At 41.3% G+C, this 70993-nt stretch overlaps 5 protein-coding genes across 6 annotated transcripts in view; all 5 read right to left on the bottom strand.

The window, feature by feature from the left end:
- Positions 1-1813, bottom strand: part of LOC126383063 (zinc finger protein 473 homolog) — a 5479-nt gene extending 3666 nt beyond the window's left edge. The window contains exon 1 of the mRNA XM_050033446.1: positions 1197-1813. Coding sequence (XP_049889403.1) covers positions 1197-1511 — 315 coding nt within the window. The 5' untranslated portion in view covers positions 1512-1813. The remainder of the gene's footprint in view (positions 1-1196) is intronic.
- Positions 1814-10794: 8981 nt separating this feature from the next.
- Positions 10795-18795, bottom strand: amotl2b (angiomotin like 2b). Of its 2 annotated transcripts, none has more exons than XM_050033443.1 (10): positions 18620-18795; positions 17256-18059; positions 16549-16717; positions 14960-15104; positions 14564-14653; positions 13612-13907; positions 13324-13499; positions 12922-13172; positions 12593-12724; positions 10795-12116 (listed from the first exon to the last, which is right to left on the bottom strand). In XM_050033443.1, exons 2-10 carry the CDS (start codon positions 17972-17974, stop codon positions 12031-12033), a joined length of 2064 nt encoding a protein of 687 aa, XP_049889400.1. In that variant the 5' UTR covers positions 17975-18059; positions 18620-18795; the 3' UTR covers positions 10795-12030. The 2 variants fall into 2 exon arrangements, with proteins under 2 accessions (XP_049889400.1, XP_049889399.1); XM_050033442.1 differs by having other exon boundaries at positions 12922-13220; positions 18620-18793.
- A 24231-nt stretch (positions 18796-43026) lies between these two features.
- aire (autoimmune regulator) lies at positions 43027-50559 on the bottom strand. The gene is made up of 13 exons (XM_050033447.1): positions 50413-50559; positions 49951-50125; positions 48839-48985; positions 48691-48756; positions 48466-48603; positions 48091-48224; positions 47884-48005; positions 47701-47770; positions 46491-46628; positions 46238-46359; positions 45483-45578; positions 45278-45356; positions 43027-43302 (listed from the first exon to the last, which is right to left on the bottom strand). The coding sequence occupies exons 1-13, from the start codon at positions 50557-50559 to the stop codon at positions 43219-43221; spliced, it is 1518 nt and encodes a 505-aa protein (XP_049889404.1). The 3' UTR covers positions 43027-43218.
- Positions 50560-53542: 2983 nt separating this feature from the next.
- On the bottom strand, positions 53543-62113 carry rab6bb (RAB6B, member RAS oncogene family b). Its single transcript, XM_050033450.1, has 8 exons — positions 61910-62113; positions 59097-59155; positions 58359-58412; positions 57765-57870; positions 57491-57602; positions 57254-57347; positions 56666-56732; positions 53543-54608 (listed from the first exon to the last, which is right to left on the bottom strand). The coding sequence occupies exons 1-8, from the start codon at positions 61977-61979 to the stop codon at positions 54544-54546; spliced, it is 627 nt and encodes a 208-aa protein (XP_049889407.1). The 5' UTR covers positions 61980-62113; the 3' UTR covers positions 53543-54543.
- Positions 62114-64884: 2771 nt separating this feature from the next.
- Positions 64885-70347, bottom strand: espnlb (espin like b). The gene is made up of 6 exons (XM_050075120.1): positions 70333-70347; positions 68478-68610; positions 68187-68305; positions 67709-67888; positions 66126-66495; positions 64885-66002 (listed from the first exon to the last, which is right to left on the bottom strand). Exons 1-6 carry the CDS (start codon positions 70345-70347, stop codon positions 64885-64887), a joined length of 1935 nt encoding a protein of 644 aa, XP_049931077.1.
- Between the last annotated feature and the right edge of the window lie 646 nt (positions 70348-70993).

The raw sequence follows: 70993 nt of genomic DNA, 5'->3' as shown, positions 1-70993 counted from the left end.
TTCTAGGTGTGTTTTGCGTCATTATCATGTTGGAAAACTGCATTGCGGCCCAGTTTCTGAAGAGGGGCGATCATGCTCTGCTTGGAATTCATGTTTCCCTAAATGAACCAAGCTCCCCAGAGCCGGCAGCACTTATGCAGCCCAAAACCATGATGCCTATAGTCAAGTATAGTGGTGGCAGCATCATGAACAACTAATGTGTAGTAGCACTATAGTGCTAAGTCAATAATGGCATATTACGCACCTGTTCTTAGGAGCAACATCTGAGGGAAGATGTAAAAACACAATATGTAGATTAGCACTAGTCAGTTTGCTTATGAAGATATGTGGCACTGCATCTCTTGATATTTAGTGTGGAAAGGAGAGGACATTGCATTTATGTTGCTATGTGTTTACTACCTACTGCAGCACTCATCCCAAATGTCTCAGTAATAAAGACATATAAAAAAAGCTTACAGTATAAATGCTTGAATTGCACATCTCTTTTATTTGTGTTTTATATTAGAGAATTACAGAAATATATTAAAATATTACAGAGAAAAAAATAATTGTTTCTTGACAATAAATTTATTATTATCATTATTGTTATCATTATTATTATATTTTTTTGTATTATTTATTTTTTCCATATTTCACATCCAACAGATTATCTGCAAAATGTTAACACTGAAATTATCCTTATTTGGTTTGCTATATTTATTTTACATACATGCCTTGTCAAGCTCTGTATGTCTGTCCTTGTGTTTGTGAATATACATATTTTGTTTGTTTTGTACCTGTAGAGTCACCACTGTTTTAATTTTGCACCAATAAAGGGGAAAACGTCCCTTGGGTAATCCTGCCTTGTAATTTTGTCTTAACTTTATTTGATTAACAATTAAACACCTACTTCTCTATCTGTAGGTTAAATTGGAAGATTCTTGCAGGATATATTTACTGTAAATATCAATTAAATTCATACTCTTAACGTGACCTGTTTCTGATTATCATCATCATTAAGCACACATTTATTTATGTTATGTAGTAAACAAATGACTGCATTTGAACGCAACATTTGTTGGTGTATTTGACTTAAGTGACCTGCATTAACCTAGTTTAGACTTTAAGTATTAAGACAAACTATAAATGGAGCTGCATTAGGTGATGATGGTAATAATGTCTGACTGAGATGGCTGCAGCTGTCTGAGCAGACTCACCACTTTTGGGCTCCTCAGATTTGTCTCAGGCTCCTCTGACTCTGACTTGACACACACTGATGGGACAGCACTGGGATTTAACATGAGCTGGGCCGTGCCAGTCACACCTGAGCGGCTCGGTGTCGGTTTGTCAAAGCAGTCAGCTTTAAAGTGTTCGCTACAGATTGTAATGTCAGTCCAGGACGACTCTTTAAATCGCTGTTTATTGACTGTGGCGAGAAACTGGACCCACTCCAGCCTCCTCTCTGGATCCTCCGGTAACTTGAACCGTTGCGCACTGCGACGCCACGAATCACAGCCGACAACGGAGCACATCCTGGATTTATTATCTATCACTACAACTGTTGACGTGGACTGTTCGCGTTGTTACCGTTCATAAACAGCAGAAGATGAATATGACCATCTTTCAACCGCAGCAACACCGCTAAGCTAATTAAGCTAGCCGTTATTCCTACAGTGAAAGTGGGGACTGAATGGGCGGGGTTTAGAGGACAGGTACGCACGGTTTGCTCCCAGGCATACACCGGCGAGTATAAATTCAAGAAGGAACTGACTGAGTAATGGAGATAAAGAAAACGGGGATGTCTGAAAATCGAGCGGACCCAAGGTGACGGTTGCCTAGATACAGAGAAAAACGTCACTCTAACAAGTTAGCATGACACACAGCCCTAACAACCTTCAACATAATTTAAAAAGACTTTAAAGTCAGCACTTTTCCTAGTTTTTGTAAAAAAAAAAAATAAAAAAAAATTGTAGTTTAAGTCAAATTATTGATAATATAAATTATTATTTTTTATATTATTTTATTTTTGCATTTTTCCACTAGCTATGTGTTTAAATTCTTCGCCCTAATGTACCCACTTAGAGTTCCTTCTGTTAGCAATGACACACACATTTGTTGCATTTACTGACTAGAAAATGTTAGTCCTGTGAAAGTTTAAAGAAAGACTGATAATGAGCAAGTGCAGGTGTGTATAATATCCAGCAGATGGCGGTGTTTGACTTTAAAAGTTTTGACTTGCCAGTGCTTGACTATAGTCTGGTATTGATATTGAAAATCACCTCTCAGTTTTGAAATAAATTTGGAAGTCAAACATTTGGGAAATAGTGGGATTTCTTTTCTGTGTAGGTTTGATAAAAAAAAACAAAAAACTTTTTATTACATTGCATACATGGATGGATTACTGACTGGGCACAGGGGCCCAAAGTGTCAGGGGACACCCTGACCTTCACCTGCAAATTGTCACTCAAATTAACATATACTAACCAGGAAGAGACTCAAAATGATCACAAAGAAACAGCAAAGAGACCACAAACGGATACAAAGAAACAGCAAAGAGACACACAACAACAACAAAATACACAAAATGACCTAAAAGAGAGACAGAATGACTCCAAAGAGACACATAACAACACCAAAAAGTCTGAGCTGGCTACAAACGTCTTTTGACGTTCATATTAGGTTGAATTTAGGTTGTGATGTTGGGTGACCAAATTTCAATGTCAGGACAACCTCTAATGCCAGTGAAAACTGACCCAGCAGCAGCCTTGAGGGCTGAAAAATGAAGCCAACACGGACGTGCCAAAAGTGCAGTTCTTTGAACAGCCGCATGAAGCTGGCTTCAGAAGCGAGACAATCACCATTGACCACCATGTTAAAATGCCCAACTTTACAGCAGAAGTAAACATGTTTACAGCCTGGCACAAAAAATGAGGATGTGCGAGGGTGAATATTTATAATTCACTCATTTACATTTTATTAAGGCTTAAAGTTTAACGTAAGAGGCTGTCTGCCGATAATGTCCCTGGCTTCTCATTCAGATCCCAAATATGGGCTCCAAAAAAACAAGATGGCGACGGCTGAATTACCAAACTCGAGGCCTTAAACGAGAGTCCACAAACCAATGGGTGATGTCATGGTTGATATGTCCATTTTTTTTACAGTCTTTGTGTAAAATACTGACAACAGATGATGTTGATATTTTGTTGGTTTTAAGTTGTGTTGTAAAGTAACCAAAATTCAGCATCTTCCAAACGCCTCATGCCAATGTCATCTTGATGTAGAATAACAACATTTAGTCTTAAGGCATGGAGAACAAAACCCAACATATGCAAAGCATCATAATGTCTACATCCCCATCGCATTACATTCAAATTATTGTCAACCTGATCCAAACAAAACTTAACATCTGTCTGACCTAAGGGTCCAACACCTTTCTGACGTCATTTAGACATCAGGTGCCTGCAGGGTTGCGCCTATGTAGAAGAGGTGGTGGGGTATTTTGCCTATTTTTGCCCAGGGGCCCACTCTCTCATAATGAACCCATGGTTCTGAATCATATGATGCGAAACAGAACGTGAATTGTCAGCACTCAGTTCAGACAAGAACATTCAAAAGCATGTTCCATGTTGTGGCTTCTGAAAGTATTTTGTCAACTGATTTATGTATTAGCAAATAAAGTATTGTACCAGAGTAATGTGGAGATAACATTTCTCAGTCTGCTCTTTGAGTCACATGACTATCACCTAACTACAGAAGCAGACGGTTGTAACCTACAGTCTCCTACTCTGTCAACATACACATCAAACCCCCCTGAGTTCTCCAGTCATACATTCCCCAAAGATGACCTGTGTGTGTGTGTGTGTGTAGGTGTGTGTGCAGCTTTGTAAAGCAGTTAACAGATCTACTCCCTCCAAGTCAAAGAACACATGTTTTCCAGGAGGTGGAGCACTCACTGTAACTACAGTGCGTGCCTCGTGTTTTGTGTCTCAGAGGATCTGTAAGTGTAAAGAATCAGTGAATTCTGTCTTTTAACTATTTAATGTCCATATGGCCAGGTTTGTTAGGGGTCCAAAAACATGCCCATTTGTTGACGCATCTTGCACCTTACACATATCCAGTAATGTAAGTTTCTTGGCTTGAAAAATCGGTAGATATCTTGGCCTGGCATCACATGTTGTAATACTGACTTTTCACTGAAACTCACAGCAGGGACACGTGGCTGAAAGATGCACTCAGGGTCATGTCTGTGGGTTTACACATGGCCCCTGAACAAACAGGAACACCCCTCACAACTGCAGCCTCCGCAGCAGGCCTATGTAGCAGGTGGTGACAAGTTACTTTCCTGTGTCCCCCTGGGCATGACACATGTATCACCAATGTCCAAAAACATGCTAGGACTTTACGACAGGAGAAAGAAATGATAGGTCTTTGTGGATTGACTTACTTTCCCGCTGGGTGTTTGGAGGATGTCTGCTTCCTGCATGTCTGACAAGCTATTCCATGTGTCCATTAATCAGAGCTATATCTGCCCCGAGGAGGCCAGTCGATCAATATCTCATCACCCTGCCTCAACATTCACATCCTTGTGTTTGTTTGTATGTGTGCACATGCTTGTGATACAGAAGTATTTAGTCCACATTAATCTAAATTGCAGTTTTCTTCTTAATGAGTGTTTGGTTTTATTCAGAAAATAGGATGAGGCCAGATTAATTACCACACCGATGCAAGTCAAGGACAATCTGCATTCCAAAAACCTCTCTCAGTTCTCTCTTCCTTTGATATCATCATTCACCATCAGCTTATTTGCTGGATGTGCTGAAACTTCAAAGGCTGATGCTTGGTAGGAATGTGCTGTTAAACTGTAAACATTAGGATGGGGCAATAAACCCGTCAGTGAACACAAACACCCAGTGTGAGAAGATCATCTCCACGGTTTACACAGCAACAAACCCATTCCTTTCAAGGCGACTGCGGCCAATATGAAGTCCCCATGTGACTGGGCCAGAGAAAGGAGGGAAAACTGCTCCAAAAAGTGCAGAAAATGTAATTTTCTTGGACGTCTGAGCACAACGGAATTTGACCCCTGACTCCCGTTTACGTGCTATCCTCCTTCATCATATCAATTCTTGGGAAAGAGAGCGAGCTGCAGTCGAAACATGTCAGCTGCCTTTCACATTCGCAGAGGAATGTTGGCAAGTCTTCACAATGTTGTCAGTCAGTACGCCAGATAAGAGCTCTCAGTTCATAAATAAGATTGATGGCATCTCGCATACCGCCAGTTCCTGCTCTGTGTTTTCCCATACAAGCTTCTCTGTCAAAAGCATCCGCACTATCTCACCAGCTCATATCCTCTCTGCCCAAGTCCAGGCATGCTTAGGTGTTTTAACATATTCCCCGTCCAATTATCAAACCACACTACAGCAGGACGCACTCAGCCTTTGCTTGCTCAGGTGTGAGTAAGAGTGGAATATGTCTAAAAGCTGGCACAGAAAACTGACATTAATGGATAACTTTAAAAGATGTGTGTTGGCCCCACAATGCCACTCAATTATTCAAATCAGGAGCCTCAGATAAGTTTCAACATGTAAAAGACAAAAAGCTCTGTTTTCATTTATAGTATGTAAACAAAATTCTTTTACACCTTAAAGGAGCTCTAGATCAGTGGTTCCCAGCTGGTTCAGCCTCGGGGTCCAGATTTCTCCTGAGTCATTACTTCAAGGTCCACATTGTTTAAAATATTCAGCAGCAGCCTACAGGTTTGGCCACGTTATTGAGCTTTGCTGTCTCTGCTAAAAAGCTGTCTGTTAGTCACTCACTCTACAGCGGGAGACGGCACTTCAAAATACAAGCTCTGTGCTGGAAATTCACTGTACTGGGGCGACTGTGGCTCAGAGGTAGAGCGGGTCGTCCACCAATCGGACAATCAGCGGTCCTTGTCCAGTCTGCATGTTGAAGTATCCTTGAGCAAGATACTGCACCCCAAATAGAGTGTGCCAGTAAACCTGGAACTCCGTTAGCGCTTTTAGCACTTCCGGTTCTCTTGTCTAAAAGTCAATACATTTTTTTGAATGGGATTTTGGTAAAATGCCTCAAATAAGGTCTGTGGTTAACAAAAGCTTAAGCGAGTTTCAGGTTTTGTTCTACGACATAAAACACGTCAGTAAATACCCTACTTGTGAATTTTGAAGCTTTTACGTGTCGTAAAAAAGGCGGTTGCTAACAAGTTGCTCAATATGACTACAAACCCTGTCAGGGACAGTAAACGTCATCACCCCCGAACAGGCGAGAGTGCTGGCAGTCCGCCATTACAGCTTCTTATTTAGCTTAAACAGTCCGATTTCCCCATTATACAATGTTTTTAAAATAAAGCGGCTGAAATCAGTTGAAAGCTTAGTGGCAGTGACGTCAAGAGTCATGCGACCGTGGAGTAGTCATGTAGTCCGTTAAAGCCTAACGTTAGCTTTTTACTTCTGGCGATCGCATTTAGGCTTCAAATGCATGAATGGTATGAAAGGTGTTCATATGTGAAGATTATCTCGCTGAACAAAACCTGTAAGTATCATAAACTTGTGTTAGCCACAGAGCTTATTTTCTGACATAATCCAAAATGCAATGCAAAAATCACATTCACTTGGATGACTAGAAAGGTATGGAGTTAGATTTGTGTCTTTATTACATGCGAGAAAATAAATTATATGAGAGAAAAAAAATGTTTGAGAGAAAAAAAAATATTTGAGAGAAAAAGTTTTCACACTGATAGCAAAAAATAATAATATTTGAGACTAAAAAAAGTTTTGAGATTAAGTATTTTGTCATAGAATATAAATACAAATAATTTTTCCACCATGGTCGATTCACCGGCATAGATGCGCTGCGTTATTTGGGAGTGGAGACTCCAATGTTTGGGTAAGATGATGACACAGATGATGAATGATTCAGTTGAATTCGACTCCCAAGACAATCCTCACCCAGCTGTCAATTCGATTGAGACTGACCAATAGGAACGTGGCCCATGACATTATTTTCGCAGCGAAAACAAAATCCTGACACAAGAGCAAAAACTTAGGCTTTGAGAGAGAGAAGAAAAATGTTTTGAGAGAAAAAAAATTTTTTGAGAGAGAAAATGTTTTCACACTGATAGCAAAAAAATAATATTTGAGAGTAAAAAAAAGTTTTTTGAGAGTTTTTTTTCTCAGAAATCATTTTTTAAATCTCAAATTATTTTTTTTTATATTCTATGACAAAATACTTTCTCTCAAAACTTTTATTAGTCATTATTTTTTTGCTATCAGTGTGAAAACTTTCTGGCTCTAATATTTTTTTTTCTCTCATATCATTTATTTTCTCACATGTAATAAAGACACAAATCTAACTCCATAAAAGGCGCTATACTGCAGGTGCAGGTCCATTTCCATCCATTTAAAATATTTTTTTACAAACTTGACATGTTCTCAAGTCACTTGTGGCCCATTCAGTTTGGGCCATGACCCACCAGTTGGGAACTACTGCTCTAAACCATATTCAGTGGTTATCTGCACACAACTCTCAACTAACAGTGCTAACAGTGCGAACAGCGCTAACAACAGCAACAGTGCTGACAGAGCTAAAGGGGTTTGACTTGGGGGCAGAGGATGGGCACTTTTTATTGTGGGACAATGGCGTTACTTTCAGGGGTAACCACCGTATGACACACAGGGTCTCACATGCATACACAGCCGGACCATCTACTACAACAAACAACATACACAGAAGCTCAGGTTACAACACACACACACAGAGGGAGCGTAACTTCATTCACTCATCAAGACACCATTACTCCACTATATCTTTAGCAAATAGTTGTTGCTGTCATATTACTGCTCTGAATATCTCATAGACCTCCTTTGTAGGAGCTATTTGATATATTTGGCATGTTTTATTATATAAATACAATAGAAAAGTGCCCCCACACTGGAATTAAAGCTCCCTTAGAAGCACTATTTCAACCCAGCGCTGGTCTATTTGTCTGTTGTGTTGGGTTGAAGCATCATATAAAAGTGTAAGGCAGCTCACATCCCATTTTCTATTGTATTCCTGTGTTTGTCTGATATTAGCTTTGGTCCCACTGAGGTTTTGTGGATGTGCACACGACCACTCTAGCTCATAATTCATTATGTCTCAACCAGAGAAGTACGAAGAAATTGTGATGTAGTTCTTGCAGAGGCATGCACTGTTTGATTTCCTCACTCCACGGGGAGTTCAAAGCACTGAAACAGCACTTCTGGGGAAACATCAGCATAAGGGATGCTTGGCAAAGTTGGTGGATTGTGAAAACAAGACAGACAGTGTTGGAAATAAGTCTAGGATTTTATTGTTCTACGACTGAGAAAGTCTAATATGTTCTAATTGGTACCACTTTCCAATGAGGTACAAAGGGTAAGGCTGTGATTTATTACTAAAGCAATAATTAAAGGTGGTATTTTCTTTAGCTTCAATTTTATTGCCCCCAAGACGACATTTGTCTTGCAGTCAGGTAAAAAACAGAACGCACAGAGATGTAGGCACACAGACTCAAGAACAAAAAGCCCAGCCTAATGTAAAGTACATGAATACTTCACTAAGTGACAACAGGAAACCCAGAGTAGCCCTCATTAAAGTCATCATCCTCAGCCCCCAGCAGTTTATTGGGAAACTAATCACCACTTGAGTCATTATGAGCAGTTTACTGTGCAGTGACCTGAGAAATAAAATAATTATTCAGCCTGTTATGTGGCCTTCGGAAGTCTTAATTTCTGATGGTAGTTCAAATTCTCCAGGCAGAGGATGAAGAGGACACTCTAAGACAGTGGTTCCCAACTGGTGGGCCATGGTCCAAAAGTGGGCCAACCATGGGCTTGGTGTGTCAGGGCCTTAACTGACAGCTATTTAACAGAGACAGCAAACTAGCTTGACAACATGGCTGGATGCAAGTATGACAGTGGGTTTATTACTTTGTGGACCCTGAACTAATGACTAAGGACTAATCTGGACCCTGTGGCTGGACCAGTTGGGAACCACTGCTCCAAGATATCCTGAGCCTCAGTAATTGCTCTTTTATGGAAGATATGAGACAGATCAGACAGTTTAACACCAATGATTTTACTGGCCACTTTAGGACAGACACCTGCTGCCGGTCACCACAGCAGCAGCGCCCTTTTGATGAGTGTTGCACTGCATGGTCTGAATGTCTGCATATGACATTCAGAACATAAATATAGCAGCAAACAAATATTTGCCATGTAAAGATATAGTGGAGTAATGTTGTCCTGAGCAGAAAATAAAGTTGCGCTCCCTCTGTGTGCATTGTAATCTGAGCTTCTGTGTAGGTTGTTGTGGTAGACAGTTCGGCTGGGCATGCATGTCAGTGCATTTGAGTCCGTGTGTGTGTATCCTACTGCTGAGCTAATCACCGCCACTCTGCATACGGCTCATAGCACTGATAATGCCGTCCTGACCCACAGTGCTGTTGAGGAACCGTAGCTCCCACCTTCCAGTTCCCCTCCAGGTTAACACCATGAGCTCTGTCAGCACTGTTTCTGTTGTTGGCACTGTTTTTGCTGTTAGCACCGTTAGCTGCTAGCTGCCAGCTCAGCCACCTCCATATTGAAAGCCGTGTGCAGACAGTCCTGGCTCAGACTGAGTGCTAGATATGCTCTGAATGTTGCATGCAGCTTCTTTAATACATAAAGTTCTAATGCTTTCAGTTGTGTTATCAGTTATTATTATCAGTAAGACCAAATTTCAAAAGTGGCACAGTTGTATTTTATAAATATATCAAATATTGTCGATAAACCAAAATCAAGATGGCTGAAAACATTTGGTGAATAAAGCAAGCGAATATAAGAAGTTCAGTGTGACATGCTTTCATTTTAACAATCCAAACATGTCACCCAGCTCCTCCAAGTTAAAGGAGTCTCATAACGTATTGCTCCACTCCTTTGTATTAATCAATTAAACTGTGTGAAATCTTCTCTACCACAGCCGCATTTTAAATTTCACACACACTGCATGCAGTAAAATGACTGATGAATCATGTGAGCAAACACTGACGACACCATAATGTTCATTGTCATTCTCATTGTCCTGCTGCATTGTGAAGTCTCATTGTCAGTGCTGCTCAACCGCCCCAAACTGGTACAAGTTGATATCCGTGGCTCTGGTGTGTGTGTGTGTGTGTGTGTGTGTGTTTGTTTGTTTGTGCCCATGTGTGTGGGTTAAAGAGAAAAGCTCCATCCTGAAACAGACACTACATAACAGAGCTCTCCATTCTCTCATCTTCATATCCCATGGCACATCCTGAAATGGTTCATAAACACCTCTGGGTGTGAGCTCAGTCGGAGGCAATAAAAGCATTTAGGAATGCAGCACATGTTAGCAAAGGTGGACGGAGGCACACAGGAATTTCAAAAGGCATTAGAGGCTAATCTGGGAGAAACCTGTCTTTGTCACTTATAGGGTTACGTGTCCCGATGAGAATGTGATCTATGTCAAGCATGCTCTTCATGGCAAGAAGAGAACAAGAGAGCAGGCCACCCGAGAAAGTTGAACCCAAAAGAATGCAGCTCTGGTATTCATTAATGAAGAGCACTCTTCTCTGTGGTGGAATGAGAGGACAGGAATGAGGAGATAGGGTGACAATGTGAGAGAGAGGGAGGAGTGAAACTGGAAGCCAAAATTTACCAGAATAGCTGAGACTTTTTTAACTCTTGAGAGCATTTTTGAGATCATCTTTATGTCAGCAAATAAAAAATAAAGATATTTTTTGCCAAGAAAAATGAAACAATTCACAAGGCAGTGAATGTATATTAGAATATTTTATTGCTTTATGAAATGTTGCATGAATTCAACTGTAAAAACCTTCATATTGTTTGAAGTTCACAGAAATGTCTGTTTGAAGTCAACACTTGGTTGGTTGTGTACAGCTTGACATGACCGTGATTGTCGGCACATAACTTACAACAAACATACATAAAACTCTTTGGCGTCCTGCTCAAAGCGCTATCATATCTAAAATAACAATACAAACATCTGTATAAAATATATAATAATAATAATAATAATAATAATTAACCTGTTTGTTAGTTCAAAGCTCACAGTAAACAAAAAGAAAAAACCAACACGGTGTAGTTCTCAACTTTTATCCCACAGTGGTGACCTGAACCTGCAGAACCACCATATCAGGGAACACACTCACATACTGTAATCACACATGCAAACGCACTTGGAGAAGGAAAAAAGTCATCAAAAAAAACAGATGATGAAATCAACACCATGATGCAACACTCATCCAAAATTACAAACAACACCGGGGTCTGTGTCAGTTTGTCTTTTATATATTATGCATCTCGCTGCTCACACACCTCTGAGCCTTTGCAGAACCAGCTACTCGGGCTGCAGAGACATGGACGGCGAAAGCATTTAAATCAGCAGTGTTTCATGTGTTATAAATTACTGAACAAAGGGAAGTCTTCCTAACAGATAAGATCCATGTGATGGGAATGAGGTTACTCATATTTTTCGGGGAGGAGGGTCACATAGATAACCTTTCACTGAATATTTGTCTAGAAGAGCATAAGGCTTAAGTTAATATTTGGGGAATGTGGAAACCAGATAAGATAAATATGTAGCTTCTTAATTCACTGGGTTGGGGGAGGAGATAAAGGGGGAGGAAAAAGCAGCAATTATATATATATATATATATATATATATTTATATAAATATTTTGGCATACACTCTCTGAGAACATGTTGCCCTATTACAATCCACAATACTGTCCAAGTACCTCAGAAGATTCATCTTTTCTCTCCCAGCTGGGCAGGCTGCCTGCAGCTGTCCAGCTTATTGAGAGTAAGTGAGTCGGAGCACAGCTCTGTCTCTAAAAAATGTGAAAAAAGTCCTCTTTTTTTTCGTGCGTTGGCCTCTTTCCACGACATTCTTGCATCCAATATTTAATCCACTCTCTATTCAAAGACTTGCACTCTTCACAGATTCTTTTTTTTCCCCCTCCTCATTCAAAATCCACCTCTCGGTTCTTTAAATGAAGATTTCCACTGCCTCTGACTCCAGCTCATCCAGGCCTCTGAACGGGTTTAATAGCAACTTCTTAGGCGCTGCCTTGTCTGGAAAAAGAAGAGAAAAAGAGAGAATGAATAATTATATAAATGCTTTAAGGCTAAAACAGTGGAAAAATGTCCCAGATAGAGCTCAGCTATCAGTGACTAAAGGTTAACAGTGATTTTCCACACTCAAACACACCACTCTGGTAAATATGCTCAGTCAACAGATCCGCATTATTTCCTAACCATGCACATTCCTCAAAGCCCACATTCTGAACCATGACCTGGACAGATGGTATCTGATTGGCTGGTTAAGCAGCAGCATGGTTAATCAATCTGAACATCCGTGAAGCCGAGGTCCAAAATTCCTTTCATGAAGAGTGTACTTGAATGCTGCATGTGTGGTTTGTGCTTGCGATCGCTTGTTTATTCATGAGTGAAAATCACTTATCATTCAAGTTTAGTATCGAGAGCATTATGGGACGGATTATTGGCCCTCGTAAACAAACACACTCATGCATGTTTGATAGATCACTCACCACTGTTGAGCTTAGATGTGCTGGCAGCCTCTTTGGCTTTTGTTCCCTCCACCTGCCGTTCTAGCGTTCCAGGTTCGGACTGAGCGGAGAACTGACGGTTTGGCAGGGTCTGATCATCTGAAAGACTCTTCCCTAAAAGACGACAGTATCTGTCAGCAACTCTCATCAATTATGAAGATTTTTACTTACAAAATAATCTTACTTTTTAGCAGCTAGATCAGAAGTGCATTTGAATACAGAGCGTGTGGTAATTTAAGAAGTACAGTCGCCTGCTTATCCTCAGTACCACCTAAATTAATTATTAAAAAAGGCAACATTATGCTCCTCACCTCTACTCCTTGTGTTGCTCTTGACGGTGCAGATGGAGGGGGTAGAGGAGGCGGCTCGGAGAGGCGCCCCCGCTGTGTTCAGGAGGTTTGTGCGGGGACTTTGCTCGTCCTTCCGCCCTTGGTCCTGATGCAGCCGCTGGTTGAGGATCTTGATCACAGCGTCCTTTTCCAGGATCTGAGCGTAGAGTGCACGGATCCTGTTCTCCATCTCCTGGTTCCTGAAGTCGGCGACTGGCAGGTCCTCGTTGAAACTGTTGTTAGAGGAGTGGCAAGGCGAGTGATTAATGATGGTGGTGTCTCTGCAAAGGGAAAGACAATGTCTTGAGCTCGACTCAAATTCAAATGAGCTGAAACAACATGTACGCAGGATGTTGTGTACATGATCTTGAGGAGTATCTTTACCTCTGTGCGGCGGCGGTGGCAGCCACCTCCATTGCAAACTGCCTCATGGTGCTCTCTTCCAGGTACTTCTGCTCCCAGCGCACCATGTCGGCCTCAAGGGCCAGGATTCGCTCCTCGCGCTCACGCAGGCGCTCTTGGAGGGAGCTCATGGTCACTCCTGGTGGTTGGGACTGCCTCTGAGGTGGAGGGATAGAGGACTTGAAACAGATGGCAAGGAATACTAAAGCTCCTTATAATGAAGTACAGAAATTAGGCTTTTTTAAAATAGTTTTCCCACATGATATTTACCTGTTGTGCCCTCAGACTCCTCAGCTCCTGCTCTAGCCGCGTCCTCAGCTTCATCTCCAGACTCTCCCTCTTCTCACAGGTGGACTGTAGCTGAGCCAGTGCACTCTGAAGCCTCTCCACCTTCTCCACATAAGCCCTCTTCCTTCTCAACTCCTCCTCAAGCTGGCGACCTCGTCCACGAGCTGTGTCTAGGGCCTCCTCGAGCCGCTTCGCTCTGAGGCTCTGCTCCTCCGCTGTGGATCGCAATCGCTCCAGCTCCCGCTCCACACGTTCCCGCTCAAAGTTCTGCTCCTCGTCTGAAAGAAAGTAAAAGAATGGTGGTTTAATGAATGTGGACATGATCTTGATAGTAGTTTGGATACAAGTCGTGCTTTGAGTTTAAATGTGAAGTCATTTCAAATCTGCCTGAGGTTCTGTTTTTCAAATTTCTCCCTGCTGAGTCCAACAGCAGTAATAAGTACCAGAGTTGCTACATGGTGGCCAGTGTTCTTCATTTAGCGAAGCACTCCTGGAATGCTGAGAGGAAGAAGGAGGAGGAAGGGGGAGAAAGCCGACCTATCCCTTTGACCCACATAGCACAGAGCATTCCTCATCAAGGCCATACAAACACCGCCACTCTGCTTGAGTCCAGTCCCTTAAACAGACAACATAAATCACACTAACAACAGGTGGGGGAACCTCATTTCTACCACTTCCACTGCCGCTCTGTGATTTAGAGCCCGCTCGTTTCCCTTTGCAGAGAGGTGCATGGATTGAATTCCCTATTATTAAGCCTTCTCGCCAAATAAGCTGAGGTTATGCAAGTGAAATTCCTGCATGCAGGATGCCCTTAGCTACAAAAAGGGCCCCATGCTATGCTACGATCTGATCCAATCAAGCATGTTGATTACAAAGGAGGGTGTAACAGAGAGCCGGGGAGAGGAGTCCGGCCAAACAAAAATGACATACTTACTTTGTTCAAGGAGTTTCGCCATGATGTGCTGGTTATGGTCGGCTGCTTCTACTTCTTTTGCAACATGTGTTCTGGCATTTTCCAAATTTTCTGTAATGCAACAAAGATTTGGAATTAGACAACACTGTAAGCTATGTCAGGATGTGATATTGTGGTTGAATACTTTGACGTGGTATCATGTGTGTCCAAGGGCGTAGGTTTCCTTTGGACATTTGAGCATCAAACATCTAGTTTTCTCCATTCTGGTACCTTTTTCTACATCGATTCATGGTGGTAATGTCTTTAATTTTGTCAAAATAAAAGTCCTCTGCTACTTTCATGTGTCCCCCTGCGCCCCCCCGCCAACCCCAGAAATCTATGCCTATGTGTGTATGTCTGTTTTGCAGTACTCCATACCTCTTAGGTCTCTGTTGAAATCCTGCAGCCTCCTGATCTCAGACACTAGCCTCCTCCTCAGTGTCTGCTCCAGGTTTTCCCTCTTACAGCTGCCCTGCATCAGTGTCTCATAGGCCTCCGAAATACGCTGGATCTCCTGCTCCAACTGAATAAGGGAAGAAAAAGGAGAGAAGAAGAAGAAGAGGAGATGGATGGGGGAGGATTGGAGGAGAGGAGCACAGAAAAGGAGAAGGTGGAGAAGAGGTGGAATTTTTGGTTAACCTACTTCACATGCCAGGGAGGAGCTGGAATGTTGATCCATGTTGCTACAGTACACAGATATACGTACAATATGGGTACATATGTGATTGTGTGTGTACAGTGCACTCAGTGTGTGTGTGTGTGTGTGTGGTATAATTCTGAGAAGGAATTTAAGCCTGCACCACTCCCTGTGTGACTGATTTATATCTACATTCCTGAGCGCTGATAGCTCTAGTTCCAGGTGTGTGAGTGCACAGGAGCACGCACATACACACCACACCACAGAGCACAAGTTAGCATGCACACAAAGACTCACTCACACACACACACACACACAGCCACATACACACACACACAGAGGTCTGGGAAGGCTGCCAGCGGAGGGAAGGTGTGCATGCCTGTGCCTGGGTTGTGGAAACGGCAAAGAGAAACCCACCATTATAGCAGTCACACAGGCATGTTTACTCAGGGCTGCGGCCTGACGGAGAAAAAACTTTCCAACCCCGGCAATTATCATTCTTTAAGGCTGAGACAAGGCAAAGACCATGTGACATAACTCCAGCAGAGAGCAGCGGAGTGGATTTTACAAAGATTGGCTGAGGTGTCAGATGTCTCTGGAGCTGTTGTTGTTTCACTATGTTGGGAAAAAATATGCTTATTTTAGGCCTGTTTGGTTAAAGGCACGTTAAACGAAAAAGAGAGGGTGGAAAAACAAAAGAGACCTTTCACTTTTTAAACAGCAGCCCACCACCTGCCACGGACCACCACCCCACCCCCATCAGCTGTGTGCACGGGTCACAACCCGATCGACTGCTGTCTGACAAGCCCTAGATTACGCTAAAAATCTATGGCCTCCCTGGAACTAAAGCGCACACACACACACACACACACACACACACACACACACACACACACACACACACACACACACTGGCCTCTACAAGGTCAGCTCCACAATGAAAGGAGTGTGTAAACACAGTAGCAGGCTGTGACCTCTGTTTGAGCCTCTGTGGTATGGAAGGTAGCAGCTGCTGATCTCATCTGTCCTGTCCAGATGAGGGAGTGTGCCTGGAGTTGGACGCTGGGGAGACAACTGTTGACTGGGGTTGTGTTTCACAGACAGGTGGCCGAGATTGGGGATGATGTTTGGTTGGTCAGCAGCTAAATAAATTTGGAGTATTTCCCTCTGAAATTGAGTCGCGGATGTTGTGATAACCCCTCGTCTTGTATTGAGTTTAATGGGTGAAGTGAGAGTTTGGGTGTTCTTAGTCCGTCAACAAGACCTGTGATTGATGTCGGCAGCGATGAATAAAAAATAAGATTTTCTCTCATGGATATCTTCTCCTTACCTTCTGAATACGGCCTGTCTTCTCCCTGTGGGCTTCCAGCTCTTGCCTCAGCCTCTCGTTCTCCATCAGCAGCAGCTCCACTTGGTTGGGCTCCTCCAAGCCAGCAGGTGGCAGACTGGTGAATGTGTTGTAGCAGGGGACTTCAGCTGGCTGACCAGACTGGACATACCTATGAGGTAGACATCGTTGATTAAAAAAACCAAACTCTTATCTTAACTGTGCATCTGATAATGTGGCTGCATCCAAACATTTGTGCCGGCCAACTTATGCTAAAGACATCTAATCTTTATTTTTGAGCGAAGCATCTGAAATATCACTCTATTCCTGTCTATCAGCGAGCAGACAAGCTGACTCCAGTGTCTGTAAAGAATGTAAAAGCCTATATGAGGAACATATTTTTGTAAAAGCATCCAAGGCAACACAAGCATGTGAAACTATCCTGTTCCACTATGCCAGGCATTACAAACACCTACAGGGCTGGACTTGTTTTCTAAGTATTTCAAGAAGCAAATTGGGGCGCAGGCTACGGTGTGACTCACATCGATAAGTATGTGTTTACGCATGTGAAACACAATGACGAGTCCTGGAAAATGATTGCACGTCTGGCTGTAGTACAAAAACTACACCACAGAATATGATGTAATATTAAAGGTAAAAAAGACTCGCACACACAATCACACGCATGATGTCTGAAGTTGGCTTTGTACCTGTGCTGCTGTGCCTGCACTGGCTCCTGGACCTGGTGGGGGATAAATCCTTGGCCCTGGATGGGGGCTGAGTACTCTGGAGGCGGGCTGCGCTTGTCCAGGCTCTGCCTCGTGCTCTGGAGGCCTGGCTGTGTGTAGTAAGGAAGCTCAGGGTAGCTGTGAGAGGTGCTCTTGAGGGCCTCTGCTTTAGCAGCTGCATCATTCCTCTCCAGAGATATCTGCATGCGATGCTCACTGAGCGACCGCACATGGCTACACTTCATCTCCATCAGATCTGCCTCTTCGTGGAAGGCCCCCTCGTTCAGGAGCCCTTCATGGAGCTGCCTGATGGGGCCTGTAGGGGCCCAGTGAGAGGCCAGATACTGAGAATGCGCCTTGGCCTGCTCATAAGTTGGCAGCTCCTCTCCGTGCAGCTGGTAGAGCTGGTAGCTGCTCTCTGAGTGGTGGTAGTCGCCCTGGTGCTCCTGGCCCTGGGGCTCCTGCCTCGCAGACAGCTGAGGGAATGGAGGGTCCTCCTGGGTGAGACTCTCCAAAGAGGATCGTGGGCTCCTGCCCATGTCGCCTCCACTGCTGGGTCCACTGTTGCTTCCACTGCCTCCACGCAGGGCCTGCTGCTGGATGGCTAATAAGGTGCGGGTGTCTGTGGGGTTTCCATAACGCAGCTGCTCCTGAATGAGTCGGTGCAGGACCGTGCCAGACGGCTCTTCAGTGGATGTCATGTTGCTTTGTGTACGTTGTTATCTTCTGTAAAGATCAGTTGAGCTCTTTTTTTATTTTGATAATTTAAATAAATCAGCTGTGAACCTGGAAAAGAGAAAAATGAGAGAATAAAGACAAACATATAAAACACCAGGCAGCTAAATACATACTATCATGAACTCACACAGAGAAGAGAGGCTGTGTTTGAGGCATGTAGGCCTTTGTAATAACAACAACACTTGCATCACAGACTTTAACATGATACAAACAAATTTTCTTTCATATAAAATAAATAAAATCTTTCGGATTCATGGTTTAAATCCAGTATAATATGAAAACAGTGCAGCCTTGAGTCTATACCTCACCAACAGCGACAACACAGAGATGTGGAGACATTTTCCACAGCAGGCAAAAATTGCATGCGCCAAAAATTCCAATCTCACGGGGGAGCAAAAGCGCACCAAAACCGCATTGTAAAAAAAACTTCATCTTTGCTCTTATAGCACAATCGTCGTCTTTAAAACACCATAAATAGCTTTTAATTCCCTCACAACACAGAACAATCTTTAAAGTTAAACCAGAAGTTATGATGTAGCTACTTTAATCATGTTTGAGCTCGTTTTTTTCTGTTGTGCCAAAGGAAAGAAAAAAGACGCTCTTCTTACCAGCTCACGCTCTCATCATAACCAAACGTTGTTCTCGATGTTTCAGTAAAAAATTCAGAGTAATTCCGCTGTTTCCATGAGTTTTTTCGAGTCAAACGTGTCTCATGTTCCTCCCCCCGGACGGGCTGCCGCGGTCCTCTCTTGCTGTGAAATGATTGTGGAGAGAGCAGGCGGCGATAATAAGTAACCGAGGAGGGACTGAGGTCGGAATGCCAGGAATGTAAAACGCGAGGTCCCTCTGGGATCAAAAGCGTAAAACCACACGGGAGGGGGGAGGAGGGAGGCTGCAGTGGGCTTTAGCATTACCAATGAGGAGTTAAAAAGAGGTTTAGGATAAGGCATTTGAGCTTTAAGAGTAAATGCATTAATGCTCGGCGAAAGGGCAAGTTATCTGCTTGATCTCCTTCCTACGGGACTTTAAACACGTTTTTAGACGCAGAGTTGGTGCTGGAACTATTTCTGTTTCTCTTAGGAAATCATTCAGTGGTGTAAGAAGTGTTCAGATCATTTAATTAAGCAAAAGTGAGGATATCTCTCTATTAAAAAATATTTCACAACAAGTAAAAGACCTGCATTTAAAACTATCAGTAAAAACACTATGAGTATCAAAAGTAAAAGTTCTCAATATGCAAAATGGCCCCTGTCAAAGCTATGTGCATTGGTGGATTAATGAATGTGCCTACTGGGCACAGGTCCAGGGCCCAGTGTCAGGAGTCCCCCTGACCTTCACCTGCAAAATGTAACTCATATTAACATGTACTGACCAGGAAGAGAGTCAAAGAGCTGCAAAAGAACTGCAAAGGGACAAAAGATAAGGGCCAAAATAACCAAAAAAGACACAAAATTACTTTAAAAAATGCAACATGACCACAAAGAGACACAAAATGATCAAAAATGACACAAAATAAGTTCAAAGAGACAAAAAAATGATTAAAAAAGGACACAAAATTCCATCAAAGGTGCATAAAATGCCCACAAAGACACAAAAATTAACATAAGAGACACAAAATGACCAAAAAAGGACACAAAATTTCAAAGAAACAAAAAATGACCAGTAAGAGACACAAAATTGCCACAAAAGAGACAAAAATTACCTCAAAGACCTCAAATAAACTACAAAGATACTTAAAAAAGATGCAACATGACCACAAGAGACACAAAATGATCAAAAATGACACAAAATAAGTTCAAAGCGACAGAAAATTACCACAAACTCAGACTTACATTTTATAAACTCACTATGGGGTGAAAACAAGAGGGGCGTCAGTGACATTTAGGGTGAAATAGAGTAAGGGGACCTGTGAATTTGAAACCAGTCCAGAGGTATTAATTAAAAACCATAAGACTTAACACTGAACACACTGAACTATTTGAGGCCAAAAAGCACATACGTGCACTTACTCACTTATAAATGTATGTATCTTATCCAAATAAATGTCAAAATATTGTTCATTAAATACATTGTCATCCACATGTTTATGAAGTTTTCATATTCAAAGTTAAATTAAACAAAGTCTGTACAAAGTGTGGTAGTTTTTTATTTTGGCAGTCCTATAAAGTTGGTCAAATGTCACTTACCCCAACTGGTTCTTTTTGGCATCTAAAATCTTGATCAGAAAAGTAACTGTAACTGTTTAATATGTGTAGCGAAGTCAAAACAAGTACAATAATTTCCCTTTATGGAACAGAAAAAGAAAATGATGATCTATTGATACAATCAGGCAAAATAAAGTCTCACCTTATTTATTAATCGACAACAGAGACGGGCTGCTTAAACATTGTAGTCGGTCAAGGTGGAGAAAATTCTGTCTATTCTATAAACTGTTGGCTAGTTTAATCTGTAGCAGTGCTTCATGTTTTTGCATGTAAAATCTTGACCTGTAATCTAGTAACTGTAGGCTACTGTTAAATATTAAGAATATTTCTTTCCGAAAAGTGGTAGAGTAGGCAAATGCTCAAGTAAAGCACCTCAAAATTGATCTTAAATAAGTGAGTAAATGTACTCAATTACATGTCTCTCAAGTGTCTCTCTAATGTGTTGTTTGAGTCCCATGTGCAACAGATAGAGGAAAAAAGTACTCTACAATTCTGACCTTTACACTCCTAAAATGTTGGTATCCTTGAGGAATCCAAGCTCGTTGCATTCACTGCAGGACACTGTGGATAAATAAAAACTCTCCTCGTCTGTGAAAGTGTGTTGAGGCTGTGCATGCCTTAATTGTGTGTGTATGTGTCCCTGTGTGGTGTGTGGCAGCTGTCCACTGGAATCTGAGGTCTGTGTGTGCCCCATCACTACAAACACAGTGGCTCTTTGTACCCAGCGTCACACTACATGGTGCAGAGGAGAGCCTGGGGAATGCCACACATGGGCACAAATCTCAAACATGCAGGGGTTGTCCTCCTGCTCAGACCACAGAGTCACAACACATATGGACGGATAGTTAGCCCTCCCTCTACTCACATATTGAGTTATTTAAATGGTCACGCAGTTCAGTTTCTTTCTGCAGTTTCTCCAGGTGATAGACAGGACCACAACACTGTGGAACATGCATTTTTGTTTCCTTGAAGATAAACGTCCCGCCTTGAGGAACAAAGGAAATCTTTATGACAGGCTTTATTTCTGTCCAAGCCAAAAGACAAGACGTAGCTATTTATTACCCGCTTGGACCTAACTGCTGCTATATTGAGGACTTTAGACGGGGACTCTGACTTTTACTGTGGGCCCTTTAAATAGCAGAGATTTTAGTCATAACAGACTAATCATGTCTTTGGGCAGTGGAGCGAGAGAAAGAAAGAACCAGGGAGGGTTACAGATGTTATCCTGCCTCTGCATAATCCACATTTTCCCTGCAGAAGGCTGCGGCAGACAAAACACATGCAAACTGAATTGGTAAAGAATCGCTCAATCAAAGCACAACAGTCATTGATTTTTGTACAGTGTGTGGCCACTGGCCTCGGGCTGATTATCTCATTAAATCTAAAAATCTATAGATGAGTTAGTATCGAGCTGCCAATGGTATGTGTCCACATCATCTCTCTGGCTCTTTTCTTCTTAATTAAACACACACACACACACACACACACATTCCCGTCATGTTTCAGATGCTGCATGCTCTTAAACGGGCTCTTTTTAAAAAAAACATGCAGACACTGCGTCTCTGTGGGCGGCACTTGCATGGAGGCGACTGGTCAGCAAAGTGGAACATGTTTGCATTTCCCCTTCAGATCCAAACTGTGAAGCAGCACAGTCTCCACCTTTTTAAAAGTCTGGCCGTGTCATTTAACACCACCTCACTACTTCCTCTACTCCCTCTGTGTGTGTGTGTGTGTGTGTGTGTGTGCTGGTGGACAACGCCTCTGGCCATTTTGTCCTCCATTGTGCCACACTTCCTGTGAACTTCCAAAGGAATGTGAGGCTGACCCTTTGAAAATTATGGAGGCTTTCAAAAAGTCATTACAGGAGATGAACATCTAAAATGGCGCGCCACAAAAATTCCTCAGTTACTGTCTGTAGACGACCCCAAAGCAGACAAAACTTACATTTCATGAGTTACTCCTTGTTTGTGCAGAGAAGAGTGGCTTTAAGGAAAATAAAAGTCAATTGTGTTGTTGCTATACACAGTAAAATCATATTGCTCCTGAGGTTTTGGTGGAAACATGAGCACAAATGAGGCAACAGTGAGAGCAGTCAAACTACCAGTTACACAATTGGAAACAGTCTGACTCTAAATTTACTCATCTGAGCCGTGTGTTAAAGTCAGTATAAAAATGTCTTTGTCAAAGGGAGGGAGGCAGGAAGACAAAATGTGTGTGTGTGTGTGTGTGTGTGTTAAAAGAGGGGGAGCCCTTAAAGGCACAAACAACTAATCTGTTACTGTAAATAGGCTCTTTGATCAAACTTTATGCAACTTCTAATTCATCAAGTTGCTTACAGTACAAAATTTAAGTACAGATAATAATATAATTAACATGATCTTGTCCCTACTGGTCATCTTTTGGGAGTCAGCCCATTTTTTCAACTGCCCAAAATGCTGAAGGACTCTTAGCCCAACAAATGTCGCATTAGACCTAAAGCCCATTCTTTCCAACTACCCGTTTGTCCAAAAACACATGCTCCCTGCGGTTAGGCAACCCAGTTGCCAGAAAAATGCTCCTATTGTACTTTTCTTTAAACTATATATATGTTACATTTGCTATGGTTAAAGTGTGGTTAGGTTTAGACACTAAAACAACTTGGTTAGGGTTAGGAGAAGATCATGTTTTGCCTTAAAACACCCACGCTTGGTGCCACAAGTCACTGGAAAAGCAAAGATGGGTCAGTGAAAAACACCCACGTTTGGTAGCTCAAACGCCTCTGGGAAACACTGCTGAAGGCTTGGTTAAAGCACCTGGGATTGGTGTCTCAAATGCCACTGTGACACGCCGTGAAGGATCAATAAAAACACCCAGGTTCGGTAGCTCAAACACCTTAGGGAAACACTGCAATGTGTCGATAAAAACACCTGGGACTGGTGGCTCAAACACTACTGGGAAACACCTTGAAGGGTCATCAAAAGCACCTGGGATCGGTGGTTTAAACGCCATTTGGAAACTGAAACTAATTGCAGGGAATGTTTCAGAAAAATGAGACTACTGAGCAATGGACGTTTATTTTTAGGAACTGGCTTTTGGTCCAATGGGATATTTCTAAACTAATGGAAGTTAGAAGCTTGGGCCATCAGAACGATTTCATTGCACCATATATTGTCACTTGGGCAGAAGCCCCAGGCGTTACTAAAATGACACCAGGGGCAACCTTTTGTGTTGTACCTTGAAGCAAAAGGGGTCGGCAGTAATAGAGGTCAGTGATTAGTTTTAAGCCACCAAACTACCTGATTATGATTAGGAAAAGATTGCAGATGTTGCTACAAAACACCTGGCCTTAAGCAGTACAAACATGGCTGGAAGGCAGCGGCGTGTCGCTTAAAAAACACGCAGGTTTGAGTTGCACAAATGCCATAACTGTTGTAGTTTGTTGGTCCGAACACCACTCTCCTGGGTCAAGGTCCGGCGTTCGTTGGACCCATCTACCTCCCATCCCACCCACCCTGGGCGGACTTCAGTGCCCTTTAAACTATGTACATTGTCCTGAGTGTCTAATAATGATGTGGATGTACTTCCATTGGACTTGGTGGAAACCTTGATGCATCACACATAGAGGCTAAATAGTCCAGCGTCATTATAGTGCCCATTATACTGCCCAAGTGGTGCATTTTGAAGCCCTGGGGGTGAGATCAGGCTGATATAACAATGTAATTAAATATTACAAACACACATTGCATGTCTCTTGCAGCTTAAGTTTTGCTGTATATCATATTTCAGGCAATTTAATGTTTAAAAGTCCAATTTGACATTTTTCCAAAAGGCTCCCAGGTTTCTCTCTGTGTTGTAATAAATCATCACTCGTGTTTGGACTTGCATGAACTGTATTCCTCTACTTCCTCACTTTCAAAATGCATCTCTCAGCCTCACTAAATGGGGATGAACACATCCTGTCTTTATGTAATTAAAGAGCTTAACTTAAAGATAGTGCTGCAGTTCTCCACCTAGTCAACCTTCGCATCAAAATAGATCCATAATTAATGTTGAATGTAGCCTCTTTATAGTACGAATAATACTTTGAACTGTACAATGAACCAAGCTGAGGTTTCCCATGTATAGATATGTACCACACATGATGAAGAGAGCTGTAACAGAAGAGCAACAATTGTTTAACCACATCAAGATACTGAAAACAATGCATCCTCTAGACAGTGGAGACAACTACTCAACAGGCACATTGTAATTCACATTTATTTTTATGCATTTAATCTGGGATGGTTTAAAATTAGCTGGGGTGCTGCAGGGATGACAGTTTTTCTGTAGCTCATCCCTCATCAAAAAGCCGGCGGGATTTCTCATTTGGATTTTGGACTATTGCAGAAAATAAGCTCTGTGGCAAACAACAGTTTACGATACTTACAAGTTTTGTTCAGCAAGATAATCTTCACAATTGAACACCACTTTTATGATTTTTGTAGCGTAAATGAAACCACCAGAAGGAAAAAAGCTAACCGCCACGGAGCTTGTTGTTTGGCGTGATGACATTTAATGTCTTGACAACCTCCATCGAGTCTCACTTAGCCACTTGTTAGCAACCACCTTTCAAAAGACCTGTAAAAGCTTCCAAATTCAGCAGTGGGGGATTTCCTGTCGAATTTTATGTAGCAGAACAAAACGTGAAAATCTCAAGCTTGTGTTAGACAGTTGTTTTGTCGGTGAACCTTGCGAGTTGTAATGGAGCCGAATTTTGTAACGTTACCTTTGTCAAATGTTGCTGTTTTCCCTGGCTTCATATGAGTGGAGGAAAAGTCTGCTTGCCGCTAAGATAATTTATACAATGTAAAATACTATAGGCTTGTGCTAAAAACATTAGCATGTTGTATTTGTGGGGAAAATGTGTCCAGCAAAAGACAAATGTCCATGAATGGTGTGAGGTATAATGAAGTCGATTTGTGTACGTGTTTGAAATAGTCGCTATTAAGCCATGTTTAATGTGTGTTTAATGTGTGTTTTGAATCAACTAAACTTTACAGCACTGCACAGAAACCCTGCCGAGGACTAGTGTTTTGGAGGTGTAACTGCAGAGTAACACACACACACACACACACACACACACACCACCACACAAGTATAAATGCTCACAACAGCGTAGGCTGCATAGAGCTGACACACAAGTATAAATCCCAGTTTAGGCATCTAACCAAAACCCTATTTAGAATAAAAAACATTGACTTGAAAACAAGGAAACTGTAAGTGAAAAAATGCAAACTGTTTCTTTGTTTTAGGACTTTTTAGGATTCCTGCAGCACTTGATTATGGCTTACTGTATAAATCACTTTCTATGGGCTGAAGGCAGGTTCAGCTGTCATAGTTTAGATAAGTGATTATATACAGAGAGATTTGCCATGTTGTTAAACTGAAGACCAAACAACAAGATGTTTGACTCTCTGTCTGTCTTTTTATCTCTCTCTGTTTCTTTTTGTTCCGTCATGCATCTTAAAGTCTGTAGATTACTTTGGAGATGATCTGCGAGTGAGATGACTGTATCTGGCTTGAGACAAGAGTTAAAGGGACAGGATAGAACAGGATGCACGTTAAAGTGTCGGGCCGTGTGGGAAAGAACGACACAGAATAGCAGACAAGGTCATCTGATATGGCAGGATTGGTGAGGAATGTAACTGATACTGTTGGAAGGAGTGGGACGGATTCCTCTACTTGGCTCTCACATCCATGGACGGCTTCCTCATTCACACAGCACACAATAGACAAGGACAAGGTGCGCTGCGCTCAAGTGGTATCCTGTTCTCAGGAAACCACTGACAACAAGCTTCCCATGTATTCGTATTTCGCAACAGCTTGGATTGCGATGCTAGGGTCGATTTCCAGATGAAATTATGTTGAGGCAAGCAAGCAACGTGTGATCTAACCTAATTCCTCTGTTAAGACACCTGTGAAGAGCCAAAGAAAATAAAATGAATCCACTTGTTACATATTTGTTTGAAGTGAAGAGTCGGGAAATCATTGCATGTTGCAGCATGTCGAGCTGCATCGAAGGGAATTTCCAGATGTTCATAGCGAACAGACTTCAGACATGAGTCACAAGAGATGAATCTGTTAAGTGTGCAAAGATGACAAAACAGATGTGTAGTGCAGTCTAGGAGGGCAGGTTATGCTGTGTTGACCTCCATAGCCAGAGGTGGGGGACTCAAGTCACATCACTTGACTGGAGTCGCAGATTTCAGCTCTTGAGACTTGTCTTGACTGACTTTGATAAGACTTGTCTTGACTTTGACTTGGTCTTCATGACTTTAGAAAGATGACTCAAAAGGAGTTTACTTTTTTATTCAAATATTTGCATTTTTCTAGATACTGAGAAGTTAAATTTTGTTTTTGAACGATTGAGTGATTTCTAGTGCAATACGTGTGAACTTAGCAACCTATAGGACGCTGCAGAGAAGAGGCCAGTGCACGAAGGAGCTATCATGAAGGGGGCTAGAACCAAAAATGATAAAATTTGGATTTAAGGATTATGTTCACTACAAAACCTACGATGAAAGGTACATAAATGTGTCTTTTTATTTATTAGCTGGTCAAACGTTAGCCTTCTAGATAATCAGAGCTTCACCACAGTACCTTGTGACTTGCTTGACAGTTGAAGGTCAGAACTTGAGACTTGGTTGTGACTTGCATGCGAGTAAATTACTCCCACCTCTGTCTATCGCTGACTGTAAGATAAAAGTAATCAATTGGATTCTGTGAACAAGATGTTACCCAAAATGGCATTTTGGGTAATATACTTATTCAAATTTTTGTTAGGCTTTAGATGAGAAGATCACTCATGTCTGTACAGCAAATATGAAGCTTTCCAGCAGCTGGTTTGCCTTCACCTGACCACGATTTATCCATTTAACACTTCAAATGAGATAAAATGTGTTAGTTAGCTTAGTTTAGTATGAGCTTCAGAGGTGCCGGTACATGCATTTTGTCACCTTTGGATGGAACCAGACTAACTGTTACCGCCTCTTTCAAGCCTTTATGCTAAGCTAAGCTATTTGGCTGTAGCTGCATACTCAAAGGTTCAGTGTGTAAGATTACGGGGATATAGTGCCATCTAGCAGTGAAGATTGCATATTGTAACCAGCTGAAACTCCTCGGTTAGAATTCCGTCAGTTGTCAGTGTTCAGGAGCCAAATAATCTGCAGAAGTCTCTTCCTCTCCCAAACAAACGGACCAGGTGATTTAAACTCGTATAAGCACCGAATAAAGCAGTTTCAAGTTACCAATCTGTGTTTTTCCAACACTGCCCGTCTTAGATGAGCTTCTAACTATGGTGGTCGACATGAAAACACAACTGTCCCTATGTAGAGCCAGTGTCTGGTTTGTCCGTTCTGGGCTACTGTTGAAACAAGGCGGTGAACAAGGCAATCTCCCTAAACAACGAACTGCTCCCTATATAGATATAAACGGCTCATTCTAAGGCAAAAAAACACAGTGATTCTTATTTTCAGGTGATTGTACACTAAAGAAAACACACTTATTATATGATATTCTTTTACAGTGCAATGCTGTAAAAGCCTCCAGTCAATTGACCTTTGTTGGCAAGTAAATGACTGTTATTGTAACAGTCTCAAGTCACCTGTACAAGAGAGGGGTGCAAGCAAGCTGGCTGGAGATGCCTGGCAAAGAAGTCAGATACTGCAAAATAAATGCATGAAAATAAAATTTTATGTTCTGCTTTTTCAGACATAAAAATGTCCCATGGCACTGGCCGCCCACTCCTTTAGTTTATTGTTGGTTGCGGTTGTAAATGTGACTTTTTGGTGGAGCAAAACAAAGACTACAGGCTATGAGTTTTCAAAGCTAGGGGCCTCCCTGATCTGTTGAACTAATAGTTGAGGTATTCATCAACAACCCTGTTCAACATAGATTTTATGTTGTTTTTATGTGTGCTATTGGGTAATAAAACACTTATGTTGCACCTTTAACACAAGAGATTTACATGTTGACGTCACCATGGCAACTTTACTGTTTTTTTGTCTCAAAACACTCTGAATATTTGGCCTCTGCTCCCAGACGTATTACTCATACAGCGCTGAGGGCAAATAGTTGAGTGTCACTGTAATCATGTTCCCTTTTCCATTTTCTTCCCATCGCCTTATTTCTCCTGCCTTCTTTCTGTCAGTTCTCTTTGAGTTAATGCAGATCTACAAACATAGTTTTGCCGAAGTTAACTGTATTTCTGGTATGTGACAGGAATCTTGATGGGTTAAGTGTCAGGATGGAAAAGAGTCGTAAAATACACACCAAAAGCTATCCGCCACAGGCTAGCAACCAGACGTTTGTTAATTTCGTAGAGTGAGAAACATTTCAGTTATCTAGATGCACTTAAGTCGTCCTGATCTTTAGGGCGAAACTGCACGAAACTGAGCACCGTTACTCTGAGGCATAGCTCCGAGGCCCTTTTATAAATACCAGCCCAAGCTGCCCTTTAGAGGTGTGAAAACATTTTGCAGCCTTCGGCCCCGGAGACAACATGCCTACCGCAGACGAATGACACAGCAACAAGCCGTGACACCCTGTCCTAAAACAGCCTTCCAACCCAGCCGTCGGCCGCCATCCTGGGAGGTCACCAGAATGCCAGTCATTCATTCGGGCCCCAGCATGTGTGCCCCCAGCAAATAGCTGTGCTCCTCTGCTGCTGAGGCTGCACATAGCATGTGATCTGGTGGCTGGCTTTGGCCGGAGGCTCTGTGGAAAGAGAGAGAGAGGGGCTCTGTGTCTGTATACGGGCTCAGCAGCTCTGAAAATGTACCAGGGGCTTTCCATGGTCCAGAAGCAATGAGGGGAATGTGGACTGGGATGGTGAGCGGGGGCGTGGGTGAGAGGGTTCAGTGGGTGTGAGGGTGAGCAGGTAGGTGATGGACGTAATGGGCTGAAGGAGGTCGAGGTGTGATGGAAGGATGGAAACTTGTTGGAAGTAGATTTAAGTCCTCAACTCTAAAATAAGCAGCAAATGTGATTATGATGTTACAGTTTACAGTATTACCACAGTCTGGTATGTATTATAGATGTATCTCCAACAGCAGGACATATCCTCAGTGTATGCTATATCACAACTATTTTTAATGAGGGTGTTTTAGATTTTAATCTGCAGGTGAAACATGATCTGCAAATATTAATCTCATTTTAATTCATCTCTTTTACTTTTACTATATTACACTATATTTATAATATGTAGGTGGTAGCGATTTAAAGATCTAGTGTTCAGGATTTATTGACATCTAGCGGTGAGGTTGCAGTGTGCAACCAGCTGAAATTGGTGTCGGAGAACTATGGTGGCCAATGTGAAAACCTGAAAACGTAAATGGCCCTACCCAGAGCCAGTGTTTGGTTTGTCCGCTCTAGTGTTACATTAATTTAACGTGACTTGATATTAGCCTAGCTGGTAACATTCTAGCGTTCGGGACCACTCTGCAGAAGGAAAGATGGCGAGGCGCTCCGGTGCTGTTCACTAACAATGACTTTATTGCAGTCTTCACCACAGAACAACAAACATGGCCCTCTCATGAGGTCTAACAGGAGCCCTGAGCTCATCTAGACACTTAATTCTACTGCTATCATCACTATTTGTTGCATGCGTCTTCACCATGACACCCCAAGACAGCTGCGTCCCTCCACATACACCAAAGCACGTCACACACTCACAGGTTACCCACCATCCTTAAGGATAGCATATCCATCGCACATGCGGCGTCATCCAACGCCGCGTTACAACTCATTTTATCAAGCCTAGCTAACCCCTGCTGGGAGTTGGTTACATAGTTCAAAATGGTGCTATGTTTTAGGCAACAAGACAGTTATTAAGATGATATATGGTTGGAGTGGTCACTTATATCGACAGCTCAGTAATTGAAAAACAAGTATGACAAAGATCATGGTCAACTGGCTCGAAACACAAAAGGACTGAAAAAGTGCATTAGGAGGTTCCCTGCGCTCCCCTACCTCAACAATTTGCATTTATATGTCTCCCATCTTAATGTACATATGTGCATATAAACCAGTTTCTGCACAGAGACTCTGGATTAAGATACATTCACACTGGTACTATTTGGTCTGCTTTAAACGAACCCTGGTCCGCTTCCACGGATAGTTTGGTTTGTTTGGAGTGGTGTGAGCGCCCATTTGAACTCTGGTGCGGACCAAACGAGCAAACCCTGGTCCGCTTGAAAACTGGGGCCTCGGTTGCAAGTGAACCCTGGTGCATTTCACTTACAGTGGGAAATGCAAAGGGACTATCCAGCGAACCAAAAAGAGGAAGTGAACCAAAGAGAGGAAGTGATGTAGAGCGCAGTGCATTTTGGGTAGAAAAAAAACAAAGTCAACAGTGCGAACCAGGAGGAGCAGAGGTAAAAAAAAAGAAAAAGTTGGAAAATGTCTTGTGAGGATGAGGAGTAGTGAGGAGGTGCAAGCATTTATTGATATGTGGTCAGAGGACTATATATCACAGTTGCTTGTGGCTATCCACAGTGGATTTCTGTTTTCAGTCCTAGCCAAACGATGAGCCGGGTTTTCTTCTTCCTTCCTGCCCAATCGAACCGAGTCCCCCAGACTATCCTGGTGTGAATGCGCCCTTAGTTTTTAGAATAATACTTCTGAAAAATGGGACTTGGATGTGTTACGTTTATTTAATATTATTATTGCCTCATGTTAATACAAATATATTGGTATGTTCGATACCATACACTCATGTTGGCTTCAGTAAGTGGGAGGGATCCTGGTTATAAATGTTTCAGCTAGGTCCAGTTGAGGTCAGGCTCTTCTTTCAAACCTCCTCCATGCATGATTTACACATCAGAATAATAATTATTATTTCATCTTGCTCCTTTCTACCTCTCTTTTTCTTTCTTCTATTTCAGACATTCACAGCAACTTAGATTGCTGCTTTCTTTTCTTCATTATCTTTTATTTTCTGTCAAACTCAATTTTTATATTGTCTGCGCAACACTGCCCTGAATAAGCGGATGAGAATGGATGGATTATTTTTTTTAAATTTTTAAATAAAATGAAACCTAACTTTTTGATGTTATGTAATTTAATGAAGTCTATCTGTTATTTTTCACTAATAAATAAATAAATAAGCAATGGGACTTGTTGGTGTCACGTATCTCAACTTGACTGACACTGGGAAGTAGTTTCTGATCTTCAGTGATACCACTCACACATACCGTTAACACTTTCTTTTTAAAAATACTTAATTCCTTTTGCGGCAGCTTGTTCCCCTGCTTGACTTGCTGTAAGGCTATTGTGCAAACCAACCATTTCTAAAAGTGTCAACTGGAAAAATCCATTATCTTACAGATGACTTCCAGCTTTGGCGTTACTACCAGTACGTGATGATGATTCAGATGTGAGATATGTTAATGGTTGCAACTCAAGCCCTGGACGTGTCTGCTGACACACAAAGACGCTATTGTGTTGACTAATAGACAGTCATTGTCTTGTTTTACACAGACTGTCTATTTTTAAGGCTGGGGGGTATCTATTCTAAGACTAATTCAGATGACCAACAATATAAAATGGAGAGAAAAATCATTTGAATCGCTTTAAAGTTAATGAAAAGTCACATTGTGCATTGACCCAGATAGATAAATTCAGCCGTGTCTGCAGTTCACGCTTTTGGAAAACAGGCAGAATCAGTAATATGTTTTTGATCTATGTATTCATAATGTCTGTCACTGATCTGGCATTATCATTTGACCAAAAATATATCCCTATTACTCAACACAAACTGGCCCAAACTTTGTTCTGATGTGGAGCAAATGTCAAGATCCCCTGCAGCCTCACTGAGATAAAAGTAACAACACATTCCTCAATGTTTCAAAAAAGTTGGCAACTAAATCAAGTGACAGAGACGGACAACTGTAACAACTGATTATTTCTTTTATTCCGAGCAACACTGAAATGACTTTTTGATGATCGGGCTCAGACTTATCTGATATACTGTTTGAAATGCCCCACATGTCCAGCATATTGACGCAGCTTCAGTTACATTTGTTACATTAGCTTGAACTTATTCAGAACAAATCGATTCAATGTGAAGAAATTGTCGTGACAGTTTTTAAACACATCATAACACATTGAGGTCAGATTTGAGCTAAGATGACCTTATTTGAAATTGAAATTATGGGTTGTTAAGTTTGAGTGATGCGGCGATATGAAATCAAAGGCCTTTAATAAATATATATAGACTGAAACATTTAGCAGTCACCTAAAATCTGATTTTGATTTCAGGAGTTTTTACATTTAAAAGCTTTAAAAGGATTTAAAGCAGCAATAGTTGACTTTTAAGGTACTTTTTTGGGGACAACAGAATGGGTTTGTCACTATGAGTGACCTCTGATACATAACACAAAGTTATTAAAAGCTTTGAAGTTCTGCATTGTACATTTTGAGGTTTTTGAGAAGAGGAAATAACACCTATTAGGGTGCTTTCACACCTGCCCTGTTTGTTTCGGTTCAGTCAAACTCAAGTTCATTTGCCCCCTCAGTGCGGTTCATTTGGGCAGGTGTGAACACAGCAATCGCAATCAGGTCTGCACAAAAACAACCGGACCGAGACCTTCTTGAAGAGGTGGTCTCAGTCTGGTTACAAACGAACTCTGGTGCGGTTCGTTTGTGGTGAGAAGGTGTTGCGACCTGGATCTGAACCAACTGCAGTCACATGACACATTGTTTGGGTTAAACATGAGCATGTTACAGTCCTGGAGGATTATTAATGTGCACCTCCTCCTGTACTGCCTTAATATGCACATTCAGCACATCCAATGCATCAAAACATTGTTTTCTAGTTGGAGCCGCGCCTCGTTTTCAAACTGTATGGTTTGACTAAAATGAACAATGACAGCAATATAGTCCACGATGAGCAGCGCTAAAATCAACCTGCGTAGTTGTCCCTCCATTGTGACATTAGAAGGTGTCACATTTATCTTGCACGTGTACTCTTCTTCAACGTTTGCTTTACTTCCTGGATTTTTCCTGCAGGGAAATTCTGACCAATCAAGAGCGGCTTTCTTGTGCAGGCATTTTACCTGGTCCACTTGTAAATGCTGCCGTGAGAACACGAACCAACTCTAGGCAATTATGCAACTAGCCCTAGCAAGACAGCTCTAGGTCTGGAAGCACCCTTACACAAAAAAAGTTAAATTCAGTTCTAATCGTGTCTTAAATTCTCAGTTCAATACCTTCAGGAGGTGTTTTGTTGCTACAGCTCAGTCTGGTACGACCATAGACTGTATGAAAAATAATGGACGTAGCCATGTCACCCGTAGGTCTGTGGACTCCCGTTTTGAAGCCTTGAGTTTGGCATTTGGCCATTGCCATCTTGGAGCCAGAAGTGACCTCATATGGACGAGAGGGTGGAGATCTGAATGAGAACCTGTTGTAATGCTTCACAAACAGCCTGTCACTCAAAGTGGCCATGCCTTTAATAATGCCCAACTTTAAGCCTTAATAAAATCTAAACGGGCGAGTTATATGAAAGTTCTCCCCCGTACAGTTGTCATTATTGTAAAAATTAGCCATACAGCCCAAAATCGTTTTTTTGTACTAGGCTGTAAACATGTTTATTTCTGTTGTAAAGTTGGACATTTTAACATGGGGGTCTATAGGGATTGACTCGCCTTTGGAGCCAGCCTCAAGTGGCCATTAGAGGAACTGCAGTTTTTAGCAATTCAGCACTGGCTTCATTTTTCACAAAGCTGCCACTTGGGTATGACTATGGAGGCAGAGCCCCATTCATTTCTATAAAAGTTGCTCAGTGGTGTATGAAGCTAAAGGAGTTCAGCTGCCATCTAAAAATTACCCAGATGATCAACTCACTATGGGGCCCATAGAGCAGGTGCACTGGAGACTTACGCTGGCCGAGCTAGCTACTTCCTTTCTAGCACTCTGCTAACTTGAATGGGGATAAAATATTTAACTGTGCAGCTCTCTAGACTTTCCAAATCTTGTTAGACAGAGTGGATCAAAATGAAACAAGTCATTTTGTAGAGGTTGTTGTCAAATGAATTTATCGACGGATCTTCCACCATGTCAGTCAGTAGGAACAAATATCTTTCCAGCCACATGGCATCACACAATGGACATAATTCGACTGGCTACCATGGAAACTGGCTTATAATGTTAGCTAATATAAGCTAAATTTAAGTACATATTGCTCTAAAATGCAATGCTGGCTTTATGGCCCCTCTCCTCCCGTGCCACTGTTACAATACCATTGGCAAACAGCTAGACGCTAAACAGTGGTTTAGTCTTTAGCATTATACCATGATTGTCATTTGTATCTGCTGTCCAGTAAAAGTTACATACTCTCACTTTAAATGCTGCAAGAAACAGAAACAAAGGTTGAGCAAACATCTACTGTACTGACATGTACCTGTGTCACCACAGTTCACAGTTTGCAGAGGAATGTTCAACATCTGCTAGCCTTCATTCCTCCTCATATAGCTCTCACTAGAGACAGAGCAGTGATCACAGGAGACTCTGTTAGCGCTGCTCTCCCAAAGAAGAATGCAAACACCCGAGTAGCTCTTCCAAGAATTCCCAGTTGAGGACCTTTCTGGAATGTCCTAACGAGGTTTCTCCACTGTGTTTACAGTTCCAGCCCAATGGCAACCCTGCAATCTGCCCTGCCAGCGTATCATTATCTGGCCTCCTCACGGGACACAGAGAGAGTTAGAGGAGTTTTCTTCTCCCGAAGCCTCGAGCAGAGGTTTAGATGTTTGTCTTCAGAGCTGACCATATTGCTCTAAACAGTAAGGGAAAGACAGAGACAAGAGGCGACCACAGACAGTGACTTCACGAGTCTTAATAAATTGCTGTAAACCACTTCAAATTAGGAAGATGTCTAGACAAATAGCTAGATGCTGGGGAGCCGCTGTCATGTCAGATTAAACTTGCTGCGCTGCGGTTACTCAGTGTCATAGTTTTTGGCTGTGTGGTGAAAAAGAAAAGGCTTTTATTCTTTGTAAAGAGATCATTGTTTTTGACTTGCATCTCGTGTCAGGTTACAGATTGAGCATCACTCACACCAGGAAGGAAAAGTGACCCTGACATTTTACTAAAAGTGGAAACTTCATGTCAGGAGGGAGAAGAGGGTAAATGTTTCTTGGCAGAATGGGAAAAGCATGTGACACAGCTGTGTTAGTGGTGTGTGTGTGTGTGTGTGTGTGTGTGTGTGGGCAGTGTGTTCACCCCCAGCTAACAGTATGTTCTGATCTACTTCAGTGAAATCAGAAACACAAATAAGAACTCAGGCCTTATTGACTTCAGACCACTCTTATGTAACACAGGAATGCTGGACCTGGACATTCTCACTAGATCAAAACGTCACAAAGAAAACAGAGAAGTTATAATCTCAAATATGTTTGGTATCTCTTCTCAGATATAAAGCAGGAAAACTTTTAAATCATTTGTAATCAAAGACACTCTCAATGAATAATTGAAAGTTTTTGTTTGCTTGTGTAGATCCCCTCTGGCAGTGGTTAAAAAGTACTCAGATAGTGAGGATAGTTGCAAATTTTTGAAGTGGGATTGTATGAGGTAAAAGACGCCCAGCTCACATGGGCTTAAGTAACACTGCAAAACATTTGTTTGATATGAATGTTTGAACATATAAAACATTTAATCTAATTTGTTAAACAAGAACTTATCCATGCCACGCAAAGTTTTGAACACAATGTAAGGATCAGGCAAATAAAACGTTGATTTGAACTCCCAGAGAGTATATTCTAAAGGCCAGAATTTGCTGTGTATAAACAAGAGCAATAACATCATGGCACACACTATATCTTTAAAATGTCATAAATAAAGAAGCTTTTGACACAAATTGAGCTAACAAAAACACTTTGTCTGTAAACAAAAACACAAGTCTACATTTATCAGACATGGAAAACAAATCAGGACATTCTGCAAACAATTTAAGGAAAAGCTTGTAACTGAGATTGTGATCAAAATGGACAGTAGAACAAAAAGTGTATTTCATTTACAGTCTCTCAGAGGTCACACAGGTGCCATTTTCTATTCTCCTCTGGAATTGAATGAAAGTGTCCGGTCTCCACTGTCAGAGACAGGATACCACATCTCAGCTGGGCACTGACAGACCTCTGAGCTCTGGTCAGGGTGACAAAGTGCTTGATTAGACTATTTACCTCAATTTTGGTTTACACAAAATTTCTACTGACCATTTTTGTTTATAATATGAAAATGGTTTCAAAGCCTGGAGCTCTTTTTGGGGCCCTGGTTTTCACAAGGAAGGAGGAGGCAAATGGAAAATATAATATTCCTGGTTCTACTGCACCAATGTTTACTTTAAAAAAAGAATTAATCTGTCCATCATGAGTTCAACAATATTATCGACTTAATAATGCTAAATCAGTGCAGTAGCCTACCTTAAAATTGTATTTAAGCATCATACCTTAACATTTTATTAAATTGCACTACTTTCTGCATGCTCACGCTTCATCTCAGAATGAGCGTGAGATGGATCAGCGGTTTGGTTCGGTTTCTGCAGTGATGCGGGCGTTGCGTTGTACTATTGTGGTAAAGAGGGGGCTGAGCCAGAAGGCGAAGCTTTTGATTTACTGGTCCATCTACGTCCCAACCTTCACCTGTGGTCATGAGCTCTGGGTAGTGACCGAAAGAATGAGATTGCGGATACAAGCGGCCGAAATTAGTTTTCTCCATTGGATGGGTGGGCTCAGCCTTAGAGATAGGGAGAGGAGCTCTGACATCAGGAGGGAGCTCGGAGTAGAGCAGCTGCTCCTTCGCATTGAAAGAGGTCAGTTGAGGTGGTTCGGGCATCTGATCAGGATGCCTCCTGGGTGCCTCCTGTTGGAAGTGTTCTGGGCATGTCCCACTGGGAGGAGGCCCCGGGGCAGACCCAGAACACACTGGAGGGATCACATATCTCAACTGGCCTGGGAACGCCTTGGGGTCCTCCAGGAGGAGCTGGAAAGCGTTGCTGGGGAGAGGGACATCTGGGGTGCTTTGCTTGGCCTGCTGCCCCTGCGACCCAGCACCGGATAAGCGGATGAAAATGGATGGATGGATGGATGGATGGATGGACTACTTTCTACAGTCAAAATATTTTGTAGTGAACTTCATATTACTATTACTTGATTTACAGTTCTCTGTACATGGGGGCAATAAACCCTCTTATTACTATTTTGTGGAATAAAAATGTTTGTCTGAATAAAGTCACTTGAAAAAAACAGTAAAACTGTCTGCTATCCAAGAATTTTGTCGAAATTGAAACCTCTGGATATTAAAACGAGCATAATCCACTAAACACAAATAAAACTTGAGTTATACTGGAAACAGCTTCCTAAGTTTCTTTCAGGGCCATGTGCTGTTATTACTCAGTCAGTGGTTCAGAGAAGTAACACTTTCTGCTCTGAAACCTCGTGCCAAGACAATGGAGGGCCTCTCGCAGTTTCCTGCCTGCAACAATAGTATGCACAGAGGGTGGAGGGTCCTGACTGGAAGTGGTGCGGACTTCACCTCTCTAAAAACCCTCAGACCATCGGTGGCCCAGCAGGAACACAGACTGGACAGCTGCCCACACTTATGAAGTGCCAAAAAATGTGAGGAGAGGATGCCCAAAGCGTGGGAATTTCACCTATCATAGTTTTCCAAAGCATTCCAGGCCTGTGACCAACACAGTGGTAACAGGACGTCTCTGTGCGCTTGAGGAATTTAACCTTCAGTTCACTGGGTGTTTATACGTTTCTTACTAATATTTTAACATTCTCACTTCCCAAACATGAAGGTGTCATCTGAGAAACACTCAATCTCCCAAAATAAAAAATATGTATGCATCAGCTTGATGAGACAGTGAGAAATTTACAGAGTATGTTGAAAGTGTTGTGTATTTTAAGATTTTCCTATCAATTAGCTCATTCAGCAAAGAGTCCAGAAAGTTACTGGACTGCAAGAAGATACTCACACTCTTTGTCCGACTCCTGACCAGAAAGCGAGAGGGCATATTTCCCCAAATGTCAAACTACTTCTTCAAACCAGCATCAGGAGAAAGTGCACACATGATGACATGGCCTTACACAACACATTACTGACACTCCTGATAACCTTTGGGACATTTCTGCCTCATTAGACATCATATAGGAATGCAGCGTGGCAGGAAATAAGATATGTAAGATTACAGAGAAGATATGTCACAACAGAGGTGATGAGCAACAGTCAGGCTGATGACAAAGTAGGCTACTATTTAGCACATGAAAAACTTTGAACTGAAACCAAATGTCTATACGATTATAGATTTTGAACCTTATTTGAGCTCAGCCGTCTAAATGCCAGATAACTCGGGTTTCTGAGTGTTAATGGTGATAAGGTCACAATAATATGTTTTATTTTTGAAGCATAGTTTTCAAGAGAGAGAGAGAAATATGGCTGTCCATTGACTGTAAAAAAGTAATTGATGTAGCCACTGTGCCATCATCCATTGGTTTGTGGACTGAAGTTTTGAAGCTTTGAGTTTGATAGTTTGGCCTTCACCATTTTGGATTTTTGGAGCCAGAAGTGACCGTATATTTGCACAAGAGGGTGGAGCTGTGGAGGAGTGAGGGGTGGATCTGACTCATAGAGTGTAGCGACGCCTTGCAGTCCGCCTGTCACTCAAGGTGACTGATGAGTTATATAAAAATTCATGCTCTGTACTGTTGTCACGAATGGTGAAATTAGCTATAGAGACCGAAACTGTAAACATGTTTATTTCTGCTGTAAAGGCATTTTAACATGGGGGTCCATTGGGACTGACTGGCTTCAGGTGGCCAATCCAGAAACTGCAGTTGTTTTGCATTATTGCATTGGCTTCATTTTTTTTGTCAAGATCTGTCACTTCAGGAAACAATACAAGAATAGAGAGACACCCCCATTGTAGCCTTGCATTAATAGTTTTACTTAAATAGAAGTACAGAAGCATGAGGAGTACAATGTTAAAAAGTAGAAGTACTTCTGCTAAGACAACAGAATGGCCCATTCCAGAGTGTTATATTATTATTACTAATAAATCAATATGTATACAGCTTTTTAAGTCTTAAAGGAGCAGTGTGTAAGATTTAAGGAGATTTAGTTGCATCTAGCGGTAGGGATTGCAGACTGCAGCCAGCTGAAACTTCTCCCAAAAAGTGTTAATTGTTTGGGAGGTTTTCAGCGGGAACCAAATGATCCGCAGAGGTCTCTTCCTCTCCAAAACAAACGGATCAGGTGATTAAAACTTAAAAAACAAAACACGGTGAGCAGTTCATGGTTCACTGTTTCTTCTAGGTTATTTTGCATGTTGTAGACTGGCTGCTAGCCCAGCACCTGCTAATGTGTGCTTACCTTTTCTGATCCAGACATTCAGGAGATTTTAACTGTGAGCCGAATTACCTGCAGAGGTCTCCTTTCACATCACCAGTCAGTGGTTCTCTTATGCTGATTGGTATGTCGGAGACAGGAAGTTAGCCCAGCACCTGCTAATGTGTGCTCACCTTTTTTTTCCTGACGTTCAGGAGGTCTTTACCAGGAGCCGAATCATCCGCAGAGGTCTCTTCCTCTCCCAAACACAGGGATTTAAACCAATAAAAAACTTCATATAGTAGTCTCACATTAAAAATCAGTGTTTTATCGTCGTTGCTCATTGCGGAGGGGCTTCTAACTGTGGTGGCCGACACAAAAACGCAAATGTCCCTATCTAGAGCCAGTGTTTGGTTTGTCCGTTCTGGCTACTGTAGAAACATGGCGGTGCAACATGGTGACCTCCACAGATGAGGACCCGCTCCCAGTGTAGATATAAATGGCTCATTCTGAGGGAAAACATGACGATTCTTTTCAGGTGATAAAACCCTGTAAATACTGCGGAACAACCACCGCTTCACCTGGCTTGGTCTTGGCAAGGTGCTGGAAATATCAGCGTCCAAACTGATAGAAAAAAACTTCCACGCACTTACTTTTTTTGTTGAGCTTTCGGTGTGTTTGACCTTTAACAGAGCATACATAAGGCAACAATGGACAGGCAGGTAAAAGTAACCAATCTCAGTGTAATCATTGGCAGTATGCAACACACCTGTGCACAACCCTGGTTGTAGAAGCTCCACCTCCCGGGAGAGTGGTTACTTTCACCTGCCTGTCCATTGTATGCTCTGATTAAGGTCTAATAGACCAAAAGCTCAACAATAAAGTAAAACACTGCTTAGATGTAAGTGTGCAGGTATTGTTTTCTACCAGGTCATTATACCCTAAAAGAAAAAAAATTGATTTTAATTTCTGCCAGTATATCCTCCTAAATCCTACACACTGGAGCTTTAAAGTTCAATATTTTTCCACTGAAATGTAATAAAGCAGATGCACAAAGTACCACAAAATGTAGAGCAGAGTGCAAGAACCTCAGCTGTACTTAAGTGAACTACTTGAGTAAATGTTATTACTTTCCCACACTGGTCTGTGTAAAAATAACCTACGTCAAAACATATTTTCTCCGTGCTCCATACTATTTATTTACATTGGAAATAGTTGTGACAAATTCCTTTTGTTCTGATGAAATCTGGGTACTTCCAATGTCTCTACACACACAAACTTTGTTTTGTTAAAAGGAAATACTTCCTCTTATCATACTGTGATGGCTGCTTGAGTTCAGTGAAACACTGTGCAGGCTCAAGTGACAGTAAATCACAGATGGGTGCCACCTAGTGGTGAAAATGTATATGTCTTCTTTCCCTCTGAAATGCGAGGGAGTTTTTCCATGTGGTCTCTCATGTGGTATGCAACGAGAACCAGGAGAAAGTTGTGTGATAGTAAAGCAGGAGTCATATCCATGTACATATTATTGCCTTAAAGTACATCCTCTACAATTAGATTGGACTGGAGGATGAGAATAAATCAGTTGGACAGCAATTTGGGCATTAAGATCTCAGTGTAGCAGTGCCAGTTTACTTCAGATTTATTTTTCTCATTGCATTGAATATCCTAACATTTTTCTCCCTCGTACTTTTGGCAAATATTCAAAGAGTTGCTTTCCCTGCAAGGACACAGAGCCCTAAAGTATGCAGGATGTTTCATGAGCCATTTAGAAAGTGAATTCATAAACAAACAGAGACACACATGCACAGATACAGACACACACACACACACTGGAACATGTTTCTCATCCTCTGTTTTGGGCCTGTAGGAGCTGAGAGCCATGGCAACCAAATACCGAGGGGAGAAAAATCTGCCTGGCTGAGCTCCATCCCTCTGGCAGTCATGCTAAAACTGTTGAATCCCATGACAAAAACAACATTCCACATCTAAGTGATAGTCTTCAAGGAATTCCTGTTAAACAGAGGCATTTCTCAGCGTGCATACCTCATCGTATTGAAACCATCTGTTGTAACGTGTGAATGTGAATTCTTGCACAGATCTGCACAGCGAGAGCCACATTTATTTCTCTTTATATGCACACATGTGGAAGTTTGCAGTGTCTCTTATATTTGCTGTGATGAGACATTGATCTCCTCTGTGCTGATCTTGAACTGTTTTCCAATGAGTATCTCCTCCAACGCTGCTTTCCTTAAGATATAAACACACACATATGGATGACAACACAGCTAAGACATCAGAAAAGTACATAAATGTATTGTTGAGTTTACAGGGTGGCAGTTGTGGGATACTGACAACCTTAAAAAGCAGATTTATTTCAGTTTGTTAAGCCAAGTTAGTAAAAGTTAGCAGGAGATGTCCAAGGCCCGCTGCCAGCCCTCCCACATCAGTGCTGACCCCATGTCCAACACTATTAGTCATGTTGTGATGCTACACAGAGCGTGAGGAAATTTAGAGGTCTTGTAAAATAGGATGGGGCGAGACTGGGGGGTGATAAAGATGGTTAGAAAAAAAATAGAAGTTACTCCACCTTCCAAATGTCCTTTGGTACAAGCATTATAGAAACACTGCAGCAACACGAGAGCCCCAAAAAGTCCCATGTTCACTGCATCTCAGTTGGTGTTGGTAATTTGATTAATGATAAATTTGTAGTAGTATCATATTAACTCAACCATATCCTGCACAAGTGGCAGCTTCCAGGGCTGAAAAAATTAAAATTGAAGCAAGCACAAAAGTGCCAAAAACTGCAGTTCCTCTAATGGCCACTTGAGGCTGGCTACAAAGGTTTACAGCCTGGTATGGAAAAAGTTTTGGTCTCTAAAGCTAATTTAAACATTCATGGAAACTTTTACAGGCGGTAAATTCTTCTATAACTCACCCGTTTTCATTTTATTAAGGCTTAAAGTCATACTTAATTGAGGATTTGGACACTTTGATTGACAGGCTGTCTGTAAGGCCTCAGTACAATAGATAGCCCCTTTCCCACTGCACAGAAAACCCACAAACACCCGCTAACATCTGGCTTTTTTACATAATGGGAAAGGTTACAATCGGCATTCACACTCGGGTCATATAATTCAGCAGCAGACCGGGGTATTTATTAGCATTGATGGAAACACGACACCTGGGTGAACATGCTAATTATAGCCCCTTTACCTGCAAGATGCAATCACGCACCACCACAAAATACCATCCGTCTTTGCCCAAGCAGCGCTCATTCCAAATTAGTCTGCACAGAGTTTGAAAGGTAGACTGAAAAATTAAGACATATATATAAAAAGATTTCTGTGCTGTTGCTGTTTATTGACCTGTTTTCTGGCTGGCAGTGATGTCAAACAGACACACCCAAAAAATAAAAATAAAAATACCCCCGCACACGCAGTCTATTGCCTATATTGGTGGAAAAGGGGTATATGAGTCAGTTCCACCCCTTGCTCTGCATCCCACAGCTCCACCCTTTACTCCCAGTATGGTCACTTCTTCAGTTCAGTTATACCTTTTGTTTGTTTTGTTCATTTAATCACCTATATTCATATGATCATTGTCACTTTACAGTATAACTTCAGACTGCGAGAGCTCATCCATGCGTGCAGATCATCTGTCTGTCACTGGTAGCATCCCTGAGAGTCTGGAAGAGGTCGAGAGATGTTGTGGAACGCCCACTGCAAGATGCCGTCGATGGAGCCCGGCTGAGATACGAGCAGAGAAAAACACAGTAGGATCAATCACTGAGCAAAAGTCCCGGTGACATCATTTGACATGTACAGCATGATGTCAGTGACAACAGTGATATCACATAGCAACAGTCTCTACCAGATTATTACTGCAGTTATCAAGTTATATCAGGTTATGTTTTTAGTTTAAGGTCATTCTGTCAGCACATTCAGATTTCATTCAGACTGAAAAGTGCAGCCAGGAAACAAAATGAAATATTTCAGATCTGATTATCTTAGTTTATAAATGTGTTAAGAGTTATGTGTTTCAACAACAGTTTTGAAAATGAAAATAAAGATGAAGTGAATAAGACGCCCTACAATGACCCTGATCAGTTTCCTGTCCTCGGTGTTAAGAGTTCGTTGTGCCTTGAGACCAAAATCCTTTTTACAACCAGGAGGTAAGAAACATATTTAACTATACTGTAAGCAAATCTTTTGGTATTATTAAATACATTTTTACTTAACCTGACAAACTAATTTTGCCTTTTCGCAATGCATTATAGTGCAGTCTATTCTTATTTAAAGGGACAGCTCACCCCAAAATCGAAAATTCATATTTTTCCTCTGTAGTGCTATTTATCAGTCTGAACTGTTTTGGTGTGTGTTGCACTGTTTTGGAGATATCTGCCATAGAGATGTCTGCCTTCTCTCGAATATAATGGAACTAGATGGCACTCAGCTTGTGGTGCTCAAAGCGCCAAAAACTACATTTGAAAAACTCAACAGCAATGTCTAGTTCCAGAAATCATGACCCAGTTACTCAAGATAATCCACAGACCTTGCTGTGAGCAGTTTCATGTAGGAACTATTTTCTTTCTACCAAACTACACCCACCAACTGTATCATTGCGCAGAAGGAAGCGTGCATCTACTGCTAGCTCACCTAGCTCCATTGAGTTAGCTAATGTTACAGCTCAGCCGAGGTTGACGCCATTAATGTTTACACCTCAAGCTATCACAAGTGCAGCAATGACACAGTACCAATACCAAGTCTGTCTGTCACTGATTTATGGGCAAACTTTTGCACAAGGCCAATGCACATGCTTGGAACTGGCGATGCCTCCAATTGAGTGATTTCAAAATAATTTTACACACCTGGTTCAACATTGTTATTGAATATAACCTGTGAGTTTTGTAATTATTAGACAAAGAATTTCTGATTTATAGTCTGATTCATGTGATATATTTGTTGCAGTTGTCGTGCCCCCCCAGTCAACAATTTGAATGAAATTCTTAGGGTATATTTCAAGTACTAATGTGGGCATGACCGAAGTTTAGTGACAATTGGCCCAGCGGTTGGGGAATATGATCTGCTGATGTGCTAAGCGACATCCTTTTAAAGATCATCAGTCATTTTATAAGCAATGTCCAATAATTATCCACAAAAAATGTGGAGGCAATCGGAGCTTCAGTTTAGGAGATGTCAAAAATGTATGTTTCAAAAAATCAAAAATGATGGAAAATCTAACCAGGTGGACTTTCATGTTTCAAGGCAAATTTGTAGGGTGTAAATAAATGAATGTATGTACCTAGTTTGGTGTAAATTAGACTTACAACATAGGACTCAAGGTTGACATTTACACTCCATAAGGCTAATTGGGGCCTTCTTTGTTGAGCAGCATTTGCCTACAACTTCCTATCACTGGTGAAAATTTCATGTGTCTACGACGTACCATCTCACAGGAACTTTCAAAACATTTATGAAGAAGATTTAGAATAAAGAAGAAGCACAAAAATAACAAGGTTTTAGCTTTTTGGGGTTGAACCTCTATAACACACAGTTGGACTTCAACATCTGCACATGAATATCTCTTGTATAAAACAGAAACTAGACTACAGCACAAGAGCACAATGACAGCTCATTCTCTGTCTGTGTGATAAGACGTGCCGCCATGTTGTGTCTGACATGCATGGTTATATTCATATCATGTCTGCATCTGTAACTGAACCTCACTCACATCTCCCAGGATGGAGTCCAGTTCATCTTTATGGAGGACGGGCTCAGGGACAGAGGAGCTCTGATCATGACTGATTGTGTTTTGAACCACTGGGGCGAGCTGGAGACACACACACACACGTGGGAGAGATTACTCATATTACACTCCATTACATTGAGATAATGAAGGTGTATATATCATCTGTACACACGCACACACGTGCAGACACACCTGTAAGCCTCTAGATGATTCAGCCTCCCTCTCTGCAGAGCTGCCCCAGGGCCTGGAGCAGGACAAGCAGATGGATCTCCCTCTAGCAAACACAAGCACACTGTGAGTGAGTCAGACTGTTTTCTGTGCTGTATAATGTTACTGTCCATCAATATGTGATATCCAACACTCAAGAGGAAACAGAGAGGGACCATTTCTTTTTAGATTGACTCTGTATGCAAAAATATTATCCAACGATTCCCTAGGATCATATGACATTTATAAGACACTAAAAGATTTGAAGAAATTGTTAGAATTCTACTAAACATGGTAAAGGGAATCTTAAATTTATCACACAGAAGCATTCTGAACAAAAAGTCAAATAAGCAGCGCTACATGAGATCATCACATGGATTTTGTATCTCTGGGAGCATTTGTAAAATCATTGATCTTCGTTTACAGTATACATTATACTGTATACCCTGCAGTCCATTTACAATCCATTAGTCAACATTAGCCAGACAGTGATCACACCCTTAATGCACATTGTTGATCAATACTAACACAAACAGGAATTCACAGGAAGGTCTCTGCCAGTAGGAACATATGTACACACTGATGCATAGATCACACTGAGGCCGTGATTAGAGTTCGTCATGCTTGTGGGAAGTATTCACATGTTGTCATCTTCTGATGACATCTCATCATGAGTCTGCTGTCAGATAATACAGTTACAGAAGAAGTGGGGAGTGGATGTCTTACTTGGAAAAGTGGCAGTGTGTGTGGAAGCGCTGCAAACACTGGAGGCAGGGAGTCAGGTCTCCTCCTCCCAGGTGACAAACACCACACACCTCCCTCACACTGTGCAGCTCTCCACCTGAACACTGGTCACACATTTTAGGAAACAGGACAGTTTTTTCAAGTAGCAGTAAAGGGAGTAAAATGGAAGTTATTTTAAAAGCATGATGATGATAAAATAAAGATTGCACCAAGCAGAACATCAACAAGTCTTTACCTGGTTTCTGCCACTGGGCTCATTTGTAGAAGCTGTGACGCTGGTGAGAGACGAGGATGACAGCGAGGAGAAGAAGGGGACGTCTATGATGGAGTTACTGGAGCTTGTGTTTGTTTGCTGCGGCTGGGCAACGAGCGGCTGTGATATAAAATATCATGACCATGATCAGTAATAGAAAGTGGAGAGCAAAAATCCTGCAGACTAAAAAACTGTCAGACTTTATATTATGCTGTCAGATCATGAAGATGTATAGAGGAGGAACGGAGGCAACACCCGCCATCATTTATGTTAAAGGAGCTGTATGCGACATACAGAGCAAATCTATGAGTCAGAGTCTGAGCTGGGATTGTCTGCACATGGCTCTCAACATGGAGACAGCTGAGTTGAGCAGCTCAACATCAGATATTTCGTCAGTATTTGTGCACGTTGTCTGACAGCTTATGGATACTGACAAAACAGAGCAGTACCTCCGTTGATCATGGAAGCAGTGTTGTGTATTTCAAGCACAGTACGATCGTAGGAAGCCATGGCATGTTTGTGTCACCTTTTTTGTCCAACTGCACCTCCTTCCTAAACATTCAAACTGTGTACAGCCTGGGCAGCCAGAAAAAGACAATGATATTGTCTCATATCATTCCCAGGCCCCCAAATTGCATCAAATCATGTCGTGGCAGATGTTGTCATATCAGAAAATATCATATTGTTGTCCAAAGAACTGACATAATGTCATATTGTGATGAAACATGTGATTTGCACTCCTAATAGTGACGTTCTGTGTGTTATACGCCGTTACTTCAAGATTCAATGTGCAGTTCTGAAGACAGACAGCTGATTTTTGAATCTTATCTTAAGGACGTCAGATATTGACAACCTTTGGTTGGTAGTCGGACTGACTACCAACCCAAAGCATCAGATGTTGATGACCAGGGAATGTGACTCAACAATCAACAATCTTTCCACAGAATTTAAGATATAAAAAGATAGAAAAGTGCTGGAAATGCAGTGTTTATTTTAAGAAGCAGGTCATAAATAGTTCATTTCATCACCTTTGTTACTCAGGAAGTCATAAATCAATGACCATTATGATCTGAAAACATTTAATTATGGCTTGCGAAGAACCTTTACACAAAAAAATATTTACAGTCTATATGTACACCAGTCAGTCTACCTGTACATTTCTTTATGTAATAACCTTTCTTCGGACACTTACCTGTAAAGGAAGTTGGGCTTTCTCTCTTTTCACTCTGTTTCCAAAGCACCACTCACACTGCCAAGAGCCACTGCAGATGAAACATTTAATCCAACATTAAAACCTTTTCAGAGTTGAAAAAACCCCAAGGTAAGCTAATATACGGAAAGAATTACACACACATATAGATCTTGTATTTTACACCTTGGTATACATGTAAGTGGAGGATCCAAGCAGGTCAGATGAAAAGCTCGAGGACAGCCATCACAACAAATCAGCTCCCCTCCGTCCTTACACACTGCACACTCATCATCGTTATATTGACCCTACACACTCAGAGATACAGAACATTATGAGGTATTTATAATACACACACATTCAAAATGAAAGGCTGTGAATGAGTTGATCTACCATGCTTGTGGTTGTCTCCCCCTCATGGTGAAACATGTTCTCAACAGCTTTGGACATGGATGCTCCATTTATCTCCTCTGACTGACCAGAGGAATAAAATTCTGCACCGACTTTAATGCACTTTAAGCCACTTCCTGTTGAATAGAAAATACTTTTGCAAATATTTTTTTATAAGCATTGATTGCTGATTCCCATATTATGCTTTCTGTGTTGTGTAGTACTCAGTATATCTTCAGTGCTCACTCATACATTTCACTGTGGTTGCATGGTGTAGCTCTGTATTTCTTTACATCCAATTTCTTTTCAGAATTTAAACATTCATATTTGGTGTCCTGATGATGCAGGGAAGTCTTATACATAAAAACAGTGGCGTACCATCTGAGCCAAGCATCTGTTTGATGTGGATCTTCTCTGTGGATTTGAGGCCAACTGGCAGCTCAGTTAAGGAGGCAGAGGAGGAGGAGGAAGACAGAGGGGCAGGTATCTGGACTGAAGACGACACGGCCTGAACACCTGAGGTAGAACAAAGGTTAAATGTGTCTGTTATATTTGACCATTTATTTATCTATTTATTTTAGAACATGATTGATTTGTAATTACTGGTTCCAGATGTTAGCTGTGGGGCCGCAGCTTCACTCTTCACTCTGTACAGCCTCACTTTACCCCCTAGGAAAAAAATACATGTTTTACTATAATCATTGTTGTTGTTAGAAAACAGAGTCAGAAGAGATGTATTTTGGGAAATAACCTGGTCCATCGCTTGTCTTGGCATGATACTTTAAATGCAGACTGTGTGAGTTTGTCTCTCTGTCCTCATGGCTCCTTTTCTTGACGTGAGATGTTTTGTGGCCTCCAGAGGATTTCTTCTCAGCTTTGGAACCCGCATCATCCCATCCTGTCATCAAAATGTCAGAAAAAGGCAAAAATATTAAAGATTAAACTTTATAAACTGTTTTGAATGTCACAGATAGAAAACTCTGTCCTGAAAGTACAGGGAGCACTGATAAGAACTAAGGTGGGAGATGGTAGCTTTGACTTCTAGTCACATTACTCTCTACAAATCGCTTAACTCTTAAAGAGACAGTTCACCCCCAAATCAAAAACACACATTTCTCCTCTTACCTGTAGTGCTATTTATCAATCTGGATTTTTTTGGTGTGAGTTGCAGAGTGTTGGAGATATCGGTCCGACGCCGCAAGTCACTGCCCAAGTTCCAGATTTCGACGACTTCGGAGTGAGACCAGTTTGGGTTACTCAAGATAACCCACAGATCTTGTTGTAAGCAGTAAGCATGAACGACACCAGCAAACCGTATCACCGCACAGAGGGAAGTGTGCATCTACTCATGGACGAGAGGCTCATGCTAGTGACAATGTGAGATGTAAACATTAACGGCATCCTCCTCAGCTGAACTGTGACATTAGGGCTGCTAGGTGAGCTAGCAGTAGACACACGCTTCCTTCTATCAACAATCTAGATTGATTAATAGCACTACAGGTAAGAGGGAAAATATGTGTTTTTGATTTTGTCGTGAGTTGTCCCTTTAACTTTTCTGAAAATTGGACACATTTAAATCATATCTTGAAATTAAGTCTCAGTCTTTTATTGAGCTTACAGTGCACTGATGTATAATGCTAGAAATTCCCAGTATCAATATTGGTTTTATTACTTTAGTAGCAGTTTGTTTTTTATGATAAACTTGGCTTATAAATCTGTTAAATAAGAGACATATAGAAGTATAAGGACAGTACCCTACTTCTCTGTTTTGTTAAGTCCTAGAATATACATTGCAATCAAGTTAAAATGGTCAAACAGACACACTATAAACATTTGACAAATATTTTGGTGAATGTTACACACTGGAGTGCAGGTTTGTGAGCAGCATCTGTAGCTTGGGGTAGCTGTCCAGGTTGTAGTCTTTGGACAAGTTGCTCCAGAAAGCCTGGATGGTGGATCTGCTCTGCTCCAGGACCCAGGTCAGGAGGGAGTACATGGCCTTATGGATCCCTTCTCTGCCTTCCTTCTCTAGAGTGTCCTATGGAAACAAGAAGAAGAATGTGAACTCTGCAGCCTGAATAGCACCATATAGTCCTGCGAATACATGTCATAATCCAAGGTGTTACAGGATTATAATCTGAATTAGTTTGTGGACAACAAGAGAAGAAAGGTCCTTTAATAAGTCATTATGTTTTCAGTGTTTGATGGTTGCACAAATTGCAAACGCTTGTAATAAAAATGAAAAAACAAAACAAGTGGAAACAAGTGACATTTCTGAACAAAATGAAAATGATCTCTACATTCAGATTTCCATGTTTTTCTCACCTTCAGCAGTTGGTCAGTGATGATGTTCTTGTCCACCAAACCGTAGACGAGAGGGAAAGGGTCGTCTACAGCCATAGCAATATCGGTCCGCAGCTCCCTCAGCAGGGAGCGAAGGTTTATGTCCCTTAAAGCTTCCACTCTGGTCATGGTCTGCTTTGTGTGAAAATGAGATCCAAAGTGACTCGGACCTGAGAGGACCTGAGATCTTACAAGAGGAACTCTGGATGGAAGAGGTGTGTCCTTCTCAAGGAAGAACATTATGTACAGGTGCATCGTCTCATGCTGATATATCATCAATCATTTGTGTTTCATGGCTTTTTTCATATAATCCAGAGTTTCTGTTTCTAATCTATGTATATTCTATGTATATTTATCATCATGCATTATGTAGAAAAACTATTGCTGGTCATTTTGACTTGCTGAGATTTTCAGAAACTCCACACTGAAAGTTTCACCCTTGAGGAAATTCAACCGAGGTCACCCTCGACCTCTTGTCTCTGTGGAGTTCATTTCTCCACTAACAGCACTAACTGTCTCCGTGCGCCTGTTAAACCTCAGGGGGATCGAATGACGAGCTGTCCATCTAGGGGAATACCTGTCCTCTCTCATTAGGAGGGCTGAGTGTAAGCGACCTGAAAACGTCACACTGACAGTTTCCTTCTTAAAAGGTTCTTTCCACCTCAACTTCCCCTTAACTATCAGGTTTTCAGACACTGAGTCACTGCAGGGAGCTCAGGATTAGAGTGATTATTATGACTGTTATTAGCAAGAGAAAAATGAACACTGTAAACAATTAACTGATTGACAGGTTGATTATATGGTTGGTTGATTGCTCTCAGCCCATTTGCCTCAGTCGCTGTTACTGTGTCACTTTGTTCGCATTGAACAAACTACACTCTTAAAAAGACTCTAATGTGCTAGAAATTGTTTTAGGCAGGTTGTGATAATTTGGGCTCCTTCTGGTACCATCAAAGTAAAGTTAGACTGAATGACCGTTGGACTTTGACCCCTGAGTACAGTATGCGCAGCTCCAGTTCAGCTCAGTGACTGATAGCTGATGACATCAAAACCAAATGCCATTTCAGTTCATTACAACTAATGCCCTGCATAGTCCACGTAGTATTCTGACCTAGCTCTGTGATAAAAGACTTTTAAAAGCTTACATCTGTTCATATGAGCGTTACATCAAACATTGTGTAACATCATCTAAAAGACTTATTTTATTGTATGTCTTCTATTATATTTTTTTCATTTTTGTAACTGTAACTTCGTCACTTTGGCCGATGATTTTTGTTCGTGATTGTATTTGGCTACATTATCAATATGTATATTCACACCCTTTTCTAAAGAAAATTAAAGACTGAGGCAATTTTATTACGTTTGGTAATTTGGCAAAGCAGCATAAACAGGTTTAATAAGGAGCCACAAGGTTCTCTCCCACAAATCAAACACAATAAACCCCTTTTATGTTTTAGGATAACTATAAAGACATATATTGCCAATAGTCTGTGGTAACCAAATTTTGGCAAAACCAGGTTGGTAGCTCTTTTTCAGACACTTAGAATAAATCTACTATGTAAAGTAGATGTCATGCAATGCTAAATGTCAGTTAAGGCTAACTGTTGGCTACCAAAATATTAAACTGCAGGCAGCATTGTGAAGGATATTTTGCCCCTGTAATCTATGTTTCCAACGTCTACTTTTGGATAGTATTGTAACTAATTCTGAATTCCTCCTTCTTAAAGGTTTAAAGATAATAATCATTGTGATAATAATGCATTGCATTTATGCAGCACTTTTTTATAACACAAAGCGATTAAGGTACTTGTCCTACCAGGCTGGACATGCAGACTGCCAAAATATATTACCCCCTCCATAATACACATTCTCTGCCCTACTATCAAGTGTTTTATTTAATGTACTTTGGACATATAACTAATAACTTTGGTTCATATATGGAGATGTTGCTACTATTTTCTTAGCAAGAAACAGCAATCTGCTGCCAGCAGGTGGGGTTTTGCTATCACCTCTTGTTATTTGTGCAACATTAACCAAAGATATTAAAGTGAGGTGTGAAGACAGTAAAATAAAAAACACCTAATGAAATTATGTGTCGCAAGAGAAAGCCTGTTCTAAAATGAGGTAGTCCTTTTAACATTTTCTCATTTAGCAGCAAACCATAGACTGTATAAAATAATATTACAAAAGAACTGTATAGTCTACAATGGCCTTTCAAAAAACTGCTAATGTGGTTCAAGGAGCTCTATGTGAAATTCAGTGTGTATGAGCTGTCTGCACATGATTCTTCACATGGAGGTGGCTGAGCAAGAGACTAACAGCTAACAATGCTAACTCCATAAAAAGCACTAAACAACAATTACAGTGATGACAAAGCCAACAGGATTAACCAGGGTGGGCGCTACCCTTCAGTGACAACCCCTAATATTCGCAGTAATATAAACAGATCATCTCTATAAACAGATTTTGCACATGTATGCACAATCTGTAGGTGACAGGACAAGATTTAGAGTCAAAAGTGTTCTGGTTTGCGTTTGTAGTCTGAGATGTATTTGTTAATCACTTCTGAGCAGCAGATAAAGAGTTCACATTGGCCATTGGCTGCAGATGAGTTAACTATAGCTTTATATTAGCTTTTTTTATCTGCTTATGTAGAGATTATTAGCTGAAATGGCTACAGCCCAAAATGTTGGCTGCTGCCCCCCAAGGCTTTATTGTAGTCAGACTGATAGCCAGTGGGTCCTGAGATTGACTGCCATGTGAGTGCAGTGCAAAGCAGCAACACTGAGCTCACGCACTAAGATGCATGCTCAGTACCAACTTACCACAACAAAGAACAGAGAAGCTCGAAGCTTACAAAACATACAGCGGGAGCGTGACTTCATTCTCTGCTCAGGACGCCATCACTCCACTGTATCTTTACACAGCAAGTGGTGGTATGCTGCTATATTAATGCTCTGAGTGTTGTATACAGAACCTTTGCAGACATGAAAACCTGTGTGAAATCTAACCAAACTTGGCCTCTTCTATTTCTCTTTGTGGCTTGAAATGCTATGAGGATGTGAAACTGTAAAACCCCAAATTAAATAGAGTAGACCATTGTGCTACCAGGTGGATGTTGATGGTTAGAAGAGTGAAGCCCTTTAATCTGTAATTTATTAATCATTAAACATTATTACATTATTCATACTGGTGAACAAGGACCACTTCTACAGAGGGACGTTCACAACATACATATTACATTATTATATACAGTGCAGTGCATTACAGTGGATCGTTATATGTGTATTACCGGGATGGAGGGATGGGGAGAGTGGGAAGGACAGAGGGTTAGAGGAAAGGAGGAAGGGGGGAGGAGTGGTTGGAGGGAGAGGGAGTTGTGATAGTAAGTTGTCTTTTTTATTACTTCTTTTCTTTTTTTTTAAACCACAGTACAGTTTGTTCTATAAAAGTTAAACCCATAGAGAGATAGAGTGCCACATTTTCACAGCTACTGTTAGGTGAACCTACTGGAAGTTGACTCTTGTGGGAATATCAAATGAGATACATTTTGTCATGAGATGCTATAGAGAGATGCTATAAAACATTCTAAGATAGTCAACCTCCTTCCAGAGTGCAGAGACCCTGGAGGGTAGGCCAAAGGTCAAAGGTCAAAGATCAGATCAACGTGCATGCGTGCTGCAGACATTCAGACGTGTTCGGCCATCTAGAAAAACGGCCGACCTCCCTGTTATTTCTCCCTCTATGTTTAGGCATCATTTTTGGTGCTTTCCCTTTTTATATATAAAAAATACAAAACATAACAGCGAAAAGAATTCCGTTGGTTTTCCCGTTTTCTCCTTTTTCATTTTTCCAAAACTGTTTTTTGTTCGTTTTCATTTCAACATTTGGTTGGGTTTTTTTTTTTCCCTTTTCTCCTCCAGTCACTTACATATTGACAAAGTATACAATATTTTACAACTGAACAAGACTGAAAGATAACATTTGATTTGTCCAATCAGATACAAGGCCCGCATCCTATATCCAATTAGAGAAGTCAACTGGAAGCTAACCAGTAGTAAGCAACACAACAAGCCTATGGTGTGAAGGGAGCTGTCCGATTTCAGCTCTGCATTAACATGAGCACCCGCCCTCGGGCACAGTGGGCTCCGCTGGTTTGTCCAGCTTGATGTCGATCACTGAGAATCATCAGTTAAGGGAAAGACAGGTGGTTGAGAAGAAAAAGTCAGATAGTATGACCGGTCATGTCACAGTCAAATGCTTGAAATTACAGCACACATGTAACAGGGTAGAGGGCTGGCTGGCACTCAGCTATTGTCTGGTACTTTAAAGATCACAGAGAACATCAAAATGTTTGCTTTCTTCACCTGCACTCACGCCACAAACATTTTGTTGATTAGGGTAACATGTCGCTTTTATCGCACTGTAAAAATGTGATCTGTGGACTAAATGTATTATGAAACTGTGTTCGACAGAGATATCGGAAATGTGTTACTTCTAGTCAGGGACGTGTTCAGACATTTTAAAGGGGCTGTTTCTTTAAACTGAAGCCCCCTCCGCCAGCCCCCCCACCTTAACTTTAGGTGTCACCTATCAGCATTTCCCTAAATGGTGTTAAATACGGTCATTTTACTAAACACAAATCAGTCTTAAACTTGTAAACTGTTACAAGTATTACACTATTAGTGTAAGTTAAGATAAAGCCAATGTCATTGGTAAACCAGGTTTGAAACAACTATTTTAAAATGCACCTTTTTTTCTGCAGCTATGCCATATTTCATATGCCATATAAGCATTATGCTCCCTACAAATGCAACAACCAAATTATACAAATACTGTGCTTCCCTGACTTTACAGCAACTCAATAATTGCTGTTGAAGCCCAGGAATTAGACTGGAGTAGGCTATATCTAGTTCTGTATGTAAAAACATAAGGGGTGGGGGGAAAATACCGCACAGTATCGCAATTGTTTTTGTGGCAATATTGTATCAGTACATGGACACACAATATCTTTTTTTAATTATATGAATTATCAATATGCAAATACAAATTGAACTTTTGGTAGTCTTCCAGAATAATAAAATCAAGTGCTTTTTTAGATGCAGGTCGCTGCGATAAAAATGATTGAGTGAGATGAACAGACTGAACAAAAAAATCTTATTAGATAAAAAAGACAAACAGATTATGACAAAGTTCTTCTTTGATTTGCAATAAAAAAGGTAATAAATCACAACATATATTGCGGTATATGTTATCATAAAACTCAGCATATCACAAAACCTTTATTAAGTTAACCTAACCAGCATGTTTGTGGACTGTAAACACTCAAAAAGGCTCCAGCAGGTCATTAAGTTCAAAAACCACTGCAGCACTGTGCTGCCGTAAAAATATCATTTGATTATAAAATGGACAGATATTCTATCAAATGTTCACGTTGTTTCTGCTGCTTGCTTAAATTTTTTGTAATGATAGCATTGTGCCAACCTCCGTGACAGGGCAGGTTGGCACACATGGACAACACGACTTTAATCATGAATCACCTAATTTTAGAAAACATTATGTGTATGTTAAAACAGTTTTATTGATAGCTTTGACCTTAACCTTTTATTTGCCACTGTCTTGAGTATTTTAACATTAACTGTGCCGGAGAAATGCGGCAGAGAGTAAAAAATGTGCCAACCAACCCCAGTCTCCCCTAAATATTTTGCATATATGGGGTACCAATAAAATATTTACTTAGCATTTTACTGAGTAAAAAGAAAAAAAGCAGAAGTTTTGACTGTCAAATGGATCTTATATTGGATCCCTGACCTCTTGTCTTATTTCTTTCCACGTATTTGTTTAGTATAGGTACCCAGTAAGCAATACTCCATAATCTAAAGTCAGATACTAGTTGTGTATCTATCATGTTTTCCTGAATTATTCACAAATATTGATAAGCACCTCTCATTTCTATCAGTCCCTCATCCATCCTCCATCACACATCCTCAGTGTCTGTCACCTCCCAGACAACCACTATGTGGTGCTACACCTGTGCATCCTCACTATCCTCCTGGCTCTGTGCGTTTCCTCTCTATTAAGCAAAAAAGGTTTAATGGCTGATGCCTCAGTAGACAGTAGGCTGGGCGGTCTGTTTGTACGAGCGCCAGCAACCACTAAGAGATTAAAAATAAGCTGTCTGTTTCTTGGCCGTGTGGCTCCCGGCACAGTGAGTCACAGTGGCTGTAAAGGATACTGCCTTCAGGATTTGCGTCGTCCAAGCTTTCCATTCCAGGTAGGGCTGCTGCAACCCGACGAAACAGCTAGGAGGAGAGAAAAGGAGGAGATGAGAGGAGAGGAGGGATCAGGATGGATGAGGAGAAGATGTATGTCGGGGAGAGCAAGCAAGATGGGAAGTAAGAGTAGGAGGGTTTAACATGCATAAAATTAATATTACATTTGTCCTGAATGGACTACAGCCCCCATTTTGAACATATTATGAGTTTTATGTATAAAGTAAAATATTTTAGTCCACTAATTAACTACTAAGTTACATCCTAGTTCTGTTTTAAGGAGCTTGTAATGTTCAGTGCCGACTGCCTCTTCCTTTTCCTTTGTTTGCTAATTCTGTGCTGCACCCACTAGAGTTTGTTCTGCACACTATCCGCCTTCTGCACACTATCTACCACACTTGTTACCAATTCTTTCCACATATTCTCACATAGAAATTGTATCTATTCACGTTGGTGACTTGATCATCTTGGAGGGACATGGGCATGGCAGAAAAGCTGGGAGCAACTGACGCCCAAAATGCAGTGAAATATGGTGAAACTGCAGGGATCACCTGTTTGACATTGCAGCCTGTCTTGGCACTGGTCTCGATGAACATGACGTTCAGCTCTTTGGCTCTCTGCTCTCCTTCCTCGATCATGATTTGCCTGCAGAAAAAAATCAAGCCAGACTCAGCATCACGACGTCGAAGGATAATTTATTCAGCACTGACTTGTTGCTTTTAACGACAGGCTTCCTTTCAGTAAGAAGAATATCTCTCATAGCTGAATGCTGTATCTGACATGCTCACCTCTTCTCTTCCAGATCTGTTTTGTTGCCGACTAGCATGATGATGACATCACTTCCTCTCTCTGTCCTGACATCATCGATCCATTTGCAGGTCTGCTGGAATGAATTCACATCTGTGGAGAACAAACTCTTACTTTAAATCCAGTCTCTTTTTTTGCATTAAAATCTCATATACAAATAGTGCTTCTTACTGTGTTTCATGTATGAAAGACGGATCAAAACATACACTACAACGCATACATGCACACAGGTTAAATTAGCAGGTTGCTGCTCACTCGTAATGTCATAGACGACCACAGCTACTGTAGAGTCTCGAATGTAGCTGGGGATGAGACTCCTGAAACGCTCCTGCCCAGCAGTATCCCACAGCTGCAGCCTTACCTGCATTTACACACACACACACACACACACACACACACAGAAACACACACACACACACGTTCAGCAGCTGTTCCAACATTAGCCATCACACTACACACAGACGATACAGATGTAAGGCCTTGTAAGCACACATCCAAAGGGATAAGCCAGTATCAGCTTGTGCGCAGGCTGACAGAGCCATAATATCCTGACTATGAAATAGTATTAATGCTAGCTAAAGCAGATGATCTGTGGGAAAGGCTTTGACTCCTTCGGGCTAGAAAAGCCAACGCTATTACCAGCTGAAATAACCTTAGGATAATCGTGTTAGTCTGTGAAGAGAAGAGTAATTAAGCTAATCAAATCAAAGATTAGTGAAACCAGAGTAGAAATTGGGGCATTCTTACTTAGGGTGTCGACTGGCTACAATGGCTCGAGCACAAACACATGAATTCATCTTCACATGTGTATCTACATGCTAACTTTAAATGAAAATCAAGGCTTCCTACTGTTCGGTCTTCCAGGTACATTGTCTTTGATAGGAAGTCTATTCCAATGGTCGCCTGCAGTGGAGAAAGAACAAAGAGGGGGAAACATCATCAGTAAACCCAGACTTTAAAAGCCAAATGTCTCCCTGCACCATCTGTTGTTCTCAGCAGATTGAATGTTGTTTAAATGGAGGAAAGCACAAAAAGCTGTTAAGTTTAAAAACAAAGAAAAGAAAGAGAACCAATAAGCACTGAAATTGAATCAGACTGAAAAACAGATTTCATTTGTTTTGCCCCCGGGGCTCAATCATTTGACTTGTTATGTATCAAACCTCTAAGAAAGGCAAGGGACAGGAAAATCTGTATTCGCTTATTAAGAGCCGAACATTGCTATGCTAACATTTCCTTTTGATAACTGCAGTGACGGCATTCAAATTACTTTATTTTACATGGACTGTGATTTGTAATTTGTATATCAAGCAGGTATTTAGGGCAGAAAGCTTTCATTGTAACATTATTCAGCTCTCAATCAGTCACTTTTATACCATAGAAGGCTTAAAATATTGTAAACCTACAGTGATTAGTCCCATTATTCTGTTTATTCAAACATCAGAGGACGATTACTAGAGAAATTGTTATAAAACATTGCAAGAAATGGACAAATAGAGTGTATGCAGGAAGAACTCCCATCATCATATCTATGTCTATATTTATAAATTCCTCTTAATTAGTTTCTATGTTTTCTGGTCTGAGTCTCACCTGATATGTGTTGTCGAAACTGTCATACATGAATCTAGTGATGAGAGATGTTTTCCCCACTGGAACAGAGAACAGAGATCGGTTTGTCGTTAAATGTTAATTCAGATCATAAAGAATCATAAATCATCCCCTAAACGCATGAACACACAATGTCCTGAATGACGTCGACATAATGATATGAAAATGGGCATCCATTGTGTTCCTCAGTGTGACAAAATGACAGGAAATGACAGGCAAGACAGCGCAGTGTGACATCCAACCACTGGAATCATCACTATCAAACTATCAAAGAAGAGAAGCCATTAAAAGAACATAACATAAGCAATGTCATGTGCCCTGGAACAGAATCTGACAGATAATTAAACATTCAGCTGTCCTAACATGACATTTTTCCAACCCCCCCAAAAAATCACAAAATTTACCACAATTTGGCTTTTTCTAGAGTTAATTTCTTTCATTTTCTGTTCTCAAAGGAAGATCAGACATATAGAAGCATAGTTTTCCAAAAGCAGATTAATTTGACTAAAAAAGCTATGTAAATGTTCCTCACTATCAAACTAATGTGAAAGAAATTTATGGTGATAAACAAAGTTAACGATGAAGCTTTTTAGAGCTGCAGGTAAAATTCTTCAGTCACTTTTCAGATTAGTTAATTAAAGGTCCAGTGTGTAGGATGTAGTGGCATCTAGTGGTGAGGTTGCAGATTGCATCCAATTGAAACTTCTCCCATATGCATGTTTTCATATGCATGTGCAAACTTTAATGGCTCTATCTAGAGATAGTGTTTGGTTTGTCCATTCTGGGCTACTGTAGAAACAACATGGAAGAGGACCTGCTCTGAATGTAGATTTAAACAACTCATTCTAAGGTAACAAAAACACAATTATTCTTAGTTTCTGGTGACTATACACTAATAAAAATATATTTATAAATATGATATTCCATTTCATATATCCCCCTAAATCCTACACACTGGACCTTTAATCATTTTTGTCCATGACATGTCAAAAAATGGTGAAAAATGCCGGTTCAGGTGTCTTTTTATTTAAAAATCTTCACACTGGAGAAGCTGCACCCTCAGGATACTTTACAGTTTTGCTCAATTTCATGATTTGGATTATTTATTGATTATCAAATAACTCTGATTATAATTGTATTTGTATGATTGTTTTGGTTTTGTACTGGATGGCATGTATTTTCTCGTCAGTTGTGTGTATTTGTATAAAGGCCCATCTAGCCCATAAAGGCTTTAAATGCTGTGGTCTGTGGCATCGATCCATGCTATACTCGTGCCGATAAATATAAACGAATATATATTGAAATAAAATATAGTGGTGGATTAATTTTCTGGTGACCATCTGATCAATGGATGGACTATTTGTTTCATTCTCTTGTGTTTTATTCTTCCTTTAATTGTGATGAGGAAAAAAGCTTTTAATGACAAGCAAGAAAACAGAAGTTGTGTCCAAAAATGGCCACTTAAAATGCACAAGGCCATCCTTAAGCAGACGGATACAAAACACATATTTAGCAGCCTACATAAGCTGGATGATGCCTTCTCAGAGGATCAAGGTGAGCCCAGTGAGCTGGATTCTTATTGACATCCCACCATCACCATCTTTAGCACCATTTTACATCCCATCTACACACGACTGAGGACTGGACTTTTCCAGCAGGCCCCGGGCTCTCATGCAGAGTCTCCCTCTATGCAGACAGCAGTAGTTTTGAAGCCAGCGATGGGCAGTGGCCACACCAGGCCTCGATTCAGCACCACGGACAGCAACATTGCAGTGTGGGCCACACAAACACACACACAGGGAGGCTTGTAGTCGACACACAGCCTCCTCATAGACATGCAACACACACACACACACACACACACACACACACACTGAAGCATGACAATGTAAGACACAAACAAGCTGTTGTCATATCAGGCCTGATGATGTGTATGTATTGTGCTGCTGTATTTAATGGGATATGTGCTCCTCTGCTGCCACTCTGGATGTCTGATGTCTGAACACGTATTCAGGCAGCTTTACAGCGCTAAACCATTATCGATCAGCACCTCCCGAATTTGTGCCATCAGGCCAAATCACACACGCACTCGTTCCCACCCTGAATAGATGGCTTATTGAATAAATAGTATAATGTTGTGGCGCTGTCAAGTCCGTTTTTATTGGATTATTTATGGGACCGAACCGGAGACTGCGAGGTTTAGAGATGCTACAGACATCGCCAGCCTAGGGTGTGTCCCGAACTGACACATGGGGGACTGTTTATTATCTTCTCTAAATAGACAGAAAAACACGAGAGGTGAGGGAAAATGGTGCACTCTTGTCATGTAATGGAATAAAGGATGTTTATGTTGGAAATAAGCGATGTGAGGGAAATAAACCGGTTATGTGAAAACAGGCTGAGCATATTTGTCGGTCACTGCAGCACATCAAAACATCCGAATTCATTTCGCCTGCTTTGATGCCAATATGGCACTTTGCGACAGCTAAATAATCCTCAAGGATATGCAGCACAATTGGCTATTATTGCTGAGTGATCGTGATGATTATAATTAATCCAAGGGTGCAATTTACATGCATGCGGTTTTTTTTCTCCCGGTTAATCAGATCTTCTACAGTCACAGATTGTGCCAAAATGCACATGGGCGTCAAATTACCCCAAAGCCAGGCAGCCGCATCATCTAGATTCAGCCCAAACTTTTAAAATCAGTAAGGATTACATACATGGCCTTCTACATATACGCATGTTTAGCATTAGAGATGGATGACACCAAACCTGCCCAAGATCTGACTCACCGCTCTGCTCTCCCAAAAATACGAGTTTAAATTTCCTCAGGGGGTTCCCCAAATCTCCTCCAGCTGACATGGTGGCAGATAAAGAGCTCAACTTGGATTATTTTATATGTTCTTATCGCTCGGCGTCTCCTCCGTTGTGGGTGCGCAGGGGGATCCTCCTCTCCTCACAGAATGATGGGAATGCAGCTCAGCATCCTCCTGTCAATTTTAGGGTGCTTGTGCGCCTGCGCGACCTCACCTATTTCAATCCGTCACCTTTCTGTAGGAAACTATGTTTTTTTATGTAGATATAGGATAAAAGATAATAAGACATTAATTACTGTTACATTAAGGTGAATGTAGGTTTGGTTGATCATAGTGATAGCAGATAAAACCAGCAGTGAAAAGTAGCAAAGCACATTTACTCAGTTACTTCAGTCATTGTGTTTTAAGTTAAAGTTTAAGTTTCTAAATATTGTACTTTTTACTCCTCTATATTTATCTGACAGCTGTAGTGACTTCACAAATTAAATATATTCTGATAAAACATATCATCTTATAAAATGTGATGTATTGTGAATGATAAAATGCACAACACTATATAAAGTATTTAAAGGAGCGGTGTGTAGGATTTAGTGGCATTTAGAGGTGAGGACTGAAGACTGCAACCAGCTAAAACTTCTGAGCACAGTGTTCTTTTTTTTCCAGGAGGTTTTTAAAGGCAGCAGAATTATCTGCAGAGGCCTTTTCTTTTCCAAAACAAATAGACTCAGTGTTTTTTTGACACTCACTCGATGCTGAAGAGCCGCCAACTACAGTGGCTGAAGTGGAAAAAAGAATGGCTGTTACACCCTGAGGTCCCCATTAAGGTCATGTTTTCCTTGTTTTCAGTTTTTGCCAGTATTTCCTGTTTAACTTTGATACTCACTCTTGCCTCATTTCAGGTACTTTACTTCTCGCCCCTGTGTGTTTCCCTCCTGTGTGATTAGCTGCCCCACCCTGATTGGTTTCACCTGTCCCTCATTACCTCTCCTCGCTTGTGTATTAGTCCTTGTGCTGTCCTTTGTCTGTTGCCAGTTTGTTCTCAGCCATATTCCCTAGTGTCTTTAGACTAGGCCTGATTTTGCATTTTGAACCTGCTTAAGCCTTCTGCCTTTGGATACTTTTGTTACCGTTTTTGGACTGATTGTGCATCGACCTGTTTTTTTTTTGTTTTTTTTTCAGTAAAAACACCTTGTGTTTTTCGAGTCCTGCGTCTGAGTCCTTTCTTTGTTGGCTTCAGTCTGATAATGGCCCTATCTATAACCATGTTTACCATGTTTGTCTGCTCTGGACTACTGTGGAAACTACTGTGGTGCAACATGGCACACTCAGATTCTCATTTTCAGGTGATTAAACACTAAAGAAAACTTATTTATCATATTGTATTCCACTTCTGCCAATATATCCCCCTGAATTCTGTACTACATCTGCAATAACTGCTTAGGTTTTATGTTAACGAGAAAATCTCAAAACGACCCTTGTTCCAGTTTCTGAAATATAGCTTTTTTTTGTCATGTAATATGATAGTAAACTGATTTGGGTTTCAGACTGTTGGTCAGATAATTTGAAGATGTGACCTTTGGCTATATAAAATTGGCGTTCATTCATTACTAACATTTTATAGATCCAACAATCAATAGATTAATTAAAACTTCGACTAGCTGCAAAATTACAATGCTACTTAAAGATTTATGCATTAATGATAACAATATAAATAATTTATATATATATATAAACTCCAAGCCCCCAGTTTGTATGCAGACCAACCCACGATCACTTCAGGGAACACATCATACAACTGTTTTCACATGCTTAGCAATACTTGATTAGCAAACTGACTTTGACATTTAAATTTAGTGGAGTGTTCTTTGAAGTGGCAACGAAGTGTTAACAAATTATATTAATCCTCTGAGATCTTAAAGGTGCAACGTGTAATACCTGGACATATGCTCCATACTAATAGGAGGAAGCATTTCACCTCTAAGCCGACTACTAACTAACAGCAGGGCAAGAATACGCAAAACTCACCCAAACTGCTGAAACTCTGGGAGTGCATCAACATAATGCTATCTGATCAGCTTCACATGTGGCAGTTGTAGCAAGACCATAGTAGAAAGAAAACATCTTCATCATATAAAGTGTCATTTGAAATGTTATTCAGAACGGTTTGTGTTGTCATGAGTTGCACTGCCTGTGCTTCCTGTGCTCGTTGGCTTTTCAACAGTCTATACCTGGAGACAACAGATTTGGGATTTTGGATATCAGACTTTTGATTGTCTGACTCTAGACATATTTTGGCTTTACCAGTGCTTGGATTGAGACAACGATTTAAGATCAAAGAGTTGAACAAGTGACAAATGGTTAGCTTGTCTGTATACCAGCCTGAAGCTGCTGACCCAACCACACCAGGACTGTGGATTTCAAAAGCAGAGGAGGCAGCTGACGACATAAAAAGACCACTGAACTTTATTTCGACAGAGATTTCTGGTATCTCAAAACAACAGTAACTATCAGACTTCACTTCTCCTCCTCTCATGTTAGATTGAGGGCAGGACAGATGCTACAGTGACTCACAATCGCCTCTCCATGCACAAGTGGTATTACAAGCAGGGACGTCACCAAATTCTGGGCCCTATGCATGAGTAATCTGTGGGGCCCACGTCTTTCCTCTCTTGATCCATGTTTATCTCACACACTTTTTAATTTTTGTTTTATACTGTGTAAATCTTTTTAAAGTGGTGAGGATCATTTTGTGTTTGCAGAAAATAGACATAAAGGAAGATTAGATGCATAATTTGGAGGCCTTTGTTGATTACAGCTAATAACAGTAATTATCAATTCAATTTGCAATAACAATGCATCAATAATGCATTCTCAATAGACTTTTATTCATCTCCTGTCAGAATAAACATATCAACATGTCATCAGCTTGTGCAAAAATGTCAACTCTAACATTAATGTTCGAAATCAAACAGCTCTGCCTCCTTCTCCTTCCAGAAAGCAAAGCTGCGGTCAATGTATTTACAAATGTCCTCATTGTTGAAACAAGAGAAGTCCGTGTCACTGCCGCACTCATCCGGAGTAGCACTTTGAACTATAACTTTGGGCACGAGTCTGGAATCTGGCAACAGTGATGATGATGATGCTGGTAAGGGACAGCGGCAGGGTCTCGAGTCCCCAAAGAAGCGAACTTTGATGTCCTCGAAGCCGTCGCTCCACTGTCGACTCCCGGCCTGGATTTCCTGGAGAACAGCCTTGTGGAAGTCCCTCACCATCTCCCAGGAGAAACTGCCAACGTGGTCAAAGACTTCGAAGCAGAGTAGATGCCTCATCTTCCTCTCCTCGGGCGACAGCTCCTGCTCTAAGATGTGGAAGTATCCCAGCATGAAGAGTTCGAGGGTCAAGCTGTCGTGGGTCACTGCGGCGCCATCCACGTCTGGCAGGAACTGCTCCGGGGAGAAGGTTACTCTCTGTGGTGGATTCCATGAGGAGTTAGAGGAGGACAAACAGGACTTTGGTGTGTCTTTGAGTTCTAGTTTACCCCTCCAGGAGTTTAGCATCTTGTCCACAGCACCGCGTTGTTGGCAGAATTGAAACATGGAGGTGATTTTCTGTTGGGGTGATGCTCCCGTCACTCTCCCTGACACTGCTTCCTGTCCCTGTCTCTGCCTCGCTGCTCTCACTGATATAGCATATGCAGATTTCTTCCAGTGGCTCAGGAACAGCACCACTATACGCTCTTTCCTTAAGCTGGTCGTCTCCATCACAGGTATAAGTTTCGTAGGAGGATCACAGAGGCTGACGTCACAGCTGAGAACTGTGTTAGCATGCTGGTTGTTTGAAGCTCCAAACACAACCTGGCTGTTCAACCCTTGGCCTCCTTTCACAACCCCAGCGAAGGGATAAATACTACCAATCTGACCCTCAAAATTGGATCTGAGGTTTCTGACCGACACCCCAGACTGCTGGATCTCCCGCTCCACCTTCTCCCTCCGTGCTCTGCTGTAGCTGTTGGTCTCCAGACGATGGCTAAAAGCAGACGCCATCCCTATATGAGGAATCCTACATCCACTAGAGGTCTCACCATGTGCTGGCACCGTCTCCTGGCCCTGGTCTAAATCAATTCCTAAACTATCTCCTACTCCATGCAAACCATTCCCCTCCATCATCATGCCTTCCTCTATCCTCCTCTCATCCCCTTCTTCTGTAGTGTGGGTCAGATTAGCCACAAGCAGTGACATGCTCCGAACAATCTCTGACACACGACTGCACCACACTGGCAGAGTCGGGTGCACTTTTCCCTCTGCGTCCATCTTTTGTAGGACCTCTTTGTTGAGGGAGATGTTTACGATTGGATCGGGTAAAATGGCCCTCAGTTCCTCGGTCAACCTGGTCAGCTCCAGCTCAAAGGCCTGGCAGCGCTTCTGCAGTGAAACAGTCTCAATCTGCTGCTGCAGGTACATCAGGTCATCCTCTGTTAACAGCTCACCAAAGGGCCCCAAGACTGCGTTGTGGGTTTGAGAGTACTTCCAGCCATCCACTGGAGTGTAGCCGTTAGTCAGGCCCTGTTAGAGGGACAAAGAGATTTTAACAAACGATCCTTTGAGATGATTTTGTATAAGGAGCAATTTAAAATTTTTATTATGTGCGTTCTTGCCAAAATTTAAATAAGAAAATTGATACTGTTCTCACACCTGTCCATTCAGTATCATCTTAGCTTAGCTTAGCTTAGCTTAGCTTAGCACTAAGACTGTAAATAGGGGGAAACACTAACCAGGCTCTGTCTTAAGGAGACTAAATATGTCTTCCAGCCCCTTTAAAGATCACTAATTAACAAGTTATACCTCGTCTGATCAACACATAAAAAAACAGGTGCAAAAACATGTTGCAGCTTTATGGGAGGTTATATACCAGACTATTTATTGTCTAGGAGAAGTAATTTCCAACCTCACACTGATCACGCAACTTCAGAAAGTCAGTTCTTCCAGCCAAGAAATAATACTTTAAATCTGAGTTTTTTGCTATTCGACAGATGTTTTTTTTCTTCTTTGCGGAGTCTGTACATCTTATCTTACTACATGTCAAATCTTGAGTCTTGACAGCCCTGCTAGCAACAGAGCATTTTTATTTGCATATTATGTCTTCTAAAATTAAGGCCTACCATGTTAGACGCTCTCCCCTTTTTTCCCTGATGTCATGCTCTGCCCTGCTCTGAGGTTATGTTTTTCCATGGCACATATAAATCATTCTCTTGTGTTTATTGCTTCCTGTCTTATTTTGTTACTCACCTCTCCTCTGGTTTCAGATCACTTCACTTCCTGCCTTTGTGCCAGTTTTAATTGTCTGCCTCACCCTAATTAGTTTCACCTGTCCCTCATTAGCCCTGCAGTCTCCGGATATTCTGTTCACCTTTTCCCACTTCCCCCATCAGACTCTCACCATTTATACCAATCCACTTCCTTCATCATTTGATTAGAGTTTTGCTGCCTGTTTTCTTGTGGTCTGCTTGTTATTACCTGCCTACTTATGGTACTCTAAGCCTACAAGACTTCTTTTTACAGAGGGTCCAATCCTGCTACTTGCTCTCTTAATCCTGAGGCTCTATTCTCCCCCTTGAGAGCAGACCCCAAGTCTGAGGACCACTAACTTAACCAGTATCTTCCTCTTCTTATCCTGCTAAATATGATTTTGTACACAGATTTGTATTCATGTAAACACATACAGCCAACATATATGACCACAGACTCACACATAGCACATAAAAGTACACATGTGTACCTGTCTCCTCTGTTCCTCCTCGTCCTGCAGCCTGACCTGTAGTTGTCGCACCATCACCTGCCGTTTCCACTCTGCTATGGGGCGGCCGGCTTCGTCATGAGTGGGCACCAGGGAGTCGACATCAGCCAGGATCACATCGATGATTGGTACCTCCTCCAACAGCTCCTCACTCTCAAGCTTCTGTCAGTGTTCAGCCATGTAAGACAGTCAGAGCGTCAGTGATACAGCCGGGTTTGTGAAAATAATATCATCATAAAAACCTCACACAGGTCAATATTCTTCTTTCTTGCTTGCTCTTTGTAGCATGAATTTAGCCCCTGTGACGCCAGTAGAACAAATTTAACACCACAACATGTACCCATGTACAGTTCACATTGTTTAAGTATTATTCCCAGTGTATCCTGAAGACAATATCAGCCAACTTTAATGTTATCTTTAGCACTTCATACAGAGTTTATGTTTATCTTGAAGGTCGTACCGTTTGTCCAGTGAAGACCGCAGTGAGGCCGGCCTGTCTCAGAGACTTAATAGACTTGATGTGGGACATCAGGGTGAGGTCCCTTTCTGGAGGCTTCAGATAAGTGAACGATGTCACCACTGTAAACAAATGATGCAAAGGCCAGATGTCAAAAATAGAGTTTTAAAATGAATCAGTATTTCTTTCTTTTCAATAAAAAGTACCAGTCATGTATAAAATATTGTGTCTAGTGTCGGTTCACTTTCAGTTGTACATAATGAAATGCAAACATGCGGTCTCTCTGTTAATCACCTGAGGACGCCACCTGTACATGCTGCATGGAGCCCGGGGTGATTTTCTTTGAAGTGGCAGCGGGGGTCAGAGAGGGAGAGGTCACAGGAAGTGGGGTAGGGTGGCGAGGCAGGGGGAGTACCTCCTTCACCGGCTGCTGGGGACACACACACACAGCAGGGGTGAGTCATGTTTAAAGGGACAGTTCAACACTGTTTTCCCACTTACACTAAAAAGTGCTTTTATTTATATGCTGCTGCCAGTCCTGTCACCAAAAGAAAATGTTTGTATTGTACGTTTCCACAAACCACGAATACATTACTTTGCATGTTTCATATGACATCACTTTTTAAAGTGACGTAGAATATGAGCTGACTTTGTCATTAGAAGGTGGAGGTGATGCTTGTGATTTCTCATTGCTGTGTCATTGCTGTGTTTCCAGCACCAAACGTGGGTGATTTTATAGCAACTCACTGCTGTTTTTCCATCAAGGATAGTACCATGAAAAATGGTTGTTTTTTTTAAGAATCATCACTACATTTCCAGCCAGGACTTTTTTACCGAGACGTAGCAGAAACTTTGCTGCTTTTCCAGGAGGGATTGTGCCTCCAAAACTGGGTATTTTGAGCCAAAACATGGTCTTTCCCTCATCATAACCTGTGGTTTTTGTGCCTAAACATGACCAGGCATTACCACAGCATGTGGAAACATAAAGTTACAATGTATCCACAAATGTAACATATCCGTAGTTTGCAGAAACATACCCTGCCAGGTTATTTTCTGCAAACTTTTAAGAGATTCAGTGATCCATTTTTGCTTTGGTGCCTTTCTTTTATTGAGCATTTTGAGAATAATGAAATACGTTGTCTGTAGGGCTGGGTATCAGTTCTCAACACATTTAAGGTATCAACCAAAATATCCCAGTACCACGTAGTATGGAAGGATCTCTATTTTGACCCTTTTTGCGCCGGGGTTCTGATCCCAGACTTTACCAACACCCTACTAGATCAGCAAACTTTCTGTTGCTGCCGTCTCCAGAATCCACCTTCCTCCTGACGAAAGGTCAGTTCAACATCTACCCGCTTTGCAAGAGCGAACACAACAGCAGCAACAAGCACAGTTGCAACAAAGTCACCCTGAAACAACCTGACTGAGTCCATTTAACCATTATGTAATGTTAGATAACGTCCATTCACATCATGGGTATTGAATCTAGTGACACCAATCTATTGGTGTCACTTTAAGGGGAATGGTATCATCATTTTTTAAACAATACGCAGCCATAGTGGTTAGTGAACATTTTGCTGATATGTTCAGTATCAACATTTTTGTGACAAAACATTATTTGCTCAGCATGTTTCCCTCAAAATGTATTTGCTGTTTCAAATTAACTGTATGTGAACATCATTTCGAGGAGAAGGGCTCTTTTTTGAGTAGTGGATAAAAAGACACAAAAAGGGAGGCAAAGAAAAGATACATACAGTCAGTTTATTCAAGTCAAGGCTATAGCTTTTATACTGTAGACAAGCTCATGCTCATTTACAGTATAGAAAGGTCAATCATGAATGACAATATTAATCTTATACTGCTTATTTTTGCTGATATTTTTCATGTAAATTACTTAGAGGTTTTTTATAAGCATTTCCTCTTTTGAGATTTAGCGCAACGTACAATCTAATTCAGCAGATAATCGTACTCAAAGGCTTTGGTTCACATTTATTTCTGTCAGTCTCCCCTTTGGATGTTGCATAAATTTAGACCATTCATAGCAGGAAAAGTAAAGGTAATATTAATAACGACTCCTTTCCTACAGTACACATGTGTTTCACTGATGTTAAGTTTAGGTGTTTCAGTCCTTGCACTGATGATTGGTCACCTTGCTGTTCTCCATGTTGGCTCTGCTCCGTCACAGTCAGGACTTCCAAGGCAGCCGGAGCTCCTCTTTCTGAAAATGACAACAAGAACAACAACTACAATAAACAATGACACAACCAGACAAAGTGAGCAGAGGAGGACCCCTCCAGGAGGGAAATGCGACACAGAGCATCACACACTATGAACGCTTCCAAAGTAATCTTCTAAGAGGCCGAGACCCCCTTGATGCCACACATGCTCAATTTAAAGAACACAGGCCACAGCTCGTAGTACCGGGAACAAAAACAACAAGTGGTGAAACAGGACCCCGCTCAGTGAAGGTAGCGTAGCCCACACAGAGTGCAGGAGAAAGTGTGTTAGAGTTTGGAGAGACATGATATCCTGCGTCAGGTAACCTTTCTGATTCACAGGACTTCCTCACAGGCACCATGCCATTCAGTACCTAAATACTACACGGACAATTATAGAGCTTCTCCCAATTAGATGCACAAAGCAGCGTGAGAAGTCAGATAGCTTGTTAGTGGAAGAGTAGTATATGCACTACAACATGCATTACTGTAATTATGAAAGATTTTAATGTCGAGTTTATCATCTAATATCTTCAGTCCGCCAGTGACTGAAAGCATTGAGTGCCTCTAATGCTCTAACGTTTTCATTCCATC

This window comes from Epinephelus moara, chromosome 21 (assembly GCF_006386435.1).
Source record: "Epinephelus moara isolate mb chromosome 21, YSFRI_EMoa_1.0, whole genome shotgun sequence".
In the NCBI taxonomy this organism is placed as follows: domain Eukaryota; kingdom Metazoa; phylum Chordata; class Actinopteri; order Perciformes; family Serranidae; genus Epinephelus; species Epinephelus moara.
The sequence above is the reverse complement of the archived record's forward strand: the minus strand, read 5'-3'. Positions and strand labels throughout refer to the sequence as shown.

What these genes read in the sequence shown, in the direction of transcription:
- aire (XM_050033447.1), bottom strand. Translation starts at nt 50,559, where the DNA reads ATGACCAGAGTGGAAGCTTTAAGGGACATAAACCTTCGCTCCCTGCTG. An exon ending in TCACTGACCAACTGCTGAAG is followed by an intron (nt 50,126 to 50,412) that starts GTGAGAAAAACA and finishes TTGTTTCCATAG; the next exon opens with GACACTCTAGAGAAGGAAGG. An exon ending in TCCTGGGAGATGTGAGTGAG is followed by an intron (nt 43,303 to 45,277) that starts GTTCAGTTACAG and finishes CTCGTATCTCAG; the next exon opens with CCGGGCTCCATCGACGGCAT.
- rab6bb (XM_050033450.1), bottom strand. Translation starts at nt 61,979, where the DNA reads ATGTCAGCTGGAGGAGATTTGGGGAACCCCCTGAGGAAATTTAAACTC. An exon ending in TGTACCTGGAAGACCGAACA is followed by an intron (nt 57,871 to 58,358) that starts GTAGGAAGCCTT and finishes GTGTAAATGCAG; the next exon opens with GTAAGGCTGCAGCTGTGGGA. An exon ending in CGACGCAAATCCTGAAGGCA is followed by an intron (nt 54,609 to 56,665) that starts GTATCCTTTACA and finishes GATGATTCTCAG; the next exon opens with TGATCGACATCAAGCTGGAC.
- amotl2b (XM_050033442.1), bottom strand. Translation starts at nt 17,974, where the DNA reads ATGACATCCACTGAAGAGCCGTCTGGCACGGTCCTGCACCGACTCATT. An exon ending in GGCGAAACTCCTTGAACAAA is followed by an intron (nt 13,908 to 14,563) that starts GTAAGTATGTCA and finishes ACTTTCTTTCAG; the next exon opens with ACGAGGAGCAGAACTTTGAG. An exon ending in CACATCTAAGCTCAACAGTG is followed by an intron (nt 12,117 to 12,592) that starts GTGAGTGATCTA and finishes TTCTTTTTCCAG; the next exon opens with ACAAGGCAGCGCCTAAGAAG.
- espnlb (XM_050075120.1), bottom strand. An exon ending in CGGTCTTCACTGGACAAACG is followed by an intron (nt 67,889 to 68,186) that starts GTACGACCTTCA and finishes GAACACTGACAG; the next exon opens with AAGCTTGAGAGTGAGGAGCT. An exon ending in AGGAGGAACAGAGGAGACAG is followed by an intron (nt 66,496 to 67,708) that starts GTACACATGTGT and finishes TCCCTCTAACAG; the next exon opens with GGCCTGACTAACGGCTACAC.